Genomic DNA, 72,089 nt, shown 5'->3' with positions numbered 1-72,089 from the left:
TGTTGACCCTTAAAAAAAGATAATTGAATTTGTAAACTGTTGTTGTAAACCTTTAGATAGTTTTAAATAGAAAGTGGCATGATCTGATTTATAGCTTTTAAATGAATATTTTGTGAAGAATGGGATTTGGGGGAGCAAATGAAGAAGGAGGCAACTTAAAACAAGGATAGCAAAGAAGCTAAAATTTCTAAGCAAAACAAACGCACAAACAAAAAAACTGCATACATACACACATGTTGAAAAGAGTTAAGAGTAGGATTGGTATTGACAAAATCAAAGTCATGGACTAGCAGAAACTATTAGCGTTCATCAATGTTTAATGTGCTTCCTTACGTTTATGTTCTTATTTATGAAGTTGGCCTGTGAAAGTTGTTTTGGCCAGATTCCTCTGAGCATAAGAGAAGTGTGGCATTTTTTGGTTTGAAGCAGGTAAGAGATAATATGTTCTTCATTTGCTTTCATCTCCACTATGATAACCTCGAGGCTGGTTTTCCGTATGGTGCGGCCACCAAGCAAGTAAGCCACCTGAGCACCATCAGACTGTATCTAACTGACAAAGTAAATCTATATTGTGTAAAGCCACAAAGATTTAAGAGTTTATAAGTTTGAATGGCTAACATCAATTTTTGTTTTTAATACATGCACTGATTAAAATTATGTTTATAAAACTAATGACTTGAGTCAGTCAGAGCTCATGATACTATTCTTAACAGTAAAAGCTGATATGAAACCATCCATGTGCCATGACCCAAAACACATTAAGGTGAAGTACACATAATTGAAATAACCGACAAGTTATACCAACATGTAATCATGTCTGTTGCTGGACAGATTATTTTTATTTTTACACATTGCTCTGTATTCATTCATTCTATCTATCTATCTATCTATCTATCTATCTATCTATATCTATCTATCTATCTAGATCTTATTCTCATGGAATCCAGAATCTGAGATGAATGCAAACACTTGATGGGACTTTGTGTAGCCACTTTTTTTGAGGAGAGAATAAGATTATTTTTATGAAAGCAGACCCATTAATGTATTAAATGGGAATTACATATGAGGAAAAGAAAAAAATAGATGCCAAAGTGTGTTAATAATTTGTATTCTTTAATTCTCTCTGTTTTAAATGCTTGGATTTTTGTTTTCTGTTTGGATTGTGATTGATATAGCACCCCATATAATAGGAGCCCCCGAAATATTGAATACTTTTGAGTCTTCATATCAGAATTACATTTCTAATTCAAATATACAGAGTGTTCTAGACAGTGAGATATCTATCTTCACAAGGAAAGCAAATTTGAGAGACATGTGAGTATCAGAAGAAATAATATTCTCATAGAGAACTCATCATGCTCTAGAAAAGCCTAAACCAAGAACAAATAATGCCTACTTCATTTCCATGCTTTCACATCAATAAGGACATTGATTTTAATGTCACACTAGAATTGTGTTCTCTCCCATATTTTAAATTTTAATCAAGTTGGGATTAATTGGTAGCTCCAAGTGATATTGATCCATATGAAGACCCCTGGAAATGCAAGGATTTGAGTGGACAAATTCCTATGTATCTCTTTAAGAGCAAGTGCTCTGTGTAACATAAATTTTTTCTGGGTGATGATTTTAGAGTTGATGCTATATATCAACTTATTTGGGTAATTATCATATTAACATTATTATGTTATTTATAATTATATATTGCACAAATATTTGTTGTATTTGATGTGTTCTCTAGATTATGATAAGCATCTGGAACACAGATTTACAAAAGTGCAGACTCCTACAAAAAACTTAATCACAGTTTCACTTAGAAACTTTAGCAAAACATTAATTTCATCTATTCTTCTCATTATTTTCATCCTTAGAAACATTCCAAATCCCCCTTGGCCCATACTTTTCCAGGCCACTATTCCTGTAATGTTCTGTTTGTTTTCTCCCCAATTCCCATCAGATCTCCAGTCCAGGCTTGCCTGTGGGGCCAGCAATAGCTCTCTGTTACAAAATGAACTCTTCTGCATGTGCAAACTTTTAATTCCACATAAGGGTGTGTTGAGTACTTACCACTTATGATTAATTTAAAACTGTAATATCCATAAGGATCATGTTAGACTCCTGCTTAAAAAGAAATTTGTAAGCTACACAATCACAGATTTTGATCAAGAGACCCCAAAAGTTTCATTTTTAACCAGGTTATCAGGGAAATCTTTCCCAAGTGGTCTAAGCATAACAATTTAAGAAACACTGGCTTAAATGAAAGCAGTCCCTCAGCCAAAGGTTTAGAAATGCCAGGTTTAAATACCGCAGCCCCTGCCTCATGAAAAATGTGGTTCTGAGAAAAGGGCAGAGGGCTCCATATGTATTGATATTACCTCCAATATGAAAATTTTTGAGCTTATGTCCTTTTTATGTGTATATTAATTTACTTATAATGTATATATAACACCTTATACAATAAGTTATGTACATTTTAGAGAAATAAATAGAAATTGAGAAACTAAAGGAAAAAGCAAAAAGCAGTAGAGGATTCTATAAATGTTCCACTCATTACTTCTGTGTTCTTAGGGGATAGGCACCACACATTGGAGACCGCTGATCAGAAACAGGATCACATGAGGACATAATCATAGAATAATGTAGTGGAAACTTGGGGGTGCTTTTACCAGTGGCAGTAAAGTATTCAGGGCATTACCAAGCAACTAGAAAAGAACATTTAATCAAACTAGAAAGAATATCTTAGAAAATGTTTCCATAGGTGATGACATCAGAGCTAGGTCTTAATGGAGGGAAATGGCGGGGGGTGGGGGGTGGGGGGGATATTCCAGGACAAACAGAAGTGAGACAGACAGGGAAGCAAGATATGTAAGCAATTCAGTCTGGTGAATCATCTACAACATGATTGGCCAAAGAGACAAAAATTAAAGCAATAGAAGGAAGCATAGTCAGAGAGCTAATTATTCAAGGAGACGTATTAGAGTATGAATGTTAATCCTGTTTATAGTGGGAATCACTGAAGAATTAAAAGAAGAGAAGCAGTGTGGTCAGAGTAGCAAGTAAGTAATTTGTGTAAATGATGGATTTGAGAAATGATGGATATAGAAAACTGAATTAGAAGCTATTGCATGATTTAGAGTAAGAAATGATGAGTGCCTAAACTAGGGCAGTGGAAGGGATATGAACTTAGTAAAAGAAAGTATGGTGAGTAAGGAAATAGAAAAGGGGTAACCTCAAACTTTCTGTCTTCCTCTACTCATTGCATAGCAGTGATAAAAAATAAAATGAGGTTTGTATAAGGTTTGATAAGGGAGGAGGAGATGTGAAAGCAAAATGAGGCATCTTTGGCTTTTCTGGGTTTGTATTTCCTATAGATCAAATGGAGATATTCAATGAATCTTTAGCAGTTGGAGCTTAGAGAAAAAGTGCTTGGCTTGAAACATGTATTTGGGAGTTCTTCATATATATAAAAAGTAATTGAAGCCATGGTGGTAGATGCAGTCACCAGAGGGGGTGTGCAAATTGGAAAAAGAACCAACACTTGTCAGAGAATATGGGCTCAGGAAAGAGAGCAGAAACCATCAAAAATGCATGCAAGGAATCAAGAATGTGTGGTGTCAGGAAAGTCACTTAAAAAAAAACAAAAAAACAATGTTTGTTTCTTTGTTTGTTTGTTTAAAGTGAGGAGGGGTAGAGAGAGAGAGAAAGAGAGAATCCCAAGCAGCGTTCATGCTGTCAGAACAGAGCCTGACATGGGGCTCAGATACAGGAACTGTGAGGTCATGACCTGAGCTAAAACCAAGAGTCAGAGGCTTAACTGACTGAGCCACCAAGGCACCCCAGGAGTCACTTTTTTAAAAAGCAGTTATCAAGGAAAAAAAACAACAACAAAACACTGTTTTCACCATTGCTGAGTGAGTGCTACAGAGAGACAAAGTTCTTTTTGTACATAATAAGTTTATTCAATTTTTAAAATATTTTTTAATGTTTTTTTTTTTTTATTTTTGAGAGAGAGAGAGTGAGAGAGAGAGCACAAGTGGGGGAGGGGCAGAGAGAGAAGGAGACACAGAGTGTGAAGTGGGTCCAGGATCTGAGCTGTCAGCACAGAGCCTGACCCAGGGCTCGAACACACGAACTGAGAGATCATGACCTGAGCTGAAGTTGGATGCTTAACCGACTGAGCCTTCCTGGAGCCCTAAATAAGTTGATTTAGATCACACATACATTTTTTAAATAGAAAACACCCAAAATTATTTTAGGCAAATGAAAATAGTGTTCTCATAGATGCTACTAATTATTTCTTCCTCCCCTCCTTTCCTTTCCTTTCCTTTCCTTTCCTTTCCTTTCCTTTCCTTTCCTTTCCTTTCCTTTCCTTTCCTTTCCTTTCCTTTCCTTTCCTTTCTTTCTTTTCTTTCTTTTTCTTTCTTTCTTTCTTTCTTTCTTTCTTTCTTTCTTTCTTTCTTTCCTATCTAATTTATTTTACTTTTTCAAAATTATATTTAAATTCTAGTTAGTTATCATACAGGTAATATTGTTTACAGGGGTTTAGAATTTAGTGAGTCATCACTTATAACACCCAGTGCTCAACAGAACAGGTACCCTTCTTAATACCCATTTATCCCATATCCCCCCACTTCCTTCTGTCAACCCTCCATTTGTTCTCTATAATAAAGAGCCTGTTTATGGTTTGTTTCCCTCTATCTTTTTTCTCACCTTCCTATGTGTTCAGCTGTTTTGTTTTTTACATTCCACATGTGAGTGAAATCATATGGTATTTGTCTTTCTCCGATTGACTTATTTCCACATGGTTGCAAACGGAAAGATTTCATTCATTTTGATGGCTGAGTAGTATATCATGGCTGGTGTATATATACACACCACATCTTATTTATTTATTTATTTATTTATTTATTTATTTATTTATCAGTTAATGGACATTTAGGCTTTTTCCATAGTTTGGCTATTGCTAATAATGCTGCTATAAACATTGGAGTACATGTACCCCTTTGGATCTCTATTTTTGTATCCTTTAAGGAAATACTTAGTAGGGCAATTGCTGGATCACAGGATTAGTTCTATTTGTAACTTTTTGAGGAACCTTCATATTGTTTTCCAGAGTGGCTACACCAATTTGCATTCCCGCCAACAGTGCAAGATGGTTCATCTTTCTTCCCATCCTTGCCAACACTGTTGTTTCTTGTGTTGTTAATTTTAGCCATTCTGACAGGTGTGAAGTGGTATCTCATTGTGGTTTTAATTTGTATTTCCCTGATGATGCGTGAGGTTGAGCACTTTTTATGTGTCTGTTAGCCATCTCAATGTCTTCCTTGGAAAGGTATCTATAAATGTCTTCTGCTCATTTCTTAATCAGGTTGTTTGATTTTTCGGTTTTGAGTTTGCTATGTTCTTTATAGATTTTGGGTTCTAACCCTTTATTGGATATGCCATTTGCAAATATCTTCTCCCACTCCTTGTGCTGCTTTTTAGTGTTGTGGTTTCCTTTGCTGTGCAGAAGCTTTTTATCCTAATAAAGTCTCAGTAGTACATGTTTGCTTTTGTTTCCCTTGCCTTTGGTGACATGTCTAGTAAGGCGTTCTTCTGGCCAAGGTCAAAGAGGTTGATGCCTATGTTTGTTCTCCTCTAGGATTTTGATGGTTTCCTGTCTAACATTTAGGTCTTTCATACATTTTGAATTTATTTTTATGTATGGTGTAAAAAAGGGGTCTAGTTTCATTATTCTCCATGTAGCTGTCCCATTTTCCCAACACCACTCATTGAAGAGACTGCCCCCCCCCCGTTGGATATTATTTCCTGCATTGTCAAAGATTAGTTTACCATATAGTTGTGGGTCCATTTATGGGTCTTCTGTTCAGTTGATCTATGTGTCTGTTTTTTTGTAGTCTTGGTGACTACAGCTTTGTAGTATGGCTTGAAGTCTGGAATCATGATGCCTCCAGCTCTTATTTTATTTTTCAAAATTGCTTGGGCTATTTTGGGTCTTTTGCAGTTCCATACAAATTTTAGGATTGTGTGTTCTAGCTCTGTGAAAAATGCTGTTGTATTTTTATGCGGATTGCATTAAATGGGTAGATTGCTTTGAGTAGTATAGATATTTTAACAATGTTCTTCCATCCATGAGCATGGAGTGTTTTTCCAATTCTTTGTGTCCTCTGATTTCTTTCTTAAGTGTTCTATAGTTTTCAGAATACAAATCTTTTACCTCTTTGGTTAGGTATCCCTAGGTATCTTATTGTTTTTGGTGCAATTGTAAATGGATTAGATTCCTTGATTTCTTTTTCTGATGCTGCATTACTGGTGTATAGAAATTCAACAGATTTCTGTACATTGATTTTATGATTTTATATCCTATGACTTTGCTGAATTCATTTATTAATTCTAGCAATTTTTTTTTTGTGGAATCTTTTGGGTTTTCTACATAGAGTATCATGTTACAGAGAAAGAAAGATTGACAAATGCTTGAAATGTAGGACTGGTGGGGTATGGAGAAAGAAAATGCTATTTTTGGTCTTAGGAGAACAGGTTAGCAGACTGGTGATTCAACAATCAGAATGCAGTGAGTCCAGGAGCAAATAAACTATGTGGTGGTAAATCTGGTAAATGTAGATTAACTCAAGAAGTGCAGGTGGAAAATCTGAAGATTTATAAAACCCTTATCAACTTCTAAGACAATCAAAATCTCTTAGTTGAATCTTACCAACATTAACCAAGGATAATTTTTCTTTTTATTATTACTATTTATATTAAATTCACTATGAATTGGTATTAATATTTAACATTCTGTTAAAAATTTTTTCGTTCTTGTTGCAAAAAATCCTTCTCATTTGTAGTAAAAGAAAAACAAATTTCAGAGTAAGGCAAGTCTGGATGCAAATGGTGTTTCCTTGACTGTGAGATGTGGGTTATATATTCACCCACAGATTGGTCTTCATAGATGTATTTTGCAGACTGAATGAAATTTTACCCATACATGAACATGCATATGCACATATGTGTGTGAATATAATTTTGCATGTATTTATTCATAGTCTTAGCATTTTTCTTTTAGTGAGTATCATTCTGTTATCTTCATCCTCACCACTGCTGCCCTGATTCATGAACAAAGAACTAATTCCTAAGTGCCCTCCTGCTCTGTTGGGAGAGGCAGTCTACCACAGATCCTGACCATTCTTTCCTGTTCTTACTGCATATGCAAAAATTCAAAACTCTGACCACTCTATCCTGGACATTTCTGAGAATTGCGTTGGAGTGATGGGATGGCTTGCTCCTTTTACATGGTGAATCTCTCCAGCAGTATTTCTCTTTTGTAATGCAACTCAGTGTGTGCAGGCATCTATAATAGGCCCTTTGTATCTTCTCTTTGGGGCAGTAAGGAGGAGAGAAGGGAGTGTGGGGGATCATTGCAAATGAATTTGAAGTTCTACATATTGATTTTGCCATGAGTGGCTACTTCAAGAGCAGGAGACTTAGCAGACTTTCCTAACACATAAAAGCAGACACAGAGAGTTAGAGAAAATGGGGAGACAAAGACAATGTCCCAAATGGAAGAATAAGGTCAAAAGTACAGCAAGAGGCCTAAGTGAAGGGGATATTAGTAATATGCCTGATAAAGAATTTAAAGTAATGGTTATAAAAATAATCACTGGACTTGAGAAAAGAGGAGGGTGCCAATGACCATCAACAAAGATATACAAAACATAAAAAAGGACTAATCAGAGATTAAGAACTTAATAACTGAAATTAAAAATATACTAGAGAGAAAAATCGAAGACTAGAGGAAACAGAAGAACAGATCAGCAACCTGGAGGACAGAGTAATGGAAAGCAAAGAAACTGAATAGAGGAGAGAAAGAGAAATAATGAAAAACAAAAATAACCTAAGGGCTATCAAGGATAATAACACTCACATTATAGGGATACCAGTAGGAGAAGAGAGAGAAAAGGGGTAGAAAAATTATTTGAAGAAATAATAGCTGAAAACTTTCTGAACACAGGGAAGGAAACAGAAATCAACATCCAGTAGGCACTGAAGGCCCCAACAAAATCAACCCAAGGAGGTCTGTGCCAAGATCCATAGTAATTAAAATGGCAAAAAGTAGTGAGAGAATTTTAAAAGCAGCAAAAGAAAAGAAGACATTTACATACAAGGAAAACTCCATAAAGCTATCAGTAACTTTGCAGGCCAGAAGGGAGTGGAATGATATAGTCAAAATACTGAAAGTGAGAGAGAAAAACAAAACCAAACAAAAAAAACCACACAAAAAAACACAAAACCAAACTACAATAATGAATATGTAGCAAGGCTGTCATTCAGAATACAAGGAGAGATAGTTTCCCAGACAAACAAAAGTTAAAGGAATTCATGGCCACTAAACCACCCCATACAAGAAATGTTAAAGAGAATTCTTTGAGTGGAAAGGAAAGACCATAAGTAGGAGTAAAGAAAATGGGAAGCACTAAAGCTGTAAAATTACATATCTATAAAAATCAGTCAAGAGATTCGCAACATAAAAGGATGTAAAGTATGAACACCATGTACCTAAAACATGTAAGCTGGGAGAGAAGTAAAGAATGAGTTCAAACTTAAACAACCATCAACTTAATATAGGCTGCTATATACATAAAATGTTATATATAAGCCTAATGGTAACCACAAATTAAAAACTGGCAATAAATATGCAAAAAATAAAGGCAAAAGTATCTAAGTATATCATTAAAGAAAGCCAACAAACCATGAGAGAAGAGAGTAAGAGAAGAAAGGAACAGAAAAGAACTACAAAAACAAACATAAAAAAGGTAACAAAATGGCAATAAGTACATACCTATCAATAATTTATTTGAATGTAAGTGGAGTAAATGCTCCAATCAAAGGACATAGAGTGCCAAAATACATGGCCCATCTATATGCTGCATACAAGAAATGCATTTCAGATTGAAAGTCAGGGGGTGGAGAAACATTTATCATGCAAATGGAAGTGAAAAGCCAGAGTAGCAATACTTATATCACACAAAATAAACTCTAGTTTTTTTTTTACATTTTTATTTATTTTTGAGAGACAGAGACAGAGCACAAGTTGGGGACAAGCAGAGAATGAGACACAGAATCTGAAGCAGGCTCCAGGCTCTGAGCCTGCAGCACAGAGCCCTACACGGGGCTCGAACCCACAAACCATGAGATCATGACCTGAGCCGAAGTTGGATGCTCAACCAACTGAGCCACCCAGGCACCCCACAAAATATACTTTAAAACAAGAGCCAAGCACTGTAACAAGAGCCAAAGAAGGACACTACATAATCATAAAGGGAACAATCCAACAAGAAAAAACAATTGTAAATATTTATGCACTCAACATGAAAGCACCCAGATACATAAAGTAGCTAATACCAAACATAAAATAAGTAATTGATAGTAATACATGATAGTAGAGGACTGTAACAACCCACTTACATCAAGGGATAGATCGTACAAACAGAAAATCAGCAGGGAAACAGTGGCTGTTAATGACACATTGGACCAGATGAATGTAACAGATTTATACAGAACATTCTATCCAAAAACAGTTGACTACACATTCTTTTCAAGTGCATATGGAACATTCTTCAGAACAGATCATATGTTAGACCATAACATGGTCATTCATATATATATGAATATGTTCAATATTCATATATTATTCAACTATATATGTGTGTGTGTGTATATATACACATATGTATGTGTATATATATGTGTATATATATGTACATATATGTGTATATATATACATATATATACACATATATATACATATACACATAGAGAGAGAGAGAGAGGGAGAGAGGGAGAGGGAGAGAGAGAAATGAAAATGAAAACACAATAGTGCCAAATCATTTGTATGCAGCAAATGCTCTTCTAAGAGGGAAGTTGATAGCAATCAAGAAGGAAGAAAAATCTCAAGTAAACAACCTATACTTACACCTAAAGGAACTAGATAAAGAACAAACAAACCCAAATCAAGTAGAAGGTAGGGAATAATAAAGATTATAACAGAAATAAATGGAAAGTAAACTAAAAACACAATAGAACAGATAGATGAAACCAAGAGCTGGTTCTTTGAAAAGGCATACAGAATTGGTAAAGCTTTAGTCAGATTGATCAAAAAAAATAAATAAATAAAAAGAAAAAAGAAAGAAAGAAAGAAAGGGAGAAAGAAAGGAAGAAAGAAAGAAAGGGAGGGAGGAAGAAAGAAAGAAAAAGGAGAGAAAACTCAAAATCAGAAATGAAAAAGAAGTAACAACCAATACCACAGAAATACAAAAGATCATAAAAGAATACTGTGGAAAATCATATGCCAACAAACTGGACAACCGAGAAGAAATGGATAAATTCGTAAGAATATATACCCTCCAAAAACTAAATCAAGAATAAATAGAATATTTGAACACACTGACTGCCAGCATTGAAGTTGAATCTATAATCAAAAATCTCCCAACAAACAAACAGAAGTCCTGGACCAGACAGTTTCATAGGTGAATTCTACCAAACATTTAAGGAAGAGTTAGCACCTATTTTCCTAAAACTATTTCCAAAAAATAGAAGAGGAAAGAAAACTTCCAAATTCATTCTATAAGACCAGCATTACCCTTATACCAAAACCAGATAAAGACACTGTAAAAAAAGAGAACTATAGGCCAGTATCTGATGAACACAGATGCAAAAATCCTCAACAATATATTAGATGCAGAATCCAACAATACCTTAAAAAATCCATTTACCATGAATGAGTAGGATTTGCCCCTGGTATACAAGGCTTGTTCAATATTTGCAAATCAATTGATGTGGTAAGTCACGTAAATGAGAAAAGAAAAATATGATTATTTCAAGAGACATAGAAAAGGCATTGAGCAAAGTACAGCATCCATTCATGATAAAAACCCTCAACAAAGTAAGTTTAGAGGGAACTTGCCTCAACATAATAAAGGCCATAAATGAAAACTCACAACTAACATAATACTCAGTGGTGAAAAACTGACAGCTTTTCCCCTAAGGACAGGAACAAGACAAGGACGTTCAGTCTCACCTACTCTTATTCAGCATAGTACTGGGAATCCTAGCCACAGCAATCAGAAAAGAAAAAAAGAAATAAAAGACATCCAAATTGTAAAGAAGAAGTGAAACATTCACTCTTTCCAGATGGCATAATACTATATATAGAAAACCCTAAAGACCTCACCAAAAAACTACTTGAAGCAATAAATGAATTCAGTAAGGCCCAGGATGTAAAATCAATATACAAAAATCCATTGCATTTGTATACACTAATAACGAAGTAGCAGAAAGGAAAATGAAGAAAACAGTCTCATTTACCATTACAACAAAAACAATAAGATACCTAGGAATAAACTTAACCAAGAAGGAGAAAGACTTGTACTCTGAAAATTATAAAACATTCATGAAAGTAATCAAATACAATACAAACAAATAGAAAGAAATTCTATGTTCATGGATTGGGAGAACGAATATTGTTAAAATTTCCATACTACCCAAATGCAATCCCTATCAAAACACCAAAGCATTTTTCACAGAATAGAACAAATAATGTTAAAATTTGTATAGAACCTTAAAAAACCCCAAATAGCCAAAACAATATTGAAAAAGAAAAACAAAACTGGAGAAATAACAATCCCAAATTTCAAGATAAAATACAAAGCTGTAGTTACCAAAACTGTATAGAACCTAGCACAAAAATAGATCAAGGGAACAGAATACAGAACTCAGAAATAAACCCACAATTACATGGCCAATTAATCTTAAACAAAGGAGGCAAGAATTTGCAATGAGTGAAAAACAATCTCTTCAATAAATGATATTGGGAAAACTGGACAGCTACATACAGAAAAATGAAACTGGACGACTTTCTTATACCATACACCAAAATAAACTCAAAGACCTAGATGTGTGATACCTGAAGCCATAAAACTCCTAGAAGAGAGTACAGGCCATAATTTTTCTAACATCGTCCAGAGTATCATTTTTCTAGATATGTCTCATAAGGCAAGGGAAACAAAAGCAAAAATCAACTATTGTGACTACATAAAAATGAAAGCTTTGCACAGCACAGGAAACAGTCAGAAAAACTAAAGACAACCTGGTGACTAGAAGAAGATATTTTCAAATGACATATCCAGTAAAAGTTAGTAACCAAGGTATATAAAATCATACACAATTGAGCACCCCCCAAAAACAAATAATCCAGTTAAATATGGGCAGAAGAAATGAAAAGATGTTTCTCCAAAGAAATACAAATGGCCAACAGACACATGAAAAGATGCTCAACATCACTAATCATCAGGGAAATGCAAATAAAAACCTCACACCTGTCAGAATGTCTACATTCAAAAACACAGGAAACAACAAGTGTTGGCATGGGTGTGGAAAAAAAGGAACACTCTTGTGCTGTTGGTAGGATGCAAACTGGTGCAGCCACTGTGAAAAACAATATAGAAGTTACTCAAAAAATTAAAAATAGAATTATCATATGATCCAATAATCCACTGCAGGGTATTTACCCAAAGAATGCAAAAAAAAAAAAAAAACAGTTAAAAAAGATATATGCACTCTTATGAATATTGCAGCATTATTTACCATAGCCAAAGTATGGAAGCAACCACAGTGTCCATCCATAGATGAATGGATGAAGAAAAGTGGTGCATTTATACAGTAGAATATTAGACATAAAAATGATATCTTGTCATTTGCAGCAACATAGATAGATCTAGATGGTATAATGCTGTGAAATAAATCAGTCAGAGAAACAAAAATACCATATGATTTCACTCATGTGGAATTTAAGAAACAAAACAAACAAGAAAAGAGATAAACAAATAAACAAAAATGGACTCTTAACTATTGAGAACAAAGTGATGGTTACTGGTGGAGAGGTGAGTTGAGGATGAGTGAAATAGGTGAAAGGGATTAAAGTACACTTATGATGATAAGCACTGAGTAATGTATACAATTGTTTAATCAGTGTATTATACACTTGAAACTAATATAATGTATGTTATTTGTTAGAAATAAATAAAATTAAATTAACAAAATAAAATAAAATAAATTGTTCTTATTAAAAAAACAAGAAAGAAAGTTTTTCTTAGATACCAGAACTTTGAGACCCAAAGAACTGAGAATGGAAGGGGCAAGAAACAATATTTTAGTGCTTCATTAGGTGATAAGAGGTACTCACTTTGCTCTTTAACTCAACACTTACGTGATTCATGGGAGAGATAGTTCTATGTGTTGGTACCGGGCTAGAAACATATATCTCATTTTTCAAATAATAACTCAGTCTTTTAATGTGTTCTTTCTTCACTGGCATCATATATAAGTTATCTGTAACTCATTCTATCAGGGTATTCAAGCTGTGTTGAGATTGAACCAGTGAATTCCACTGATTCCTTTCTTTAGTAAATGACTTATTTGGCTGGAATTAATATAGAGTCAGATGCACTGATGGTATACATAATAGATGGGGCAGACTCATGAAGGTCAGAGAAACCAATTTCTAACTTATATTAAGCCATTATTATTATTATTATTATTATTATTATTATTATTATTATTTTGAAAACACTCCATTTTATTTCATAGTGCGTTTCAAGCTTTTATGAAATTTCTGGTAGTTAATGTATAGTGTAATATTACTTTCAGGAGTAGAATTTAGTGATTCATCACTTACATATAACATCCAGTGCTCATCAAAAGAAGTGCCCTTTTTAATGCCCATAACCCATTTAGCCCACCTTCCCTCCAGCGACCCTCAGTCTATTCTCTGTAGTTATGAATCTGTTTTATGTTTTGCCACTCTCTCTTTTTTTTCCTCTCCTACATTCAGGCTTTTTGTTTTGTAAATCCCACATTTGAGTGAAATCATATGGCATTTATCTTTCCCTGACTTAGCATAATACATCCTACCTCCATCCATGTCTTGCAAATGGCAAGATTTTATTTTTTTAATGGCTTAGTAATATTCCTTTGTATGTAAATATCACTTCTTTATCCATTTATCAGTCAATGGACATTTGGACTCTTTCCATAATTTGACTATTGTTGATAAATAATTTGGCTATTATTTCTATAAACATCAGGTTCACATATACCTTCAAGTCAGTATTTTTGTATCCTTTGGATAAATACCTAGTAATGCAGTTTCTAGATTCTAACATAGTTCTATTTTTAACTTTAAAGGGACCTCCATACTGTTTTCCAGAGTGGCTGCATCAGTTTACACTCTCACTAACATTATAAGAGGTTCTCCCTTTTCCCCATCCTCGCTAACACCTGTTGTTTCCTGTGTTGTTGTTAATTTTAGACATTCTGACAGGTGTATGGTGATATCTCATTGTAGTTTTGATTTGTATTTCCCTGACGATGAGCACTGTTGAGCATCTTTTCATGTGTCTGTTAGCCATCTGGGTGTCTTCTTTGGAAAAGTGTCTATTCATGTCTTCTACCCATTTCTTAACTGGATTATTTGTTTTTTGGGTGTTGAGTTTGGTAATTTCTTTTTTTTTATTTTTTTTATGTTTATTTATTTTTGAGAGAGAGGGAAAGTCAGAGTGTGAACAGGGGAAGGGCAGAGAGAGAGGGAGACACAGAATCTAAAGCAGGCTGCAGGCTCTGAGCTGTCAGCACAGAGCCCGATGCGGGACTCAAACTCACGAACTGTGAGATCATGTCCTGAGCCGAGTCAGACACTCAGCTGACTGAGCCACCCAGGCACCCCTGGTAAGTTCTTTATAGATTGTGGATACTAACACTTTATTTGATATGTTATTTGCAAATATCTTCTCCCATTACGTTAGTTGCCTTTTAGTTTTGTTGATTGTTTCCTTCACCATGCAAAAGCTTTTTATCTTGATGAGGTCCCAATAGTTCATTTTTGCTTTTGTTTCCCTTGCCTCTGGAGACATGTCAAGTAAGAAGTTGCTATAGCCTAGGACAAAGAGGTTGCTGCCTGTTTTCTCCTGTAAAACTTCCATGTTTTTCTGTCTCACATTTAGATCTTTCATCCAGTTTGAACTTATCTTTGTGTCTGGTGTAAGAAAGTAGTCCAGTTTCATTCTTCTGTATGTAGCTGTCTAGGTTTCACAGCACCATTTGTTGAAGAGACCTTCTTTTTTCCATTGAATATCTTTCCTACTTTGTCAAAGGTTAGTTGATCATATAGTTGTGAGTCCATCTATTCGTTTTCTATTCTGTTCCATTGATTTATGTATCTATTTTTTCTGTAGTATTGGTGACTATAGTTCTGTAGTACAGCTTGAAGTCTGGAATCGTTATGCCTCCAGCTTTGTTTTCTTTTTCAAGATTGCTTGGACTAAACAGGATCTTTTGTGGTTCCATACAAATAATAGGATTGTGTGTTCTAGCTCTATGAAGAATGCTGGTGGTATTTTGATAGGGATTGCATTAAATATGTATATTGGTTTGGGTAGTATAAGCATTTTAACAATATTTTTTCTTCCAATCTATGATGATGGAATGTTTTTCCATTTCTTTGTGTCATCTTCAATTTCAGTTATATACAGTTCAGGCTACAAATGTTTTATGTCTTAGGTTAGGTTTATTTCTAGGTATCTTCTGATTTTTGGTGCAGTTGTAAATGAGATCAATACCTTGATTTTTCTTTCTGCGGCTTCATTTTTTGGTGTATAGAAATGCAGCAGATTTCTGTATGTTGATTTTGTATCCTGCAACTTTACTGAATTCATGTATCAGTTCTAACAATTTTTTGGTGGAGTCTTTGGGGTTTTCCATGTAGAGTATCATGTTGTCTGTGAATAGTAGATGTTTGACTTCTTCCTTGATGATTTGGATGCCTTTATTTCTTTTTATTATCTGCTGAAGCTAGGACTTCCAGTACTACGTTAAATAACAATGGTGACACTGGACATCCCTTTCTTGTTGCTGACTGTAGCAGAAAATCTTTCAGTCTTTGCCCATTGAGGATGATATTAGCTGTGGGTATTTCATATATGGATTTTATGATGTTGAGGTATGGTCCCTCTATCCCTACTTTGTTGAGGGTTTTTATCAAGAAATGATGCTGTACTTTGTCAAGTGCTTTTTCTGCATGTTTTGAGAGGATCATATGGTTCTTATCCTTCCTTTTATTAATGTGGTGTATCGCATTGATTGATTTGCGAATACTGAACCACCCTTGCAACCCAGGAATAAATCTCACTTGATCATGTTGAATGATTCTTTTAATGTACTGTTGGACCCCATTTGTTATTATCTTGTTGACAATTTTTGCATCCATTTTTATCAGGGATATTGGCCTGTAATTCCTGTGTGTGTGTGTGTGTGTGTGTGTGTGTGTAGTCTATGTCTGGTTTTGGAATGAAGGTAATGCTAGCCTCATAGAATGAGTTTGGTAGTTTTTCTTCCATTTCTATTTTTTTTGGAACAGTTTTATAAGAATATGATTTAACTTTTTAAATGTTTGGTAGAATTCCCCTGTGGAACCATCTGGCCCTGGACTTTTGTTGGGACATTTTTGATTACTGATTCAATTTTTTTGCTGGTTATTGGCCTATTCAAGATTTGTATTTCTTCCTGTTTCAATTTTGGTAGTTTATATGTTTCTAGGAATTTGCCCATTTCTTTCAGGTTGTCTAATTTGTAGGCATATAATTTTTCATAATACTGTCTTATAATTGAAGGCACCTGGATGGCTCAGTTGGCTAAGCATCCAATTCTTGATTCCAGTGCAAGTCTTGATATTACAGTTCATGGGATTGAGTCCCATGTCAGGCTCTGTGCTATCTATATATTGGGATTCTCTCTCTCTCCCCCTTTCTCTCTGTCCCTCCACCACTCATGTGCTCTCTCTCTCTCTCAAAAAAATAAATAAATAAACTTAAAAAGAGACATAAAGGATACAAATAAATAAAATCATGAATGAGAGGAGAGATCACAACCAATACCACAGAAATACAAACTATTAAAAGAGAATATTTTTTAAATATTTATTTATTTATTTAAAGAGACAGAGGAAAAAAGAGAGAGAGAATATGTGAGAGAATGGGGGAGGGGCAGAGAGAGAGGAGAGAGAGAATTCGAAGTAGACTCTGCACTGTCAGTGAAGAGGTGGATGTGGGACTCAAACTCATGAAAGGTGAGATCATGAGCTGAAGTCAAGAGCTAGATGCTTAACCAACAGAGCCACCTAGGTGTCACTCTCTTCTTTTTCATAAGTTGGCTGGGGTTTGTTTCTGTATCATTTATTTCTGCTTTTATCTGAATTATTTCCCTTCTTTTGCTGACTTTAGGCCTCATTTGTTGTTCTATTTCTTTCTCCTTTTAGTGTAAGTTTAAGTGGTGTGTTTGAGATTGTTTTTTCTCCTTGAGGTAGACTTGTACTGCTATATACTTCCCTCTTAGGACTACTTTTGCTGCATCCAAAGGTTTTAGACCTTCTTGTTTTCATTTTCATTTATTTCCATGTATTTTTTTAAATTTCTTCTTTAACTTCCTGATTGACCCATTTATTTTTTAGTAAGATTTTCTTTAACTTCTATGTATTTGTGGTCTTTCCAATTTTTTTCTTGTGGTTGATTTCAACTTTCATAGTATTGTGCTCAGAAAATATACATGATATGATCTCAATCTTTTTGTACTTGTTGAGGCCTTTAAGTCATTATATTGTAAGACTGAATTGCTGGCCAAAACATGATGTGATGGTACTAAAGTTATTTGTCCCCAAAACCAAGAAATGGGGTTGGTTGCTGTTTTAAGAGAATTGAGGGCTCAAAATGGAGGTCTTGATTAGGGAATGTCTGTGCTTCCCAGACTATGAATGACCCTCAGTCTTACCCCATTCCTTCTTTGTGTATGAGCGCAGTAAACAACACACTGTCATACTGTGTTGTAGAGAGAAGATAGACAACTGACATCTACAGAGTGGTCATTCTACCTAACTTATTATGAAGAACACATTTTTCAGTAAAATACTTTAGATGAGCATTTTTTATAGATTTGAATATTTTCATCTGTTGGGTCTATACTGAAATGTGGATCATATGCCTTCCTCTGATATATTTCTTCCAATCCACAATCTTCTCCTTTGCATCTAGCCAGCCCTTTAGCCACTGACGAAAAAAAAGTAAGTTAGGTGTATTGTATATTGCATCTTCTACTTCATATCCACTCTTCCTCAGTGGACTATCCTGCAGAGACATTTATAAATTGGTTTTGAATGCTTTCCTGTTTATTGAGATATAATTTACATATAGCGTTGTGTAAGTTTGATCAAATAAAAAATAGCATGCATCCTGGATACCATAGGTAAAAGATAATATCAGTATGGGCCTATTTTGGAAAATTCTGTGCATGTCAGTTTTGATTGATGAAAGATTATTATTGTCTTAATATGTGTTTTTTTTTGTTAGCCTCTCTCAGAACCATCCTCTTGTTTTCTCTACCTTGCTCTATTATGCTGGAGGTGACAGCTACAGGATCCCCTTCTTGGACTATATAACACTTTGTCTTCTTGGATTTGGTCATTGGAAGAGATAGGGAGGAAATCAGAGGAGAGTGAAAAGAGGTCAGGAATTTTATAATCCCCTTTGTTTACCTACCCCAATACAATTCTGGCAGTTACTGCATTCCACTAGAGTTACCTCTCCTGTTTGGAAGTCTTTTCCATAGCACCACCTTTCAACTGGGTTCTTGTAACTATTGTCTTTTCCTTGCCATTCAAAGGCCCCACTATTGCATCTCTCTGCTCCTTGTTAGTTTCCTTGTCCCTGATCACACCTTTGCAAATATTTGCTAAGTTAAATTATCTTTGCCACCCCATTAAATCTGCTGCATCAGTTTTTTTTAGCATGCATTATGTTTTATGCTAATATATTGACTAATATATTGGCTCTGCCAACATTTGTCACTGAGCATCTAGTTTGTGAATAGAAGTCACCCCAGAAGATGTCTATCACATTGTAACCTTTGATGAGAAGAATTAGCATTGGAAAAACATGTGATATGTCAAATATTTGCAATGTACTTCAAATATTTCTTTAATAATGTTTTTAATACTATTATAATTTAGTGACTACTATATTAACAAGAGTGACAAATCATTAGTATAGTATAGTCAAGTCCATATCACTTGTCATTCTTAATTATAATGTGATGTTTTCCCTTCAGTTGTAAGAACAAGTCTCCCTTATATAAACATAGTGCACATATGGCAATGCTAATAAATGAGCAATCACAGCATACTAAAGCATTAGGAATGCATTTACTTGCTCGCAAACATGTGTTCTGTATAATGACATTGGCATATTCTATAAATTTAGTAGAAGTCCTGCCAAATTTTAAGCAATATGGAAGAGTAGCATAATTATGATAAAAAGAATGTTAAGGATGGTCACAGTAGTATCTAAGAATACTAGTATTGGTACTAAAAAGTAGGAGAATTAGATGGGGGAGGGGACAGAGGAGTGAAAGGATAAAAAACCATAGCTAACATTTACAAAGACTAACAAAGTTCCTGACAATGTGCAAAGCGCCCTACATTTCTAATCTCATTTAATAATCACAACAAAGCTAAGATGTAGGCACAGTTGTTACACTCATAACATGAAGATAGGATCAGGGGAAAATAGGAGAAAACTGAGATGAAAAACCTTAAGGACAGTGGGGATAGACTACTTGTTATCTAGCCTTTAATGTTGGAGCCACAGTCTTGTGCTTATCACAAATAGAGTTGTAATTGACCTGTCATTTCATCTGTTTCAAATTCAAATATTCTACTGTATGTCGTCTTCTATATTTTTAACTACTTTTGCTAATTTACCAACTAGATTGCAATAAGGTCTACCACCTATTGACCCTAACAAATTTTCACCGTCCAGTCGCCTCATTTATGCATTATTTACTTGCTCAGCTGGGTTATATTGTATAATTTATAGTTCATAATTACAATTACTTCCATGCATATATCCTCAATTCATTTTTATATAGATAAACTATGCTTCTTTTTAAATAAGGATTCTGGATTTAATTTTGGATCCTAGGTATCTTGAAATTTATTTTTTGCAATAAATTCAATGTGTAGTGAAGTGAATCCAGGTAGATGGCTCTGAACTATAGCTCAGATTGGGAAAATTTATGGAATAATATCAATTCCATTACCAAAGCATGGAAAAAAAATCAGAAAAAATGGGGTAAATAGGAGAATGCTTGGGATTCTACACTTTGGATAAGCTTCCAGGTAATGATGGTGCTGATCTGAAGACCACAGTGTGAATAGGAAGGGACTGTTGAATGTTCTGGGGCAGGAGGGTGGGGGTTGTCTTTAAAAGAAGGAAAAGATAGGTTGGTAGTTGGGGAAAGTGGCAAGCTGGGGGGAAGGTTTTTGTTGTTGTTATTAAGATGAAAAACACGTCAGCACACTGGTACTTTGGTGGGAAGGAATTAATGGTGAGAGAAAAGTGGAAGATTCAAAAGGAAGAGAATAGTAAAGGAATCACAGGTGGCTTAGGGCCTAAAACCTAGAAGAAATACAGAACATAAATGTAAAGACTGGCCCTGGACTTTAAAAAGGGCCAACATCTCCTCTTCTGAGACTCTTCTGAAGGTTGGAATAAGTATCCAACTATGTTTTTGCTGACTTCATTTCTGGCAGGTTTTCAAGGAACTATCCTTTAAATTTCATTTTCCCCTCCTCCTCCTTTTTCAGTGCCTCTCCTCTGTTCAGTGCCTCCTAAATCTGTTCTAAATCTGTCCCCTGGTCCTGTGTGGGTTGGGTTGAGTTGGGTTGGGTTTGCTTTGCTTTGCTTTTTTTTTTTTTTTTTTTTTTCAAACCACCTTTGGATTTCATTCTTGCATTTTTTTCTCTGTTTCAACTCTTGCCAAAGAACTAATCCTGACCTCTTGCATTACTTGAAGCAAAGTGTGCTTCCTTCAAAAAGACCAATCTCTCCTTTGTTTATTCACCTGGCAAAAATAAAGAAAAGATAGCTAAACTACTAAACTATGCACTAAATACAGATTATCTCTCAATGTCTCCTTACTCCAAAACTGTACCTAAGATCTCAGTGTTAATCCCATCACTTGGATCTCAACGCCTTTTACCTACCCAAGATATCATTCTTAAAATTGTGTACTGCTTCTCACACATGATCCATCTTTAAATAATCTTTTGAGTTATAATTACATGTGGTAGAATGTATTTATTGTAATTGTACAGCTTGGTAAGTTTTGGCAAAGGTATATTCTTTGGAACCATCACCACAGGGAAGAACTAGAATCATTCTATCATCCCAAAAATGTTTCCCCATAGTCCTCTAGTAAATTCCCCCAATTCTGGTCCTAGACTAATCCCTGATGTGCTTTCTGTTACCATGGATTACTTTTGCTAGCTCTTGAATTTCCAAAAACAAGTGGAAACATACAGTATGCATTCTGTTTATGCATGATTTCATTCCTTTCAGTTATGTTTTTGAGTTGTATCTGTGTTTTATTTATCTATAGTTTATGTCATTTCAGTGACATAATGAATTGCATTATATGGCTGTTTCACAATTTAATTACCCATTTATGCGTTGACAGACACTTGGGTTGTTTACTATTAGCTATTGAGAATGAAGTTTCTATGGGCATTCTTATACACATCTCCCTGTTGTTACATGTTTTTATGTTTCTTAGATACTAAGGAAAGGGTATTTAGGGTTGTATAGTAAGTGCATTTGTGACTTTATAAGAAACTCCAAATTGTATTCTAAGTTGGATGTGACATTTTGCATTCCTACTAGCGATGTGTGAAGATTCCAGTTGCTTTACAACCATGCTAAAACTTGTCATTGTCAGGCTTTTCAAATTTTAGTCAATCTAGTTGATGTATAGTGCTATTTCATTGTAGTTTCAACTTGCATTTTTCTGCTGTTGATATTATCTTTTTATGTGCTCATTGGTCAAATGCATATCTTCTTTCATGAAGTTCTCTTCAAATATTTGGCTCACTTTTAAGAATTGTCTTCTTTCTATTGAGTTATAAGACTTCTTTATATATTTAATATGAGGACTTTTATATATGTTTTTCTTCCATTGTCTTGCCTGCCCTTTCATTGTCTAAATGGTGTCATTTGAAGAGCACTTTTAGTTTTAATGAAATTCAATTTATGGTTTTTTTTTCGTTTATACATTATTTTTTGTCCTAAGAAATTTTCACCTGCCCCAAAAATGCAAAGACTTTTTCTCTCTAGAAGTTTCCCTTTAAGGGGTGCCTGGGTGTTTCAGTTAAGCATCCAACTTCGGCTCAGGTCATGATACATGGTTCATTTGTTCATCATGATCTCACAGTTTGTGAGCCAAAGTCCCGCGTCGGGCTCCGTGCTGACAACTCAGAGCCTGGAGCCTGTTTCAGATTCTGTGTCTCCCTCTCTCTTTGCCCTTCTCTCTCTCTCTCTCTCTCTCTCTCTGTCTCTCTCCAAGATAAATAACCATTAAAAAATTAAAGTTTCCTTTTAAAGTACTTATGGATTTATCCTTTATTTATGATTTGTTTTTAAGTCTATTATTCAGTTAGAGTTATTTTTGTATATGGTGTAAGATGAGTTAATGTTAACTTTTATATGAATATTCAGTTCATCCAGCATTATTTCTTGAAAAAAACAATTTCCCTCATTGCATGATGTTAGTGTTTTTTCAAAATTAATTAAAAACTTGTGTAACTCTTTCTCTGTTCTTTGTTCTATTCTATTGATCTATATCCCTATCCTAATGCAGCTACCACATTCACTTGATTAATGTAACTTTACAATATGTCTTCCTATCAGGTAGTAGAAATCTTCCAACATTATTCTTTGTCCTAAAAATTGTTTTGGAAGGGGCACCTGAGTGGCCCAGTAAGTTAAGCATCTGACTTCTGCTCAGGTCATGATCTCGCGGTAGATAACTTTGAGCCCTGCATTGGGCTCTGTGTTGACAGCTCAGAGCCTCCCTCTTTCTCTACCCTGGTCTCTCTCTCTCTCTCTCTCTCTCTCTCTCTTTCTCAAAAATAAACGTTATTTTTTTTTAATTTGTTTTGGAAGTTGAAGTGGTTTGCACAAGGCACCATATTAATTTCTACAAAAATACCCCCAGGTAATTTGAATGAATCTTGTTAAATTCATAGAACAGTTTTGTTACAAATAACATCTTAATACAGAAATTTCTATTCCATAAAATTGTTATATTTGTCCATTTATTTTTCTTCCTTCCTTTCTTCTTTTTCTCTTTCTTTCTTTCTTTCTTTCCCTCCCTCCCTCTCTCCCTTTCTTTCTTTTCTTTTCTTTCTTTCTTTCTTTCCTTCCTTTCTTTCTTTCTTTCTTTCTTTCTTTCTTTCTTTCTTTCTTTCTTTCTTTCAATAGCTCTTAGTGGCATTTTGTCTTTTTCCCCTCATCTCCCTACCCCTCTCCCCTCCTCCAGCAATGACCAGTTTGTTCTCTGTATTTATGGGTCTGTTTCTACTTTTTGTTTGTTTAGTTTGTGTTTGTGACAGCATTTTTAGTAGTCTTGAACGTGTTTTATTAAATTGAACTCCAGTATTTAATATTTGTCAAGATATTGTATATGACACTCTAAATATTTATTTTAAATTATTTGTTGTTAGTTTAAAGAAATATAATTGAACAATTTTGGGTGTTGATCTTACATAATATGAACTAGGTGAATGTATTTACAATTTCTAGTATCTGAGGATTTCTATGCATATTTTATGTCATCTGTGAATAATGAGAGTTTTATTTTCTCCTTGCAAATATTTTAGTCCTTAATTATTTTCTTGCTTTATTTTTCTGGCTATGTGCTCCAGTATAATAGGGAAGGAAGATAGGGAGAACAGACATTCTTGGCTTGTTACTGCTCTGAGGGATAACATATGTTCTTGCTTTCAGCATTGCATATAATGAAGTCTATAGATATTTCATATATGCCCTTTATCAGGTCAAGGAAGTTCCCTTTTAAGTTTGCTGCAAAAATTTTATGTTCTATGTTTGTTTTGTTCTGTTTTTAAATGATGCATGGGTGACAGATTTCTTCAAATGTCTTATCCATGTATTTAGATGATACATATTTTCTTTTGTTTTGAATAGAAAGTGAATTATATCAGTTGGTTTTTGAATGTTAAGCCAACCTGTGTGATTTTAATAAGTACTCTTTGTTATGGTGTATTAACATTCTTGTGTATCATTCAGTTTAATTTCCTGTTATTTTATTAAGAACTGTAATGTCTACCTTAATTGGGGTTGTCATTGTTTTTACATTCTCCCAGAGAGCAATCTGTTAAACATATCCAGGATACTACTGATTTTAACTGTATTACAAAAATTGCCAAATATGTACACACATGTATATCTGTACGTTGATACGTTTATACATAGAATTTTTAATTCTTATGCTTCTAACCCTGCTGTGTCCTTTCATTTAAAACATATTTCTTTTTGATAACTATAACTGAACATTTTGTTTTATACTGTCTTATACTTTTGGCCTTTTATATGGGAGTTTTGAACACATACATTAATATGATTAGTGATAAGTTTTGATTAAGTAATCCTCTTGCTCTTTTTTCTAACTGGCCCATATATTCTTTTTTTCACTTTATCTCATTTTCTGAGTTATTTAGCATTATGTACTTTTTAGTATTCCGTGTTAGGCTTCCATCTCTTTTGACAAATTGTACTGAATGATTGCTTAGTAAATTATTCACATATTTAAGTAGTCAAATATACTTTCTTATAATTTGGCCGATGACCCTCAAAATTGTAAAAATTTCTCTCATTTTTGTTGTTTCACATTTCATATTTCCTATTTTGTATGCTTGTGTTATCTCTTATTTTCATAAACTTTTGTTTGTTTTCCTTTCCTTTAAATATCAGCTTAGGTGAATTTGACAAGCTATATCAACTTTGCTGTTATCCTCATTATTCTTTTCTTCTGTTACTCTTCTTGTTACTGTTATTTTATTTTTCTAAGTTCTTATTTGACTTGATAATGCGAGTTAATTCATTATGTTCAAGAGAAACTCACAACCATGAACACTTCTATTACTAAAAATAACACCAGAAATGCACATGAAACTTTAGAAAATCTTTTTATTCCAGGAATAAGAAAGAAATATTTTAAATATCCCCTGGGAACCTACTAGTGCTTATTTCATTTAACAAGTAAGAGCATTACTTCTAAAGAGAAGTAACAGGCACAACAAATATATGACTACTAAAATGAGTGAGCATGCATTGTCACTAACTTCAATTTCCATTTCTACAAAATGATGATGATACCAGTCTCGATTTATTGTGATAAGGATAGAATGATAATCCTAGTAGTGTCGTCATCGTCGTCGTCGTCATCATTGTCATCTTCACAACAATTTTATATCGCATACAATACCCTGGACAGTCTAAGATTCTTACAGTGCATATGCTTGATTCCAGTAAGTATTACTTTCTTTCTTACAGTTTAAAGATTTCACAAATTTAACAGCCATGCTATACGATTTAATTGGAAAACAGTTATTGGCAGTTTTATTTATTTTTTGTTTGTTTTCATACTTTCAGCTGAGAATTCTGTCAATTTAAGGCTTTCCCAAAACATGAATAAACATCTAATTCATCTAATTCAAAGAGGACTACTAATTTACTTAACTATCCCGGAGAAGATAAAGTTGGAATGAGAACATACATCCTCTGTTTCTCAGCAGGGTATCCTTGTTTTTCCTTGTCATTATGCTTAATTAGAGCTTTAAATATATGTTTCTTGAAAAAAATTATATTTCTGTCAACTGCTGTCATTCAGTTCCCAATTCCATGTCACTCTGAAGTAATAGAGTACCTGACAATCTTCTGACAGAATCCCAGCTGTCAGACAGCTATGCTGATTGCTACTGCTTCCCTTCAACCTAATTAATGATTTATTAGTTTCATCAAACCAAAGATAATCTTTTCTGTTTCAGTCAACTTTAGCCCTGAGGTGCCCAATATAATGCTATAATTTTTCTCTGAGCTCATCCATTTTTTTCTTCCACATGCGTGAGACACAATATCTTTGTTGTTTTTCTATGAAGGCAAAGTTCATTTTAAATACCAAGAATCTTTAAAGGACTTGAAATAATTTATATCACATAGTATATACATGATGGCATTGTACACATAAAAAAGAATTGTCATTTTTTAAATAAAACAGAATACACAAAAGTGAGCTAACTATAATTTCAGTAATGAGCCTCTACCTTAACTTTCAGATACATAATTGTTAAGATCAGAAATAGAAAGAAATGTACTATTAACAAAACTGAGACACACAGAACCACTAACTCACAATTTTATGTTTCACTGTACATCGACATATGCATATGCAGGCATGATATCTGTATTTACTTTTTGTTGTTGTTACTTCTGTGACAATGGTTCTTGGTTTGTTAATTTGTCTCTATCCTACATGAGATAATCAAGCCAAATTAGAAAGTATTTACTGATTTTTATTAGAATTGTTGAGGCTCTTTTGGGGGAAAAGAGAGAGAGGGATAGGTAGCTCTAACAATCTTTGTAAAAGTTAGACTTGCACTTGGGATTATACCAAAAAGATAAAAATGTTTCTGTTTAACCTTATTTCTTCTTAGTATTGCCATAAAGATATAATGGCCCTAAAATTTTTAAATAGAAGAAAAATCTCATTTGTAGAGAATTGCTCATACTGTAGTTATCTGTAATTCCCTTATAAGAGGTTCCAAAGCTTAATGATTTTTTTTTTCAACGTTTTTTATTTTATTTTTGGGACAGAGAGAGACAGAGCATGAACGGGGTAGGGGCAGAGAGAGAGGGAGACACAGAATTGGAAGCAGGCTCCAGGCTCCGAGCCATCAGCCCAGAGCCTGACGCGGGGCTCAAACTCACGGACCGCGAGATCGTGACCTGGCTGAAGTCGGACGCTTAACCGACTGCGCCACCCAGGCGCCCCATCAAAGCTTAATGATTTTGAAGGAAATGTGAACTATATTAAATTTAGCAATATAGAACACATTTACTTTAGAAAAGTTGGTCTATGGATGAAAGAAAAGTTTCTATCACAACTTCTCTATCCATAACACCTAGGGACACACACACACACACACACACACACAATTTGCAAACCCTAAATCCCAGAAATTGTTAGACATTCTCTCCTGAGTTGTTTTTTTCCAAATAATTTCAGTGGGAGAGATTGCACTTAACTCACATTTGTACATAGGAGGAAAAGAAGGCAGAAGAAGAGAAGGAACAAGAGAAGAAAGAGGAGGAGGAGGAGGAAGGGAAAGCATCTAAGTACCACTTCTGTGTCAGTATTTGAAAGAATGGTATATGTACTGGGAGACTTTTACCACATTTGTTGGTAATAATTTAGTAAGGTACACACTTAGTCTATTCTCTTCTAAACATTACAAAATAGAGGGTGCTGGCGATTTCCAATTCTGAAATAATATCTGTCCGAATTGCACTTCTTTCATAAACAAGTTAAATCTAGGTTCCAAACAGCCTTTCTGTCGTCTTCAGAAGATATCTACATTTATAAATTGTGTTTTTAACTTGAAGGAAATAGGGTAAAGCTTAGTTATACTTAATCACCAATAACATTGTGGGAATAAACACAATTTACACCTACAATACTTAACTAATGAAAGAAGTGGCTTCACCCAACGGTCAAAAATACAGTAAACCAGCAAACCAGAGCTAATCACTAGTAGAAAAGTCAGCTACATGCAATCAGCATTCTATGTATTATTTAAGAAGGTGATAGCTTTATCTGTATGCTGGGATGATAGTGATTATAATTCTATAATACCATGAAAATGAGTGAGAATCTGCAAAAACCTCTTGGGAAAATTCATGAAAATTATATGTCTATATATATATATATATATATATATATATATATATATATATGTGTGTGTGTGTGTGTGTATATGTATCTGTATATATGTATATATGCATATGTATGTATATATGTATACACATACGTATACACACACACATATATATGTATATATATATATTTACACATTTAAATATCTTAAGAGTCTGATGATATACTTTCAAGAGTTTGATGATATACTTTCTTCTAAGTAAAATGCTTAAAATATAAACTGGAGAAACCTATTGAATAATTTATTATGACACATGCGGTTACTTACTTCTAGGTGACCAGATCAGATTTGAGTCCACATAGTAACAACAAAAAATCATTAACCCCAATGACTGTTTGTGGCCCATGTGAAATGTTTGTATCTTGCCCTAGACTGAAAAATCTACTCTGATAATTGGCATCAAAAATAAACCTCATGTGAAAGGCTAACATATGTGTATTCCTTTACATCTTAACCTATATTACTGCCACATATCTGGAGAATGACTACTGAATAAGAATGACATAGAGTGTTCCTAAATGACACCTAAATATGTAAAGACTTTTCCTAGTTTTCTTCTTTCTCCAAGTTTTCTTCCTTCTCCAAGGTGTCTAAAGTAAAATCTTTCCATTCACCATGAGCCAAAATTTGCTAACAGCAGAGGATATGTTATCACATGTATAAAGTATAGTGCATATCTTGAAATATAATATGGGAAACTGTTATGTTTATTTTTTAACATCAGTGTGGTTAAGACAATCCTATGTATTAAATCAAATGCATATTAATAGAGGAAAATATAATTAAGTGAGCACGTTGCCTTGCCTAAAAGTCAAGAAGTTATTAAATCTTGGCAACAACATCTGTAGTAAGATAATTGTTATTCTACTAGACAAGTCCCCAAAATAATATTTATAATTTTTATTATTGTAATCAAAGCACTGGTGAATTTGACTGCTACTAACCAAGACATTAAATTAATTCACCCACTTTTAGTAATATGTGCAATTGTCACATGTCTTGAAGTATATACTCGTGTGAATAAAATCTATGTATCCACTACCAAAAATAAAGTTAGAAGTATATGGAATTAATATATTACTAACATTTGTGGGGTAACAATGGCCTATTTACAACACTGTCTCATTTAATGCTCACAGGAGATATGTGTATTATTTTCTCTATTTTATAAATAAAGAAACTAACTTTGAGTGGGGATAAATGTGCTCTGAAGTATACATATATGATTGTAGAGTTAAAAAACATGTTACCATTTAGAAGGTCATTGGTGAATGTTAACTCAGATAAAATGGTATTGGGAGATATTATGGTATAATTAAATTGAGTAGCAATGATTGATGGTTGGAAAAGAGTACTGACACATCTCAATATGACAGGGCAAGAGAGGCATCAGTTGTCTATTCTAATATCTATAAATTGCCTGCTCACTTCCTTCTGATTTTTGCTTTTTTGTCCCTGACTCCTTTGGTCTTATAAAATTGCTCTGCTATTGGCATAATGCGTTTTACATTGAACAGAGTGATTGTGCTTTCAGTCAACCTCCTATAGGTTGATAGTATATATAATGATTATATATGATAGATTATATATAGATTATATAGATTATATGGATTTATTATGTATAATATATTTATTATATATGTATATATATGTACGTGTGTGTGTGTATATATATATGTATATATCTTATATCCACAATATGTAGATTTGCCATTATTATGAAATACATGTTTCTGAAGACCTTGGGTTGCTTGACATCATTCCTAATTTTATATATGTAGGCAAATTATGTCTCTGCTTTGATTATTTGGGATAAAGTTTACTACTTAATAAAAAGTCAGTTGTTTTATTATTTATTGCATCAAATATTGTTTTAATTGATAGTATGGTAAATATATTATAGATTCAGTGACTCCTATATAAAACTCAGTATAAAATTGAGAAAGATAAAAGTTCACCTTGAGGGGTGCCTGGGTGGCTCTGTTTATTGAGCATTGGACTCTTGATTTTGGCTCAGGTCATAATCACAGGGTCGTGGGATTGAGCCCCATGACCACATTGGGCTCTGTGCTGTGTGTGGCGTCTGCTTAAGATTCTCTCTCTCTCTTCCTCTGACCCTCTCCACCCACCCCAGCTTGCATGTGCTCTCTCTTTAAAAGAAAAAGAAAAAGTTCACCTTAGAAGCCTCCTATCTCAAATTTCTGGTATTTTTAAGGGTCAGTTGCTGATTTCAACTCTAGCTTTTTACTCTATATCATATATTTCCATATATATTGTCTTGTTTTGTTCCCAGCACAAACATGTGACTTTACAAATATCCCTTCTTCATACATGTACATGTACATATATGAAGATTCTGAAAGGCAAAGAGAATTTTAATGTGAAAAAGATTTTGCATAACAGAGAAAGATTTGATCCTATAGTCCCTATCCTTAAACTTAGTAAACTTTCTATGAATATTTTACTTTATTTAGTGTTTATTTGTTCTTTCTAGACATTAAGTAGGAGTTCAATATATGTTGAAAATTAGAATATACATTAAAAGCCTCATTTTTCATATATATGATAATGGCCTTTGCTTTCTCAATACATAATCTTGACCATAATTTGAATAGTTGCAGTTAATAGAGTGAAATCATTTTCATGGGAATTTCTGGATCAAGAAATACAGTGTTAACTTTGGACTATAATTTGATCATAAGTTTAATACAGAATTAATGTTTATTGGTGCCAGGGTGGCTTAGTCGGTTAAGCATCTGGTTCTTGATTTTGGCTAAGGTCATGATCTCAAGGTTTATTAGTTTGAGCCCTGTGTTGGACTCTGTGCTGACAGCACAGAGTATGTTTGGGATTTTCTCTCTCCCTTTCTTTTGGCCCGTCCCCCACACGTTCATGCTCTCTCTCTCAAAATAATAAACTTCTGGGGCGCCTGGGTGGCTCAGTCGGTTGGGCGTCCGACTTCAGCTCAGGTCACGATCTCGCGGTCTGTGAGTTCGAGCCCCGCGTCGGGCCCTGTGCTGACCGCTCAGAGCCTGGAGCCTGCTTCCGATTCTGTGTCTCCCTCTCTCTCTGCCCCTCCCCCGTTCATGCTCTGTCTCTCTCAGTCTCAAAAATAAATAAAAAACATTAAAAAAATTAAAAAAAATAAAATAAAATAATAAACTTTTAAAAAGTCAAAACATTAAAAAAAAGATATTTACAAATAATAAAATTTTATTTCCTGCAACTATTTGTGTTTTATTTAATTATTCAGATTCTTTAAATATACACACATATATTGTTTTATGAATATGTACAATTTCTTGTTAGAATATAAATAAGCATTTCTTAATGTTTATGTATATATATTCTGTTCCTTCTTTTGTTTGGCTCCCCCATTCCTCTTATTTCCCTGCGATTAACTTCCTTGACTCATTTCACAACCTACATTAACATCTTGCAATTGAATTTCAATTTATTTTCATGTGTTTTTAAGCTAATTGAATTACTTTTCTATTATATTAAAATCCCTATGAATTTTACAAATAAAATCTACTTGTTATTGAGTATTGTCCTTTTGGTATTTTGCTAGGAACTGGGGAGGGGCAGACAGAGAGTGAGAGAGAACCCAAGAAGGTTCCATTAATATTGCAGAGCCTGATACAGTGCTCAATCCCATGACCCTGGAATCATGACGTGAGCTGAAATCAAGAGTTGGCTGCTTAACCAACTGAGCCACCCAGGCATCCCACTAGATTTTAACTTTGTTATTTTTTGTTTGTGATTAGTAGTGAGTATTTATACCTGTATTTATAAGTAGGATAATAGACAAAACTTTATTTTTTTTAATACTAACAGACTTCAGTAGTAAAACTTAACTGTTTTCCTAAAGTACATTTATGAATTTAATATTTTTCACTACATCCTTTTTTAATTAAATAACTAAATAGCAAAATTGTTTAAAAGTTAGATAAAACTCAGCAGCTGTGAACTTTTTTTAAGTGAGGAATGAAATTGAGACAAGGTATACACTTGAAATTAATATAACATTTTGTGTCAAATATACAAAAAAAAGATCATCTAGTTTAACAATCTTCATTTGTTTGCCTTTCTAATATTGAATTTAAGTTTATATACTTTCTACTCCAACAGTAACATATTTGTTTTTTCATATAGTATTTCCATTAGAATAATCTAGTCTAGTTAAACTTTGTACTTTTTATAGTGATTACTTCTTTGTTCAGTGATTTTAGACATCTTTTTTTCTAATTACCAGTCACAGAGAGTTTTCTAGTTTTTGTTGGTGGTGTTACTATTGATTTCTAACTTAATTGCATTATGATCAGAGATGTGATCCTAAGGGGAATATAATTAGAGAAATTATATTAAATTATATTGTCTACTGTGAAGAGACTTTTCATAAATGTTCAATTTGTGCTTGAAAAATGTGTTCTTTACTTCTTAAATGTTATATTCCAATACTGTCCAAAATATTCCTGATAAATTAAGCATGCAAACTGTTGAATTTATATCTTCTATGTGGTGTTATTTTTATTTATTTGACCCATTAATTTCTGAGAATAGTGCTTAAACATTCTAGCATGTTCTTAGATTAGTTAATTCCTACTAAAATTGGATTCGTGAAGTCCTACCTATTTTATCTATTATGAAGCTAAGTTATTTGGCATAACAAATTTGGAATTATTATATCTTGTTACTGAGTTGAACATTATATCATTTTCTGGAGACTCTCTTGATTTGCATTTTATCCTAAAGTCTTTTTTTGACCATTTAATATCTTTCACCAGGTTATTTTTTTTTTCATTCTTTAACTCTCTGGCTTCCTGCATTCTTATGTTTTAGAAATTTTCCTTGTAACTAACATATTTAAACTTTGTTTTTTTCTAAGGTAGATTTATTAATTTAATCTATTTATATTTTTCATTATATTCACATATGCCTTCCTATTCTTTTACCATGTGCTTTCTCTCTCTCTTTTTCCTTCTCTCTCTCTCTCTCTCTCTCTCTCTCTCTCTATATATATATATATATATATATATATATATATATATATATGTTTTTTGGGGGTTTTTTTTGTTTTTTTTTTGTTTTACTTATTTACTGTTTTTGAGAGAGCATGCAAGCAGGGAAAGGTCAGAGAGAGAGGAGGCAGAGAATCCTGTCAGCGCAGAGCCAGATGCAGAGCTTGACCCCACAAACCATGAGATCATGACCTGAGCCAAAATCAAGAGTTGGACACTTAAGAGGTGCCTGGGCGGCTCAGTCAGTTAAGCATCCAACTTTGACTCAGGTCATGATCTCAAGGTTCATGAGTTCAATCCCCACATCGGGTTCTGTGTTGACAGCTCAGAGCCTAGAGCCTGCTTCAGGTTCTGTCTCCCTCTCTCTCTGCCCCTCCTCCACTCATGCTCTGTTTCTCTCAAAAATGAATAAACATTAAAAAATTAAAAAAAAAAAAAAGGAGTTGGACACTTAACTGACTGAGCCACCCGGGTGTCCTTCTTTTTTATTTATATTTAAATTGGGTTTCTGTTTCCCACTGTTTTTTTTTTTTAAACTTCTTTTGAAAGGATTTATTTTATTTTATTTTCCCCCATGTTTTCAAATAGATTTTCCTGCAAGTTATATACTGTATAATTACTTTTGTCTGCTTATGAAACAATTTTAAGAAAAGCTAATTTATGTGTTACTAATCAATAACTTTATGTACTTTTGAAGCTCATTACATACTGCCTACATTATATGCTATTTTGAGTAACCAATGTCTGTCTTGTTTCTTCCTATATTTAGGCATTTTTATATTATTGTTGTATACAGCCAATCATTGTTTTGATATATGCACTATTTCCTAGAAATATTTACCAATAGTGTTGCTCACCATTTCTTATATTTCACATCACTAGTAGGGACCGTTGTCTAAGCAACCTTTATCATTTCCTTTAGGTAAGATTTGTTGATTGAACTTTTCAAAGTTTATCTAAACATGTCTTTCTTTTATTCTATAACTTGAAAAATAAATTCAATTTTGGGTATAGAATAAATGTTCTTTTCTCTCTACATAGTAAATATACTATTGTATCGTTTTCCCACTCTAATTGTTTTGGTTGAGTGTCAGGTATCAGTCTATTACTGTTTTCATGTCCCATAATCTGATATTTCTTCTAGGTTGCTTTCAAGATCTGTCTTGCCTTATGTTTATTAATCAATCAATCAATCAATTAATTTGCATACAGTTTCACCATTACTCCTCTAAAGTTTATTTTATTTTATTTCCCAGGTTTGGGTTTCCTGGGTTTTTTTTGATCTAAGAATTGGTGTTTTTAATCAAATAGAAAATCTTTGGCCTTGTCTCTTTGAAAATTACATCTTCCTTTTTATTGTACTATTCCCAGCATCATGAACCTGTGGAGTAATTCTTAACATGTTTGAACTTTAGTTTTCTTAACTATAAAATAGTGATAATGGTCCTCACCTTAGAGATTCCTTAAAAGAATTAATTATGTTGTATTTAAAAAGCACAGTGCCTAGTACATATTAGGGATTGACTACTGCTTATTTTCTACTTATCTGGCTTAATGAAGCTTAATTTAATTTTGTTGGACACTAAAAATATCTAACTTTTTGTTCAGAACACATGATTAACTTAGAATTGTTAAACCTCGAGGTTGGATGGCTTATTACATAAAAAAAATTCTGTATGGCCTCAATAAAAATAAAAAAGAAAAAGGAAATAAAACCCTCTGCTATTTATGTGTTTAGTAGTCTATCATCACAGAATAGTCCATGTTTGGGGTTTGCAGTGCTTTGTCAGAACAGGAGTTAGTGGAAATGAAATTATTAAAAATATTACCAGGTTTTTTCACTTAAAGATGTTGGATTGTACAATTTAAGAAATAAAGTTTTTATTTTTAATGTTTATAATGACAAGTTCATTTTGTTCCAGTAATAATGCCTTGTTTACATACTCCCAACTATTTTCTCCCTACTGAATCGTTTCTTTTGTAAGCCTAAGACTTCACTTCTTCTCATCAAATATTTGGCTTAACTATTGATATTTTCTCTTAAAAATTTGTAAGGTTAAGTTAGAAGGATTTGGTGTGATGGAGCTTCCAAAGGAAGTTTCCTGAGAGAATTATCATAAACAATTTTGATTGCTTTATTCTATTATAAGAGCAACACTAGTAGTTGTGGCTGTGTGGAGAGGAAGAGAGAGAGGGGAAAAGAACAGTGTCATAGACTCTAAGTCTACAGTTCTCTTTTGGCCAGCGAAATGCATGGAACGCAGGATGAAAAGCGAGAGATGGCTAATGTCTGGGAAAAGACAAGAGCTGAGAATAAGGGTCCTTGCCCATATTTATTAAGATCAGAAGGCTTACAAACGTGATGGGCATGCGCAGAGATAATAAATCGGTGAACTTTAACTCATGGGCATGATGGAAAAAGGGGTGTTGAATATATATGGTGTTTGGGGTTTGGGTCAATATAAAACAAAATCTGGGCACTGAGCAGATGCATGGATGTTTGTTAATGGCAGACAGGAGGCGCCATGTCTGTTTATCTTAGCTAGCCTAGGGGATAAGACAGGGCAAATAACATCAAGGTTAACAAGGCACCTTTTCTTTTGTTAATTATCTCCACTCTGGGCAACTTCGCCCTGCAGGGCAGAGCAGCAGTCTATAGCCCAATTTACCTGTTTACCTAATCTGGTCCTTCCTTCCTATGAAATAAGCTTTCGGCTATAGTACTAAATTGGGGGACACATTCGCCCTGAATACCTAATCTTATTTATTTCATATACCTGTGTTATATATTGGGGCATTTGCCCCTTCCTATGCTGGGTGCCTTTGCACCTCCCTGCTTTATACTGGGGGCCCCAGCCCCCCTTTATTCTAGGGGCCTAAGCCCCCTTTCTCTATCCTTATTTGCCTAATATTGTTTACCCAAACTCAGGTGTTAGCATCCTATGGCTTTGTACTTCTTCATGCCTTGTTAACCCATTGGTGTAAGCCTGGGGCATTCCTAAGCTTATTCCCCACAACTGAGTAGTACTGGCTTCTTAAATATGACTTTTTACTTTGTTCTAGTTGTTGCTTTCAAATGTATTTTAGATTTTCTACATGAAGAATAGAATTGCATTAAGAAGTAAACGTAAGTGACTTAAATAAGTAAGCATGCATTTAAAATGTTTCAGTGGTGGGGCGCCTGGGTGGCTCACTTGGTTGTGTTGCACTCTTGATTTCGGTTCAGGTCATGATCTAGGGATTCGTGAGATCAAGCCCCGTGTCAGGCTTTGTGCTGAGTGTCACGCTGGCTTGAGATTCTCTTCCTCTTTCCTTGCCCCTCCCCTGCTTGTGCTCTCTCTCAAAATAAATAAGTATACATTTAAAAATAAATAAATAAAATGTTTAGTGAATGCTATGACATTTGGAACTGTAGGATGTGTTAAGTGTCATCAACACTGGAATTTACCATTTATTTCTCATAGGTCCAAAATGCATATGTAGCTGAGTCTAAGCGTACATATGTAACTGGCTTTGGTATAACTCACATGTAGCTGAGTTACATTGTAAGTTACATACAACCACTGATGCATGTGTAGGAAATAACATTGTTCTATTTCCTTAAACTCATTTTATCTCTTCCTTCTACCTGTCAAACTTCTAGGCAATAAATAAAATGAAACAAAAATAGTATTTTCAAATAATTGTTGATCTCATAAATTATAAAAGATAATTTTAGATTAAGATCATTTCCTCTCCCTCTTCTCTAAGATGGCTTGCATGAGAGCCTTACATGATCTCTTGACACTGAAGGAAAAAGAGGCAGTGGAAAAGGGGCAATGTTCCTGCCTTAGGAATCCTTAGTGAGGTAAACTCTTATCGCAATAGTCTCATTCTCTGACTCCATGCCTGCCTGAGATTTCACCTTGCTCTTCATGTCTGAATATTCCCTATGTCATATCCATCTCCTTTGTGAGATAATATACTTGTCAATCCCCTTTCTGTCCAGGAGCCACAATAATGGACTAGATGTGTAGAGAAGGAAACTAGCTAACAGAACAAACCAAACTGAGAGATCTTTCACAATGACCACATCAGTTATAACTATACACATATGCATGGGTGTAGGGGAGAAAACACATGTGAACCAAAACTGTGCCCAAGTATGTTTTTGTAACAGAAGAGACATATTTAAAATCATTGTGGAAATCAACTAATACTCTCCTATTTGGACTTACTAAAGACAGTTTGAGAGGAAGAAAGGAATAGAGGAATTTAGAAATCTCTGCAAGTTCAGTGCAGTCACTGCACTGAAGGTAGGTAGGTAACCTGTTGGTTAGCAGGGCATGTTCAGGAGGCCCAGTTCAGGAAGATACTTTAGAATAAGAAGGTTTTTGGAGAGCTGATCTTCTGCAAAATAATATCAAGAAATGTGTGTTTCTGACAAAATCCAAAAAGGTAGAGACTTGAAAAATCAGGAAACAGAGATTATTTACATGAAGTAATGGTGCCAACCTGGATAGCAGTGTAAAATCTACATCATCCTAAAACTTCTGAAAGGGTTGGTACACACCAGTGCATTCTACAAGTGAGCTGTTTGAAGGAGAAACTAACATAGGTGGATGGGTATCTTGAGAGTTGCAAACTGCAAGGCTACATAATCCATTCCGGAAAGTGATTCAGTGCCAATATAGACTAAAAACTGTAAGTCATTCTCAAGTTTTTGAATCCTTAGAAAAAGAAACAAGAAGCAGAGGAACACAGAATATACTCTGTAGAGTATAGACTGAATCACAAATGGGTGGAAACCACAGGAGACATGTGGGGAAACATGTATTTAAAAAATGTTCTTGTTTTGTTAACAACATAAAATGCATAATAAACCCATTAAATAAAACATTACTTATGGCTCTGTTTTTCAGGAATTTAGGGCTCTTGTATTTGGTTCTTGGTGTAGACTTGAAGTAGATATTCTGTATAGGATTTTGAAGATTATTGCCTACTGGTTTAAGGGTAGTAAGAGCCCCGATGCTGGTGAGAGTGATGGAAAATGGGAAGTGAATCTGGGAAGGAGGAAAACAAATACAAGGTTGAATATATTAGAGTTGCCTGCAACTTCTCAAGAAATAATTGGTTATTAATTGGACATTTGAAACATACATATAGAAACTATATGGAATCACTGTGAAAGAGAACATTTGATCAGAAAGAGTCAGGGTGGGCACATTACCTGTTGGATCCTTCTGGTCTCTAACTTCCATTGGTAAAAGTTTAACCCATGGAACATAAAACTACCAAATCACAGGTTAATTAATGCATGACTGGGGTAACTCTATTGAATGTGATTTCTAAGGAGCGTTTAGTATATTTATATTGATGATAGAGCTGTATGTTGCTATCTATTGAGTTTGCCTGCAGAATTTGATATAATGGGTCTGGTTAATGATATGGGTATCAATTACTATGTGTGCTTTGTGTCAGTCTAAGATTCTATTGTGGTTAGTTAAAGTAGTCTTCACAGAGCTGATAGTTATGATGAAGCTGAGTCATAGTAAAGATCTTTGGTGATCAGAAGAGTAATGAGAAATAGGAACTAAGATTATCAAAGATGACAATGAACAAAATAAGATGGCATGAATTGAGAGCAGAGATTGAACAATATTTCTACACTCATGTTCATAGCAGTATTATTCACAATACCCAAAAGATGGAAGGAACCCAAGGATCCATAGATGACTGAAAAAATAAATAAAATTTAATAAGTTCTTACAATACAATGGTATTCAGCCTTAAAAAGAAAGGGAATTTTGACACATACTGCAACATGGATGGACCTTTAAGACTTTATACTAAATTAAATAAGGAAGTTACAAAAGGACAAGTAATACTTAATTCCATTTATGTGAGGTACTCAGATTAGTCAGATTCCTAGAGAGAGAATACAGAATGGTGGTTTCCAGGCTCTGGAACAAATGGAGAGTTATTATTTAATGGGTATAGAATGGATTTTCAGTTTGAGTAGATGAAAAAATCTACAGACAGATTATGATGATGGTTCACAGCAATGTGAATGACCTTAACACCACTAAATCTGCCCAAATAGAAAATTTTCTGTTATATATGTTTTACCATAACAAAAAATGTATCATCCCAAAAAATATGAAATGGGAAGGACAGTTTGAGAAAGTAAATTTGGGACAAAATCCACTTAAATAAAAATATTCTTTAGATATGTATACTATATCTGCCCTATATAAGGTGCTTTAGGTAAAATAGAAATTTGTCACTCACTAGAAGTGAATTATAGGGTACATCAATTAATCTGCCTTGTCTTCTTCTCGAGCGTGATAGTTTGGATTAGGTGAATTCCAGACTTCTTTTTCTTCAAATACATATTACATCTGTGATTATGTCTATACTTTGGTAAAAAAAAAATAGAATACTCACTCAAATCCATTTCAGGCATTGTATTATAGAAAAACATTGTAGCTGTAAACCAATCCTGCCCATCTCTCCTACATTATCTATCAGTGCCTTGCCTGGGGGTAGCGCTGCTTAGCACTGAACCATTCTCTGGAGACATCTTGCTGCATCAGGTGGTTTTCTTCAAGCAGTTTCCACATTTGTATCTGGCATGTTTATACTTCCAAACCTAGAAAATTCTGGAATATGTTCCAGAACACATTCTCACAGATTCCAATATGATTTAACTCTCCTCTTTCTCCTAGTATTTATATGCTAGTCACAGTTTCTCTTGTAATAACATATGTTTTACTATAGTTAGTGCCTTGAACTAGAAAGTACTCAATAAAAATAAGTTCAATTACTTTGAAAAGCAAGTTATATATATGTTTTGCTATTCATGTCTTCTAAGTAAATTTTAGTTTTTATTTTTCTATTACTCACTTTATCATATAATTGCATTGAGAAAAAGACATAGAAGAAAATAAGTTTAAAGTAAATATAAAGAGTCACTGAAATTACTTCTGACATCTTATTTTGATCTAAAATATATTAGGACTATAAACCTAATGAGACATAAAGATGAATAGAAATGAAATTGAATTATGTCAATACTTCTTTTTCCCCTCCTTGTTGTGATTGAATTCACCTTGGGAAAAAGACTAGTAATTGCACATAAAACTTGTCATTTCTCCAATTTGAATAAGAAGTAAAGGAAGGGTGGATATTGGTACTCAGAGTGATAATACATATGGAATGAACCAATGACAATTTTGTAGAACATTACTCCTTTTTAGATATCTATCTTTATTAATTTGGAGAGAATAGAAAAGTCTACGGGACATAATATTTACATGCTTATATTTAGCTGGAATTTTAAGTAGTGTAACTATACTAATATTTCAATGTCTTAAATTTAGTTTGGTAGGATAGGTGCAGTTACGTGAGAACACTGGTACTGGTATATCCTGTTGATAATTAGCAGGCTTTAGACAAATTAAATACATACATACATACATACATACATACATACATCCTAAGTGTTTTTTTTTAAACTTAAAACAACAGACTGGAATGTAGTAATTAAATGAAAATTCTTAAATCAAAGATCATACTTCTGGTTTGAGTGTGATTTACAGAAAAAGAAGAGTGAATCAACTTGGTACATCTCTTTAAAGTCACATCACTTTCAATCACCAAAAAATGTAGGAAGAAGTTACTGATAACAAGTTCCAATTATGTAATATTCTCAGGACCTACATTAGCAGTTTTGAGTATTATTAAGACAGGTGTATATAGTCCTGCAGATTTCTGTAATAAAAACATATCTGAGTGAAGAAAATATTAGTCCGGAAATGCTATGAAAGCTTGTATTGTTAATACGCCCTGAGGATGGTGTTAGAGTTGTTTAGTTGTGCTTATCTAAAGCTTCCTTTCTGAAGGCTAATGAAGAGATCTGGACCACTTTTCTGCAATGTCAGTAAAGAGCTTCAATGACTAGAGAGTAATCAGTTTCCAAGGCAGCAATCTCTAGGGACATCTACCCCATTAAGGCAAGGAAAAGTATGGCAAAAATTTATGCCACCAAACAGAAACAAACCAACAAACAACAACAACAACAAATAGGCTGAGCAATTTGACTTCTTAAAGAATTTGCAAGGGAAAAGGTCTTGGATTTAGTGGTGCATTCGCCTAATTAAAATAGTCAGAATTTTTATTTTCTTCTCAATGTAAATCAGTATTGAGAAAAGTATGTCACCTCTGATATTCCCAGGGCAATAAATTTAAATGAATGAATCATTCCACTTATTCAGAAATTTGGAAGAGTGATAGGCACTTGCCAATGGGCTGTAGAATTCCTGGCTCATTAATTTCTAGATGCCAGAGGAAATTGGAGAGGCTGTGAAATGATTTAAATAGAAATAAAAAGAAATAAATCATCTTAGACTAGATATGCCTATTTATCTTTTTTACCCTCTAATCAAATAATGACTATAATATTACATGTACATAATAGTATAATAACATTAGTGTAGAGTGTTCAATCCTTCTGTTTAATCAAAGTTTATAAAGTCAACATGATTTTGAACTCTACCTGAATTGGAATTTAACTTTCAGGAGAAGCCTTTTAAGATTCTGATATATCATTGAGCAGGCCAAGTCCCTTAAAACTAAAGTGGCTATCTAATTTATCATTTCAACCAGACCACATCTAAAGAAAAGAGAGTTCTGGTCAGGATAGGATATATGGTCACTCTAATACTGAAATATTAATAAATATGCATTATATGACTATTGGAAGGAATTGGTCCAATTCCTGAAAATTGTTATTAAAGTATTAGCTAAGCTGCTATAACAAAGCTGACAAAAAGAAAAATAATAACCATACAGAGACAGAGAACAGCACAGATAATCACTAGAAGAATAGGTGTTAGACACTGGGGGGATTTAGCTGTCTTTTTGACAAGATTGTTTCTCAAATATGATATGCTGAACAATCAGAATTACACGTAATTCTTGTTAAATTGTATGTTCTTGAGCAGCACACTGTTATTCTGTATTGAGATCTTTGAGGGTGGGAACTAGGAATGGACATTTACTACAAACTCAGGATACTTATAAATAGGTAAGATTGGAGCTATAATCTTTTAATGATTATTTACATATCATGACTTCTTTCAATGTAGCAAAAGACAATTTACTTCCTCAATTGTAAAAAAAATGCTACTTCTACATAAGTTTTATAATTTTCACTTATACACAAATAAAGTGAAAAAGTTATGTTGAACCATAATATTCTCCTTGTGAACCACTATATCTTCAACACTGTAATTCTGAAAATGTATATATATGCTAACCAGAGTGACTTAAAGTGAGATTTCCAATATGATTAGTTGGAAATATAGTGTGGTTTCCTCTTGTACTGATATTAGGCTTCTAAAGTTGTATGAAACAAAAAATAGCATATGAAAAATTACCCTTTATACAAACTTCCAGTTATAAAATGAATAAAGTCTGAGGACCTAATGTTTAACATGGTAACTATATAAGAATGTACTGAATAATTTAAATTTTCTAAGAGAATTTCAGTGTTCTTATGAAAAAAATAATAATAAAAGGAAAACGTAATGAAATAACACATTACCTTTACTTCTGTGGTCTTTACACTTTTTCCAGTCCCTTAAAAAATAATCCTAGTCCAATCATAGAAAATTATCAGACAAATCTGAGTTGAGAAACATTTCACAAAACACCTAACTAGTACTCCTCAACTGTCAAAGTCATTAAAAACAAAGAAAGTCTGAGGAATTATCACAGCCAAGAGGACCCTAAGGAGATATAACAACTAAATATAACATGGTATCCTGGATGGGATCTTGGACCAATACAAAAACATTGAGTAAGAACTAAAAGAATCTGAATACCATATTGACTTTAGTTAATACTAATATACCAGTATTGATTCTTTAATTGTGACCAAAGTACCATACTAACGTAGCATGTTAACAATAGTAGAAACTGTGTATGGGGTGTAAGGCATATATTAGAACTCTTCTGCACTACCTCCACAAGTTTTCTGTAATGCTGAAACTATTATAAAAACTTTATTAAAAGAAATGATCCTTGACAACTCTTTCTTTTTTTTTTAATTTTTAATGTTTATTTTTGAGAGAGAGATTGAGAGAGTGTGAGTGGGGAGGGCAGAGAGAGGGAGACACAGAAATGAAGCAGGTCTAGGCTCTGAGCTGTCATCACAGAGCCCAACGTGGGGCTGGGACTCACCAAGCAAACTATGAGATCATGATCTGAGCTGAAGTCGGACACTTAACCGACTGAGCCACCCAGGTACCCTGACAGCTCTTTCTACAGTGGGACTTCTAATAAAATGGCTGGCATGGGTTTAGAGGGTATGCTTTAGAAACACATTTATTAAAACTTTGGAATTTGGTTTCCTATTGAGATATGCTTTTGCCCGAAAAAAAAAAAAGGCACGATGGAACTGAGAACACTGAGAATTGGAAAGACAAAAGTCGCCCTCCTTGTAATCATTCTTAGGCATAAGCTCTCTGAGTAGAACAGCAGGGGTTTTCCCATGGCTATTAAATTAATTTTTCCTTTTGGTTTCTTCATGACAAATAGTACAGTTCTATAATTTAAAGGTATGCACAAGGTGACACCACTGTACTTGGAATCAGAGGAGCAAAATCCTTAAATTCTTTTTTATAAATTTTACTTTTTTATTTGAGAGAGAGAGAGAGAAAGAACATGAGCAGGGGAGAGGGGTAGAGGGGCAGAGGAGGAGGAGGAGGAGAGAGAGAGAGACAGAGAGAGAGACAGAGAGAGAGAGAGAGACAGAGAGAGAGAGAGAGCATGCAGCCTGATTTAGGGCTCGATCCCATGGCCCTGAGATCATGACCTGAGCCCAAATCAAGAGACAGATGCTCAGCCAACTGAGCCACCCAGGTGCCAGGAAATCCCTTAAATTTTAAATATATTGAATTTATTTGTACATATGTTATTACAATTCTTAAAGTGGTGCTTTTGGAGAAAATTTAATGTGTGCATATTGGAATATTTGGAATAGGGTCTGTCATAACATAGATTGGTTGGGAGACGGTTAAGGCAGTTTGGATATGGAATTGTGAAGATGGTGGCAGTGGGAATGGATAAGATTCTGATTTGAGGAAATCATGGAATCAGTGGAGATGGGGAAAGAGGAGAAAAGAACTGGGGTTAGGAACAGGTTTTGAATCTGGTCACTCAGTGAATATTTACTGGCAAACATTTGATAGAGTAAAAAAGTCAACATAAAGTCATAAAGTTAGAAGTACTGTGGTTAGAGGATTGGTCAGATTGGATATTTTCAATACTACAAAGATCTTTGTAGCCTTGTGCTCTTTGTATCCATTCAAATACTTAGTTTCCTAGCTTATCAGTTTATTTAATGAGGATAGTTATTCTTTCCATCTGCCTTATGGGAATGTGAGAATTAATAAGAAAAAAATTCCTAAAGTCATTTTGAGCTCTTCACTATTTAACATTGCTAGAGAGGGGATTCACTAGAGCATGAATTACACTTTTGCCACGGGAAAAACAGGTTTTCAGTAAAAGCAGGAATGGAAGAATATGCTTCAAAAGATGTATGTTTCCTGTATTATCTGATGATGTTATACATTGTTTTGAAAGTCTCTAATTCATAAATATGCTTGAGAACTTAGTGTATTTCCCTATGGGTTTTTTTTTATATTTTAAGAATTTATTTATGGATCATCTCCTCTTTAAAACTTTATGACAATAGCAAGCACTATCAACTCTGTCCTTTAAATTCCCTCAAGTATGTTCACTCCCCAAATCCGGTATATATGTCATGAATGTATAATTTACTGATTTATACTATTAGTTGTATTTGTTTATTTGCCTTTCAATGTGATTGTGAAATTCTAACAAGGACTAAGCTTCGTAACACTAAGTGGACCCTAAAAATGTTTAATAATCTATATGTGGATATTTAAACATCTAGTAAATGCTGCACATGATTATCATTTTGAGCAACAAAACTGCAACTCATTGGGCAATAAGTAAGCTAAAATCCACTTTCAGGGAATTGTTACTACCTCAATGAAAAAAACGCAATGTTTTAATAATATTTATTGAAAAATCATTAAATCAGTACACTCTATATATTAACTTTAAAACATAAAGTCTTTAATTTTTTAAATATTATCAATGTTGTTTAATTTTTTTGAAATGTCAAACCAGTTTAGATATATTTATTATGCAGAACCCTGTATTATTTATACATTTTTATGAGTATCTCCTATGTCACTAACGATATTATGTCACACACAGCTGTATAGAAAAAAAATAATGCCTTATTTATTATCCATACTCAGTGCACATTTAATGGAAATAAAGCCTAGTTCTTCTGTTTCCAGGAGTGGGGGCCCAAACTAACAACTCATAGATAGTTTGCCCTTGATAGGAAATATGAAAAAAATGTAAATAGAAAATGTAATTCAAACTATTTAGGAGGATGGACTAAATTTACTCTGTCAATTGCAGCCTCGAGTAGGTTGTAAAACACGTTGTATATCAGTTTTCTGCATCTGAAACCTAACATCACAGACATCATAAGGAAGAGTACTTTCAAATCCTAAATGCTCCAAAGCTCAGCACAAGATGTACACCTCTATTTGCATCAATATCTTCTTTCTCTGAATATGGCTTTTGGAAGTACTGTACTATTACAGTCATACATTTCTAGCTCCAGAAAAAACAAATTTTTGTGTCTATCACTTGGGAATGAGAAGCAGCAAAAACCTCTGGAAGAAGTTCCAGAAAGAGTTATATGGATGCCAAAGAAATTGTAAATTAGGACAGTATACTCTGAAAATCAGTTGGAAGGCCTTGCCCCAAGTTGTTACTGTAGCAATCATAAATAATGTGTGTGTGTGTGTGTGTGTGTGTGTGTGTGTGTGTGTGTGTGTATCTATATTTTAGAGGCTAAAATCACTAAAATCTATGACTTGGTCATCTTTTCCTTACAAAATATTTCCTGCAGTTTTTGTAGTATTATTGTAGTCAATTGTAGTCAATTGCTTTTTATATATTGAATAGTTACTTAAGTTACAGTTTTTAAATTACATTATAGAGGAAAATATCTGAGTAACAAGTAGACTTGTAGGGGGATATATAGAAAAAAATGAAGGTTAAAGTTAATATAAAATTATGTTCATTATAGAAAAGAGATATTTGAAATATTTTGAAATATTTTCTGATTTTGAATATTTATGGGAATGAGAATTTGACTAACTGAATATTTAGTTTACTGAGGAAGTATTGTTATTTCTTCAGGTGTGATAACCCTATTTGCAGTTCAGTTAATTAAAAGGAGTACTTCTTTAGAAATACATACTGAAATTTTCATGATTAAACAGATAAACTCCCTCATAATATGGGGAGAGGATATGTGGGGACATAAGTGGGACAGAACAGATTTTACTTTGATGTAGATAGAGATTTACTATAGCCTAATTTTATGTATTTTGAAATTCTCCATTATATAAAAGATCCAAAAAATATATAAAAATAAAGAGAAAACATAATTAAGATATAATTTTATGAATAAAAATTTTTAATATTGCTGATTTTGAATTGTCATTTTAAACTTTCTGAACATTTATAATAGTGCTTTATTAATTCTTTGAGTTTTGTAGATAGATGACTAAATCATCTACAAATGGTATTTTGGCACCTGATTTCCAAAATTAAGCTTTTAAAATGAATTACCTGTCTTGTTTTTGTAGTTCCAGAATTTCCCAAACAGCACTATAGAATAAGGAAACTACATTCCACAGAATACATTTTTGTTACCTGAATGACTGGATGAATTAGTGGAGTGCTAATAGACTTCTATGTCTTATTCCTGGCTTCAGTGATGGTGGTTCAATTATTTGACATTAAGTATAATGATGAGAGGGGTGCCTGAGTGGCTCAGTCGGTTAAACATAGGACTCTCGGTTTCAGCTCAGGTCATGATCTCATGGTCTGTGGGTTTGAACCCCACATAGGGTGGCTCTGCACTGACAGCATGGAGCCTGTTTAGATTTTCTCTCTCTCCCTCTATCTCTCTGCCCTTCCCCCACTCACACACACACACACACACACACACACACACACGCACTCTCTCTCTCTCTCTCTCTCAAAATAAATAAACTTAAAAATAAATAAAAATTAAAAAAAAATTATGAGAACCATGGCATCACAGATGGCATAGTAAAAATACATTTTCTGCCTTACTTGAATCCACCAAATTCAAAATATATATATATATATATATGTCAGAATTCCCTTTTCAACTACCAGACAATGATTATTAGACTACACTAAAGTTATACAGGATACCATAGTGAGAGATAATGAGAGCTATCATTAAACACTTTTCCAGGCTTTAAACAGAGAATTTCTTCAAAAGTGGGAAGGTTCAGAAAAACTTGATTAATGAACTTTTACCTAGATTTCTGGGTATCCTACTTATGGACCAAAAAGAAGAAAAGACTATTGTTTATTCTTGTTCCTTACAGCAGACCAGTAAGGGGATAAGTTTCAGGGAGAAATGTTATCGATGTTCTATCTTTATTTTTTTTTCCAACAATAACCACTTGTCTAAATAGAAACTCAGAAAATTGAATATACTTCACAAAATGTAATTCATATTCCTTACCAATGGAATAAGAAAGTAATGTGATATTTAGAGAGGATCCCTATCTATGGCACTGTTCTTAGACCTAAGAAGGTGAATTCTCTTGAATATTTTATCTATGTATACCCCATAGTATATCTCCTATTTCAAAATATTCACTTTAAAAATATCAGTATAGGAATTATATAATTTTATAAAATGTATTATGCTGCATTAATAAACAGGATTGATGGAAAATTATTACTTTGAAGTTTTTTTTTTAACCCGCAAAGCAATATGGTGTGTGCTCAGTTGTTATATACAAATATTCAGTCAGTCCTCTTCAGAGACAAAGAAAGAATTAAGTCAAACTTGTCAGTAAAATGTATTAGTTGCTTTAAGAGGAATTTTTAGTTTATGAATGTTTAAATCCTTTCAATTCATGGCAATAAAAAATACATTTTTCTTAGAACATTAGTAAATCCGTAAATTTCAATTGAGTATCGACTTCACCAATTAGTAAGAAGACCTACATTTTATTATTGTGAGGAAAACTTTACCTCACAATGTAACAGTGTAACAGATGTCATTTCTGGTTTAAAAAATGACTGATTCAGGGCGCCTGGGTGGCTCAGTCGGTTGAGCCTCCGACTTCAGCTTGGGTCACGATCTCGCGGTCCATGAGTTCGAGCCCCGCGTCAGGCTCTGGGCTGATGGCTCAGAGCCTGGAGCCTGCTTCCGATTCTGTGTCTCCCTCTCTCTCTGCGCCTCCCCCATTCGTGCTCTGTCTCTCTCTGTCTCAAAAATAAATAAATGTTAAAAAAAATTTAAAAATAACTGATTCAAGCACTAGTGCAAAAGTCAGAATTGACACACATGTAGTGTGTTTAATAAAATAAATATTTTAGAAGTTCTGGAATACTTTTATTTTTGCTTGAATATGCTAAGAAGACAGAATCTAAAATTAAGAGAAAGAAATATACTTAGGTTTTTAACACTGTAGTATTTTTGGAAAAATATAGAATAGATACTTTACCTTTGGTGGAACTTGAAGTGGCTGATACTAGAAGTCTAAACTAGAATATGATTGAAATATTTATATTACATATCTAGCTAGTTACTTTACTGTTGGGTCTTCTCCTTTTGCAAATGCATGTGTTCTAAAACTCTGAAATATTGAATGATGTACTTAGGACAGCTTTAGAGATCATTTTTCTTCAGGATCCTCTGCTTACTGAGTTCTCTAAAGACCCAGAGCTAATCACTGGTACAGTCAGAATTAGAGCTAGGTTGTCTTCATTCTCAGAATAGTACCTTTGTGGACAGTGTCCCTATCTCCTTCTGATAATAGTTCAAACGCTTACTGTGCTTTTATTGTCTTTCTGTGATGCTGGTGGTATGGTAAGAATGCAAAGGAAACTATGTGAAGTGTATGCATGAATTTAGATTTTAAACCTGCACTGGCATAGGGCAATATTTTCTACATTCCCATCAAAATGAACAAAGTTAAAATTATATCATTTTAATGAATCACATTCAGTGTTTAGCAAATTTTAACTTTAAATGGAAACATTCCATTTTAAAGATTTGACAGTGTTCTGAAGTACATTGCATTTTCTCTAAAATTTATTCTAAGGGAAAAATATCATTGAGGTCCTTCAGAGTATAGTCAAATATAGATAGAGATAGAGATAGAGAGAGATAGAGATAGATAGAGACACACAAACACACACACACACACACACACACACACACACACACACACGTGATAGTAAAGCCATAGCCAAATCTCTGTCTCAGAAATAACTCTCAGTGGACAAGTTGCTTAAGAAAACTAATACAGAAGGAGATGACCTGAACTAATCTCTAGAGGTCTAAATTTGTCCAAATGATTTTCTGAGTTAATAATCTGGAGACAAATGTGAACACTGGTAAGCCTGCAGAAAGATGCTTATTGGAATTGGGACAGTTATCTTTACAAGAAAAATCAAATGCCACAATTAAAAGTAACAAAAGGAAAGGAAATAAGAGAATGGATTTGTCTAGAGAATTGTCAATCTGTGTATACATACAAAGAAAGGGCATATGACTAACAGGGTTGGTTTAATGGAAGAGTCATAGAGAAATGTTTTTAGTCTCAGATTCCATTAAAACAAACAAACAAACAAACAAACAAACAAACAAACAAACAAACAAAACAAAGAATAACCTTGCTCTTTTGGAAAATTGATTCCCTGGACACACTGGAAAAATACAGGCAGACTTAAAATAAATGTTTTCACATGGATGCAATAGAGAAGAAATTTTTTTCCCAAAATTAACTGCTTCAGTTAAACTACTACCAAGTATTTGAAAGCAATTATGTTACGTAAATGTTTAAACAAATATATTACCATCTTGCATTGTGTATGACAGTTGATCTGTGATTATCTTGACTAATGAAAAATCAAGTCATTTTCAGTGGGTTTTAGCATATATCGTGTATATACTTTGATTAAAGATTCATATTTCTGAATTTACTTATGGTAATATGTAAATCAACTGTAGATATTAGACTTTTTTGATTCTGAGTGGCAGAATATAGCCATTGATATCTATCTATCTATCTATCTATCTATCTATCTAATCACTAGCTTATAGTGTGTATGTGCTTATATGTATATAGATAGCCATAAGCCTTCAAACATATATTTGAATCATAAATTCTTAATTATATAGAGACAGAAGCAACTGAAGACATGTCTGTCTGATGAATTTGGCACTGAGAAGGAAAAGCACATTATTTTCTTATATTTAATGCTGTAATTGTTTTAAGAAGATGAAGATAGGGTTAATTGTTGAAATGCTTATATCCAATTTATTCAGGTTTTATGCCTCTAACTACATTATGATGAGTTATTTACAAATCTCTAACATAGGCGCCAGAAGAGAACCTAAAACCTGTTTGGATGAGATATTGAAATTAACAACATTATATGATTTTTGCCATGGATTATTCTCTCTCTCTTTTTAAACTTACTAAGTGATTACATAGAAGTCTTCCTCTGAACATATCAAAACCACTTAAACAATGTAATCAACTTATTATTATATAAGAATTTTAACATTAAGACGAAATACTGCTTTAACAGCTCTCTATAAGACCATCTGGAAAGTATATCACTAAATGATTTTGAAAACATTTGGAATAAGATGGTAATGATACTCATATTGTTAACAAATCTATAAACACACATTAAAATAGAAATCTTTGGTGGCCTTAATAAAAATGATAACATTTTATAAGTTATGTGTCAATGCTGCAGTTTATACTTGCTAACATTAAAAATAGATTTTATTATGTATAAAATATCATTAAGACATATATTTAAGTATGTGCTCAAAGAGATAAAGTCTTAAAATGAGACAAATTTAGGAAATGGATAAAAAGAAAATGAAATAATGAGGATGCAAATGATACGGATGAAACTTTAGAAGAAATATTGGCTAATGACATACATAATGACTAGTTACATGTCCTAGGAGAGACTTTTAACTTAAGTTCAGTTTGACAATGTTCACCTAATAAAATGCTCTAAATTATCATAATATGTTAAAAGTTGATATACTCTACCTAAGTTAGTATAATTTTATGTAGATTTTATGATAGTTTATGTGGGGAATAAGTTTAGGAATTCCCTGGGCTTATACCAATGGATTAACAAGGCATAAAGAAGCACAAAGCCATAGGATGCTCACATCTGAGTTTGGGTAAACAAGATTAGGACCCCAGAATAGGGGGTGCAAAGGCACCCCAGAATAGAGAGGGGGTTCAAAGGAACCCAGCACAGAGAGGGGGTGCAGAGCCCCCAGATTAGAGATGGAGGGACAAAGGGCCTCAGAATAGAGAAGGGTGAAAAGGCACCCAATACAAAGGTATATGAAGTAAGCAAGATTAGGCGTTCAGGGCAGAAGCACCCCCTAATTTAGTAGTATAACAGAAAGCTGAATTTAAGGAGGAAAGGACCAAGTTAGGTAAACAGATAAATAGAGCTATAGACCGCTGCTCTGGGGGTGATGCTGCCCAGAGTGGAGCTGATTAACAAAAGAAAAGGTGCCTTGTTAACCCTGAGGTTATTTGTTCTATCTGTCTTATCCCTTAGACTAGCTAAAATAAACAGACACGACGCCTCCTGTCTGCCATTAACAACCACCTGCCCATCTGCCAGGCGCCAGGATTTTGTTTTATATTGGCCCAAACCCCAAACACTGTATATCTTCAAAACCCCCTTTTCCCTTATGCCCATGAGTTAATGTTTACAGTTTCTCTGTCTCTTTGTGCACGCCTATCACATTTGTAAGCTTTCTGATCTTAATAAATACCGGCAAGGATGGTTATTCGGGGCTCTTGTATTTTGCAGACATTAGCCATCTCTTGCTTTTCATCCTGTGTCCTGCTCTTTTCCTGGACAAAAGAGAACTTTAGAGTTAGAGTCTACAAAAAGTTTATATATAAAGATTTATTTCAGATCTATTTCTACATAGTTATTAAATCGTATAACTTCTATTTTCAGAAATACACTGTAACTACACTAATTCTAAAAAATATTAACTTGTTAAAATGAAATAAATATTTAATTAAAACATGGTAACATGTGCATTTTCTCTCCTCTATGATTTTGAATATTTGTTTTATGGTTCCAAGTAAAGGGTTATTGGTGTAAAGGGAATGTTAAAAGTAACAAGGATGTCTACACATAGAATAATCTGGGAATACATTGTTCCAAGAAACTAGAAGTTACTTTCTTATACTGTCTCTCACTTCAATAAAAAGAATATTAAAGATATATATCAAAATGCACTTTCTTTATGCTGCCTTAAAGGCAATATAGGTACACTATGACTTAGAAGGCCTCCATCCAATGTTCAATTTCTATATTCAGAGACCTTTTTTTCAGACACATTTTAGCTTATATTTTGTTACATTAAAACATAATGTCTTGCATAAACAAGTAGAATACAGCCCTTATTTTTAAAGTGAATATTCAAAACAGAAAAAAAGCATACACATTTATATCAAAGTTAACTTTTTAACAAATGAGAAAATCTAAAGATGTACACTTTTATCTCTTGTTTTTATTAAGATGAGCTTTCTGATTACTTTGCTTTGTAATATATTTAGGACATTTTTTGTTCTAATGCAAAATATTTTTTAAATATACATGTAAATTATATTTAATTTTCATATCAAAATGAAATTAATATCAATGACTATAGATTGGGTGAAATAATGTCTTCAAATAGCACATGGCATTAAGTATAGTATTCCTCAACATCACTCTTCCAAGTGACTATGTACTTTTGAAAAAATATGAGCCTAATAAATGGTGATAAAGTTTCTTTCTAAACTTATAGCTGAATATGCTGCATTTATTTTTTCCCACTAGAAGTTATAGTTTTAGGAATTTGTCACTTTCAGAATGATGGCCAAAATAGGCCACATTTTATCATAAAAAATAATTTAAGGCCTTATATTTTCAATACTTTGAGTTGTTGTTCTGTATTTACATTTTTATTTGAAAGAAAAGATACAATGACTCTACGTTTGTATAAAGGCATAGGGAAGAGTGAATACAACATAAAAATAAATACATTGATATGGTGAAAACAACAAGAAAACATTGGATAGGATGGTAACAGGGTAAAGCAGAGGGCAAATGGTTAGCTTAGTTGACAGAAATATGTTTGTTTACATTGTATAGGAAGTGGTTGAAGCAGAGAAGCTTTGTGGTATGGTTTGGGAATTTTAGGTTTTATGTTAGGTAATATGCACACTCACTTCAGTGTCCTTAGCAATATGAAAATCGTGCTTAAGGGAGTATTAATCACAACTTCACAAAAATTAATGGGAGAAGTTATGAGAATGGAATCTTGGTGGAGGTTCTGAGGCAACCTGCTAATAATCGCCTGTAAACTTTTCAGACTCTTGAGTGAAAGTTAAAGGTGGAGCTTAAATGAAACTTTGTTAAGGTTGGCATAATATAGTAGCAATTAAAAATAGCAAGTCACATGAGAAAGGTCTTTTTGTGTCTACGTCGAGTGAATCTGTGTATCTGCCACCTTCTCAGTATGACTTTCTACTATAGGAATAAGGACTTAAGGATTTCTGGTAGTAAGGTATTCTCTTTGACCTATTAATTATTTAGTAGTGTATTATTTAGTTGCCTAAATTCTCAACACATTTATTTAGACTATACCTTGTTTTAACCAGGTTAGTGGCAAAAAAATAATAATAAATAAAAACTTTTGCAAGACTTGAGAGACACGACATCTCTGTGACTTCACTGTTATTTGCTTTTACTTGTGTCATTAGTATCATCGACCCATTTTCTCTGCAAGTATCTTTGTTAGTCATCTTTCCAACTGATAAGTGTTAGTTTAACTAAAATTATATCATTTAATCTAAAAATTCATCCAACAGGGAGCATAGAAGGGAAAATAGGTCCTAGTATGCTAACGGTATACCAGTGAATGAGGACCTCAATTAAATCCCACTGTGTTTGGAACCCCTACTCTTCTCAGGTTATGTCTCATATTATGTATGATGCAAGGTTACAAGTATGAGTGTGAGAACCAGTGACAGTCTGCATATTAGCCACTAGTAAGATGTAATGTCCTCCAACATTTACAGTGAAAAGAAATTGAAATATCTGTGCTAATAACTTACTTTTGCTGCTCAAAGGATGACACATCTATCTTCCAAAAACAGATTCTGAGAAGGAGAAAAACATGAGAGAAATATAACAGTTATTTTCTTGAGATGAACACCTATGTAAAGAAAGGGAAAGAGTCAGGATCAGTCATAGGGAGAATGGGTGTAATGTTACCTTATACAAGGTTTCTGCTGACCTGAAAGTGAACTCTCAAACATGTTTTTCCTCTCAGTATTGTCCTGAATTATGGCAAAGGACTTAGGCCTTCCTGGGATGCCCCAGGAACATCACTTGACCTTTGGTGAGATTATCTTCAGCAGTGACAATTCATAAAGAACTCTCACAGTCTAAGGCTTTTTGCCAGCAGCTGGGGTCTGAGAGGGGATCTGGACAGCATATCATAGTATTCACTACAGCATTCCATTTATGGTACTTTTAAAAATGATTATGAAATGTAATTACATTATGGCAACAAATGATCTAAGCACAGAGTTTCAGATATATATTTGGTATTTGCCTAATCAATGTAGCCATGCAGTTGAAACTTCAACAACAAATTCATTTACTCAAAGATTATCACAAATCTGATTTGTGTCAATCATTTGCCTGAGGATGCAAATATCAGTAAATCAAAACTGGTAGAGTAACACTGGCATGCAAATGCATAGTTGTAATAAAGCATCATAGGTACTTCGAAAGAAGCATGTATTAAGTTCAGGGGAGGCAAAGACATTAAGTGTTCTATTTTATGTAGGAGATAAAAGTAAATAGGGAATCTGGTAAAGTTTCATACCAGGAATAACCTTTGAACTGATTACTAAAAGAGCTGGAGAGGTTGTCTGAGCAGATGATGGAGTAAAACAAACAAACAAACAAAAAAACAAAAAACAGAGTATTCGTTATAGACAGAGAGCAGAATGAATTTGGTTGATAGGCATTGGGCAGCATGGTACATGAGAACAACACATAGGCTGGGAAGTGCAGTCAAGCATTAGGTCCTGGAGAGGCTGAATTCTTTTGTCAGGAGTCAGAACTTTTACCCATGAGAAATCAGAGTCATTAAAGGGTTTTACACAGGGATAAATATGACAATATTTAAATTTTAGAAACGTCATTCCTGAAACTATGCAAAGAATGAAAGAGGAAACTAGTTAATGGAATGTTACAATAGTGAAGAAATTATATAAGTAGTAAATACAGTGATAAAAAGATAATTTAAAAATTAAAAAGAAAATATTGAAGAACTATGTCCAAAACAAAAATTTAAATTTGTATCTGCATATTATTTTTTCTGTCAAAGAACACTGTACATTTTCCATGCATTCAATTCTATCTCAGTGAGATTTTGGAATTTACTTAATAAACTTATGATTTCCTTTGCATTAAGACAATGCCAAGAGAGCACACCTGGATCACCTGCTTTCTTTATTTCCTGACAGTAATCTGCTGGGACGTAGATTGCAAACCAGCTGCTCATTTTTTTTTTTATGAAAGATGATGTCATGATGATCATTATTTGGCACATTTTTATATTTATTTATTTTTAAAATATATTGTAAAGTAAGCTAACATACAGTGTATATACAGTGTGCTCTTGGCTTTGGGAGTAGATTCTATGATTCATTGCTGTGTAGTCTACCTGAAAATTCTCAAGATGTCCTATTATGCTTTTTTTTTCAGTCCTTTAATGAATTAATTATATCATTGTCAATATATATATATATAGTGAAGTTAGCTAACATGCAGTGTAATCTTGGCTTCAAGAGTGGATTCCTGTGATTCATCACTTACATACAACACCCAGTGCTCATCCCAACAAGGGCCCTCCTCAATGCCCATCACCCGTTTTTCCCCACCCCTATCAACCATCAGTTTGTTGTCTGTATTTAAGAGTCTCTTATGGTTTACTTCCCTCTCTGTTTGAAACCATTTTTCCCCTTGCCTTCCCCCTATGGTTTTCTGTTAAGTTTGTCAAGATCCACATATGAATGAAAACATATGATATCTGTCTTTCTCTGACTGACTTATTTCACTTAGCATAATAACCTCCAGTTCCATCCACATTATGGCTAATGGCAACATTTCATTATTTCTCATGGTAAAGTAGTATTCCATTGTATATATAACCACATCTTCTTTATCTATTCATCAGTTGATGGACATTTGGACTCTTTCCATAACTTGGCTATTGTTGATAACACTGCTATAAACATTGGGGTACATGTGCCCCTATGAATTACCACTCCTATATCCTTTGGATATATTCATAGTAGTGCTATTGCTGGGTTGTATCGTAATTCTACCTTTAATTTTTTGAGGAGTCTCCACACTGTTTTCCAGAGTGGCTGCACCAGTTTGCATTCCCACCAACAGTGCAAGAGGGTTCCCCTTTCTCCACATCCTCACCAACATCTGTTGTTTCCTGAGTTGTTAATTTTAGCCACTCTGACAGATGTGAGGTTATATCTCAGTGTGGTTTTGATTTGTATTTCCCTGATGATGAGCGATGCTGGGTATCTTTTCATGTGTCTGTTAGCCATCTGATGTCTTCTTTGGAAAAGTGTCTATTCATGTCTTCTGCCCATTTCTTCACTGGATTATTTGTTTTTCAGGTGTTGACTTTGGTAAATTCTTAATAGATTTTGGATACTAGCCCTTTATCCAATATGTCATTTGCAAATATCTTCTCCCATTCCGTCTGTTGATATTTAGTTTTGCTGATCGTTTCCTTCACTTTTTATCTTGATGAGGTCCCAGTAGTTCATTTGCGCTTTTGTTTCCCTTACCTTTGGAGATGTGCATATTTAAAAAATTTATGTAGATATTAGATTGCTCCTCAGGTTATGTTTCCACAAACAAAACTCTTTTGTCTTCATTGAGTACTTAAAAGATTTTGCAAAACTTGGTTCCATGAAATTTGTATGAATTTCATCACAACCAACTGTAGTATTACTACTGCAACATTGATGCTTGCTGCTTTGATTTAAACTGCTTCTGCTTCTTAATTGATATAAACTTTTTTTATCTAGATTATTACATAATTTGAATTCAATAAGGCAAAACCATAAATCAAGATTGATCTTTTTTCTATAGATCCTCTAATGTATTTTGTGAGCTACTGGTTTAACTTTCTTTGGCAAAGCTGGAGCAGGATCCATAACTTTCTCCATAACTCTTATACACTTAACATATGTTCTCTTGTATTTTTTTTGCCTTAAATTTGTGTCCAGTATAACCATTAGGACTCCAAACTTCACTTTACTAAAAGATAGATCCGTTCTCCAGTTGGGTATCTTCAAGTCTTAGAAGCTGCAGTGAAGGATGGGAATGACTTCTTCCATTTCCCTTACTCAACTCCTAGCCCATTACCTAGCTCCTGTTCTGACCTCTTCACTGTCATACTTATGGGGGAGGTAACATTAAAGAAAACAAAAATGAAACAGTCTTTTTGCTAGTGATGTTTATGATCTGGTGTTAATATATAAAACTAATTCTCTCTTAGGGAACTTTGATTTTTTTCCTGTAAATATTCTTGTTAGTATCTTGCATATACATACAATTCCCCAGATCAAAATATGTCTTCTCCAGGTGGCCCTGTTATTCCCTGAGAATCTACTATTCCTTGAAAATCAGTGATTTTTCCCATTTTTTAAATTCTCAGATGGTTCTCTTAGAAATATTCCCTCTCAAGATGGCTCCAGATGATGTCACCCCTTTAATCAGGTGCCTTTGTCCCTAATGTTTTCCTATTGCATTACGTCCCCTCATTCTCTCCTTTGCATCTTAGTCCAATTTAGCCGTAGCCTCTCATGGCATCTTTATGACCCCCAAAGTAAAACTCTCTGAGTACTTGACCCCCTTGAAGGATCTATCCCTGGCTTATGGTTAGAAGAAACAGTCTCCTCCTGCCTCTTCCAGGGAGATAAGGGGAACAGACACAATGTACTGACAAATCCTTGCAAAAGAATCTTTTTGCTTGATTCTTCCTTGTTCCTTAAAACCAGGAGGTAGGACTCCCATAATGTCATACAACTTCTTGGACAGTCTCGTAGAACATCTGTATAGGTAGCCTAGCATCTTACTTATGCTATGGGGGTATTTACCTATTGTATCTCTCTTAGGTCTGGAGTTTCTGGAGAAACTTTGAGAAAGTGAATGATGATGAAAATCCTATTACACTTGATTTTGTTTTTCTTTATTAAATCTCTTTCATCTGGTTTGACTTACCTGCATTTTTATCTGAAACATTTTTTTCCTATAAAGTGTTAATTGCATTATATATTTTTTCATGGCATGGCTATTTGGTTTCATCAGGGACTTATAAGTGGATATATTCTATTCATGTTTAGAAGTTGTCACTAATTTTTTTCAGCTCACTTAGTGGGATTCACTGAAAGAATAATTCATTAATGTTTATTTTAATTTATTCTAGAATATAGCTTTATAATTCTCTGAAAAAGAAATGCTGAAGTCATGTAGTGGTTGGCTCATGCACCTTTGGAGCAAATAATCTAATAGTTCTATACTTAAATCCATCTAGAAATCAAGAACTAAAACATCTATGACACAGTATTCTTGGATATATGTCTTCTGTATATTTAAAAATACATAGAGTTGGTATTACTGTAATAGGAAAAAATTGGTGTACAAAGATTAACTGCTTATTTCTTTATAATTACATACTACCTAGGTCTTGAATCTCATTTTTATTAAAAAGGAAAACCAATCTCGACAATTCCAAGTGAAGTCAGTAATCCCAATTTTTGTTAGTTTTTCTTGGCATAAGGAGTTCAAGATCATCACCCTTACTATTCTTTTCCCTCTAAATAAGACTTACCCTTGAGTAACTGATGGGGAGACATGAAAGTCAGAGGGTCTTGAAAAAAGCTATGTTGTTATGACAGACATGAAAATGCAACACTCAGATCCCTCCTCAGGAAAGGACTTACTGCCTACCTGCAGAGAAGGTAGTTAGCCAAGAGCCTCAATCTTTAGCTCAGATTTTGAGCCAAAGTCACACTGTTTACACGGTGGACGCTAGTAAGAAAGACAGTGGTATCCAGGGATATAATATCCAATAATAAAAAGCCAATAACAGCTAGGTGGCCATCCAAAGATCTAGTCATTTCTATCCAACATTGATCTAATTGTCTATATTTGCTCTGAAGATCCCTGTTGGATTGATGGAGAGTTTGTTAAATCATCTCCATTAAAGGCTGCCCCTTCTCAATCTTGTTTCATCTCTTTCTCTTTTACTAGTGTTATCCCCCAATAAATATTTGTGCTCCTAAGTATATCTCAGTGTTGGCTTCCCTGACTATTCAAAATTATCACACCTCATGTATATAAGGAGGACTTCTGTTTCTTCTCAGATGTTATTGTTCCCATGTCCAAATTTGCTACTAATGAGATTCACTGATTATTTTCCTTTGTTGTTTGTTCCTTGGTCGTTTTCTTGATTTCATTCTTGCTGAAGGTGCTTTGATCCTTCTGTTCTGGGGGTCATGATCCTCAAAGAGATATAGCTGCCAACTTCTTAATTTGACCTAGAAGCCTCACCAATCCCACATGTCCACTATTTCTTCTTCTTTGCTCCTTACGGGCAGTGAGAGAAACTTTTGTGTATAGAAAATTCAAAGGAGGGATAACTTGATAACTCTTCTTAAATATGAATTGGCACAATGTCTCCACTGTCATTAATAATGGCTTATCTTCACCAAAATAGTTGTTTTCCCTGGCTTAAACAAGAAAAGAAAGCAAAGGTTTTCTCAGATCTGGTTCACTCCACTTGGTGTTTCTTTCCCTGATACCTGAGACTAGAGCAAGAGGTGTTTCTCAGATGCTTCCTACTCATGGTCCTTTGCTTCTCCTTTTCCAACCATCCTTTTTAATGAGAAGTGTCAGTACACATTTTGTTCAGTGTATGGTTTAAGGTATATATAGTTCAAGGGCCTTCACCTTTAATATTCAAAGGAAATCCTTAGTGGAAGGAAGGAAGAGATGGTAGGGTAAAGAAGGAAAGGAGGGAAGGAAGGAAGATAAGAGAGACACAGATGGAAGCAGAGGTAGAGAGAGAGAAAGAAAGAAAGGGATTCAAAGGCATAGAGCTCTTAAAAAGTTAATATTAAGTTTACTTTAAAAACATAAAATAGGGCCATCTGTGTGACTTAGTTAAGCGTCCAACTCTTGATTTTGGCTCAGGTCATGATCTCACAGTCATGAGACTGAGCTCCGTGTTGAGCACAGGGCTTGCTTAAGAATCTCTCTCTGTCTCTGTCTCTGTCTCTCTCTCTTTCTCTTTCTCTTCCTCTGCCCCTCCCTCCAGCTCATACCTTCTCTCCGGTTCTCTCAGAAATAAGTAAATAAAAAATAAAAAATAAAATAAATGTATGGGGCACCTGGGTGGTTCAGTCGGTTGAGTGTCCGACTTTGGCTCATGTCATAATCTCACAGTTTGTGCATTTGACCTCCACATTGGTCTCTGTGCTGACAGCTCAGAGCCTGGAACCTGCTTGGAGCCTGGTTCAGAGTCTGTGTCTCCCTCTCTCTCTGCCCCTCCCTGGCTCACACTCTGTCTCTGCCTCTCTCTCTCTCTCAAAACTAAATAAACCTTAAAAAAAAAACAAACTAAATTTGACTCTATTTCAAATGTATCAGTTTTGGGGCGCCTGGTTGGCTCAGTTGGTTGAGGCGTCTGATTTCAGCTCAGGTCATGATCTTGTGGTCCCTAAGTTCCAGCCCCGCGTGGGGCTTTGTGCTGACAGCTCAGAACCTGGAGCCTCATTCAGATTCTGTGTCTCCCTCTCTCTTCCCCTCTCTGGTGCACACACACTCTCTCTCTCAAAAATAAATAAACATAAAATTTTTTTTTCCAAATGTATCAGTTTTTAACCACAGGGTAGTAGGTATTGAAAACTATCACTTCTTAAAAATATTTAATGTTTATTCATTTTTAAGAGACAGATAGAGATATAGACCATGAGTCAGGAAGGGGCAGATTGAGAGGGAGACACAGGATCTTAAGCTGGCTCCAGGCTCTGAGCTGTCAGCACAAAGTCCTATGCAGGGCTTGAACCCACAAACTGCAAGATCATGACCTGAGCTGAAGTTTGGACACTTAACTGACTTAGGTACCCCGAAAATCATCACTTCTTACAGGAGTGCTGATTTTAGGCGCACACGTATCCCAATGTTTATAGCAACACTATCAACAATAGCCAAATTATGGAAAGAGCCCAAATGTCCATCAACTGATGAATGGATAAAGAAGATGTGGTGTGTGTGTGTGTGTGTGTGTGTGTGTGTGTGTGTGTATATTATGTATGTATATATATATACATTATATATATATATACATACATAATATATATATATACATACATAATATATATATACATATTCACCATGGAATACTACTTGGCAATGAGAAAGAATGAAATCTGGCCATTTGTAGCTATGTAGATGGAACTGGAGAGTATTATGCTAAGTAAAATGCCAGGCAGAGAAATACAGATACCATATCTTTTCACTCATATGTGGATCCTGAGAAACTTATCAGAAGACCGTGGGAGAGGGAAAGAAAAAAAAAGTTACAAAAAGAGATAGAGGCAAATTATAAGACACTCTTAAATACAGAGAACAAACTGCGGTTGACAGGAGGGGGGCGGGGAGCAGGGAAAATGAGTGATGGGCATTGAGGAGGGCCCTTGTTAGGATGAGCACTGGGTGTTGTATGTAAGTGATGAAGCATGGAATCTACTCCTGAAGCCAAGAGCACACTGTATACACTGTACATGAGTTAACTTGACAATAAAATAAAAAGAAAGAAAGAAAAGAAAAAGAAAGAAAAAAAATTGTCACTTCGCTGAAATGTAGGATAATGGATACAATGGTGAGAGCAGGGCAGAGAAAACCTGCCTCAGCTTATTCAGAACTTCCTAGTACTTTTCTCCTCCTAAAAAGTCCTTGGGCCTTTTAGGTGAATTTGCTTGTACAGTTCATTATTTTGATGAGTATATTTGCCTGCACTCCGTGTTGCTTAAAATACTCATAACAGCCTGTCCTGTTTCCTTACACATCCATGAATCTCACATGAGAATACAGACTGAACATTTCATGAATGAGGGTAAGCCTTAATATTTTAAAAAAGCAGAATAAGAAAATACCACTATTCATTTTGTTGCTGTATTTTTCAATTAAAGAGTTTAACACAGTTTTATGTGGGTGTGAAAGGAAGAAAGAAAGAAAGAAAGAAAGAAAGAAAGAAAGAAAGAAAGAAAGAAAGAAAGAAAGAAAAGGAAAAAATGCAGAATAAGGAAACTGTCTTTAAAGCCAGTAAGAAATTTAGGCTGGGGATGGGATTGAGAGGTACTTTTACAGACATAAACTCAAGAGAGTAAAAATACTTGATTTCTTGCTGTCTGTAATTACATCTCAATATTTATCTCCTAATAATTTCACTTAGCTGTTAAACCCACATTTCTACTAATGGTTCTAAAATTGAATTTTGCCAATTAATGGTCAACTTACTCATCCCAGCCCTTTTTCTTAGTGTTGTTTTTAAGGAAAAAATAATTCAATTAAAGAATTTTATTCTCCTTTTTGTTTTCTTTTCAAGTGATAACTAAATTCTTGAGTGTTTAATATGAGTTGGGCATCAGGATAAAGAATCATCAATTTCTTGAATTTTATCTCAGTTTATTCTGGTGTCAACTAATGATGTAATGTTTTATTGTCATTTTGTTTTTCCCTATTGCTCTTTTCTGATCTCTGAACATTAGTTAACTGATAACAGAACTGAAAACCATCAATATTCAATGTTGGTAACCAGAAGCACAATGAAATTATTCTTTTCTACAGCATCAATAGCCTACTATTTTCTTAAGCCTTTGTTTATCTCCTAACTTTTGCTAAGGACTTTTCCTATCAACCCAGCAAGAAATATTTTATTCCTTAAACACATGATCCTAATTTTATTTTTATCAGCAGTCTGATATATTACTTTTAATTTTGATTATTTATATCCTTAAAATTTTTCTTGTAGATTTTAAGCATTTGGTATATAGGATCATTTATTAAACAAACTTATTTCACTTTAATACCTGTCTGTGTTATTTAAAACCCTGTATATTTAATACATGCCTATATATTATCACTCACTAAATGTGATTTAATAAATTTATGGCTCAAATGATGGAGGCCATGTTTCATAGGACATGAAAATATATCCTAGGTAGAAATTAATCTCTGCAGAGGAACTTGAAGTCTTTAAGATTAAGAGTTTTGTTTTATTAATGATCACTGTAATACTGAGTTAAAAGTTATGTTAATACTAGGATTTAGATCTGTTTAACTATGTCCACCAAAAGTAAAACTATTATCTGTGTTTAATAGACTGATCAATAGAAGCAGCTACTTATTAACAAATTAATACATTAATCTTTATTAAATAATCAATAATTAGTTTTAAGAAAAAGTATATACAATCTATAAGTAAGGCAATAAATAAATAAATAACCCTACAATGTCATACTAGATCATTTCCTAATAAAGCCATATCAGAATTATCCATTTAGAAAAATGTACCTACATAGTATTTACTACCCTTTAGCCTTTATAAAGTTAGATGTTGCATTATGCAAATTAAAAAGACCCAAAAGAATTTTTTCACTAGTATTAGACAAAATAACCCCAAAGTTTATGTCTTATTATCCTATAGTACATTACTCTGTTTTAGATTTAACTGGGCAATTTCATTGCAGGATCCATATATATCTATATCTTTAACCAGATCTATACCTAAATCAAAAGAGTTTTTATGCTCTTTTTGATCAGCTATTTCATCTTCCTGTTCTCTTATTAATAAGTTAAAGTTTTTTTATTTGTTTTCACTCTGTGTATGTGTGAAAATTATGTGTTTAACATTTTTAAAGTTATGGCACTGGACATCAATAAAAATAATTGAACTAGTTTGTGTTTATAACATTTTCATTTTGCAAGATTGTATCATTACATTTAAATGAATAAAAAATATGCTTTGGTCTATTTTAAAAACACAAGGAAATAAAGTTTTATTACCCCTCAATGATGTCCCCATATATAATGCCCCAAAAGAATCACATTAACTTCCTTTTTTACAGTCAATCTGCATGGCATTACACATATAACATTCTGATATCGAGCCTTTTACTGGAAAGAGAACAGACTTTCAACATAATTCAGGTTAGAAAAAAATTCATCCTTTCTGAATCTGGGTGCATTTTTACTTACATTTAAAAGTATTCTGGATTCTTCAAATAAGGATCTAAGGAAAAAATGTTGAAAATAAATTATTAATTAATTTAAAAGTACTAAATGATCTCATACATGGAAACTAAAGTTAGTATAAATTCTTTGTACATTTATCTTGACCCCAATAAATATCATCATTGCTTTATTAATAAAAAGAGAAGGAAACAGAATTGTATTTATTAATAATGCTCAGTGCTGTTTGTGGGTGGTATACAAATTGCAATCTGTTTGAAAGCATTTCTCTCAGAGCTACATAGACCAGAATTTGTTCTATGTGAGTGCTTTTAACAGAAAAGGCCACTAGCATAGATAAACCCCATTGTATTCCAAAATAACCTGGTGTTTAAGTATGCTTAAGTATGTTAAGTATGCATGGTGTTTAAGTATGTTAAGTTTAAATCAAATGATAAAGGATGTTTATTTGTACACATTTAACAGCTTGCTAAATTAGCAGGGCAGCTTTATATTTCTAAAAACATTATGCTTTATTGAAATAATTCACATTTATCTTTCTCTTTCCTATTCTGGTATTCTATATAGTCAGTCCTTTCACATTGGCACCAGAGGGTGGCCGAAGGGAGAGAGAAAAGAGTGGAGAAAGCGATGGTTTTACTAACCTTCAATAATAGGTACCAATAGAGTTAGATGGTAACTATACATCATAATCATTCTGAATATAACATGTGGTTTACCTGTTTCAAAAGAATTCTTGACACATTTTACGGTGCAATTAGTAAGTTTATTTAGGTAGCACGGAGACAGGACCCATGGACAGAAAGAGCTGCACTTTTTATTGTATGAGTCTGGTGTTTATATATGCTTAGTGCTCAAGGAGGAGAGGACTTTCAGGGAGTACTAGGTCATAAATGTCTTTGAATTTCTACTCGTAAAACTATTTTCACCAAGATTTCTCTGGTGTTTGTCATTCGGTTCGATACTATATATCACTGAAATTTACAGGCAATCATGAGACCCTTTAAGAATGTGCAACCAGCGGGTATTTGAACCTTATCGAAAACTATGTAGGCTGTAGGTCAGCCTTCTGAGTTAAAGGTGAACATTTTTCTACTTCTATCCCTCATCAGTAATACCTAAACCTAAGTTTTACTATGATACATGCACCAATTAAGAAGATGAAATAGAGCCAGTAATGGAGTAGGTTTGTAAATCTGAATACGTGAAGAGTGTGAAGTCAATGAGGATAAGAGAGGCACTTGTCTAGAGGAGAAAGTGGTGGTGGTAATTAGTGTGAAATGTTCCAGGTAGGCTAGAAAATTGAAGGCTGAGAGAAGCCCCATTTTTAATTTTCCCTTTTAGTTTCAAAGACATAACTAGCTTGTAGAGGTGGCTTAGAAACTGCCAAAGCATTCACACACATTTCTACGGATCAGTGTCATGAGATCCATTCTGTGTTGATAAAAGCAAGTTGAGAATATGGCAGAATTGATAGGGATATTTTGTTGATCTAGTCAACTGCTACGTAATCTTTGATTACATTTAGTCCTTTTCTTTTCTTTTCTTTTCTTTTTTCTTTTCTTTTCTTTTCCTTTCCTTTCCTTTCCTTTCCTTTCCTTTCCTTTTCCTTCCTTTTCTTTTTTTTTCACTTAGTCCATTTTATAGACTGGGTTAGAGATTAGTTACAGGCTAGGAATAAATTAGTTTAACAAATACTTATTGAGAGTGCTTAAATGTGTCTCAGATACTAAAAGGATATATTGGTGAATGAGATAAAAATATTCCAGGTCTTACAGAGCTGAAATTGTAGTGGTGGGAAATACAATAGAAAAATAAACATTAAACATGACAATTTTGTATTTTGAAAGGTGCTGTTTAAAATAATAACAATAATTGAATCAACAAAACAAAATAGACACAGAGTAACCAGTGTTGTTATATATTAGGTAGCTTTTGTCTGAAAAGAAATTAAGACATGAAGGAGAGAATCACTGTGTCCAGATTCTCTGAGAAGCGATGCCCTAATGATCTTAAATTTTTAAGGATTTTCTTAGGGAGGGGCACCTGGGTTGCTCAGTGGGTTGTGTCCAACCCTTGGTTTCAGCTCAGGCCATGATCCCAGGGTCGTGGAATCCAGCCTTGCATTGGGCTCCATGCTGAGGGTGGAGCCTGCTTAAAATTCTTTCTCTCTCTTCCTCTCTCTCTCTCTCTCCCTCTGCCCTTCTTCCCCACTCATGCTTGCTCTCTCTCTGTCTCTAAAAAATTAAAATTAAAATTAAATTAAAAAGAGATGTTCTTAGGGAAAATCTATGAGAAATTGGGACATGTCTGGACAAGTCTGAAAGAGCTGTAGGAGTGCGTTACAAGTATGATCCTGAGTCAAAGGAAGAGGAAGGGAAGATTGAAAGTGAAATTGTTCTACTCTCCTTGCAGCCTAAGAAAACTTTGGCAAGGCCAAGTGGAGTCCTAGAACCAAAGTCAGCCATCAGAGGATTACCACGCCTCCTAGGGAGGAGCCTGCCTTGATATCCTTGCCATGTCCATCTCTTGACCAGAAGCAGTTTGTGGGAAGCATGAGCTTTGGTGGAAACTCAGAGATAAATTTCAGGGCCAATATAAATTTGATTATCTGTGATTGGCTATCTGACAGATGAATTCTCCTGGCTGTCCCCCAAAGCGAGTCAGGAGTTGGAATTTCTTGGTAGAGAGGATACGTGGTATTGCAGTGGGAAAGGGGATAACATAGTAGGGATATAAAGAAGGCTGGCAGGACCAAACAGTAGTACGTGACAGAAGATTGTAATGATACAGTGATAAGAAAAGTAGGCTTGATTCACATTCTGTAGGATCTTCCAGACCACAATAAAAAGTTTAGATTTTTAAAGAAGGAATTATAGAGTTTTAATCAAGGAAGTGTCATTATTCTATCAATATTATTATATAGTTCTAACTTCTGTGTAGAGAAAAGATTAGGTGTGAATAAACTCAAAGCAGGGAGGCAAAGGAGCATACTGCCTTGAGAAAAAGGTGGATTAGACTACAAAATGGCAATGGAGGTGGAGTGAGTAGTTTTATTATAAGTATAGTGTTAAGATAGAGACTGTAATTTACTATTGGGTTAGATATGGGGTTTCAAGGAAGGATAGGAATAAAGGATTATTCCTGACTTTGCACATAGGCTCTATAACATAATATGGGCAAGGAAGAAAGGTATAGGGGATTTTTGTTGAAGTTATTTTTTTTCTTTCTTTTTTTTTTTTTTTTCTGATTGCAGACCTTTGTTTATTGTAGTAAACTTAGAGAATCAATAAGTGTAAGAAGAATAGTGCACATGTTCTATATACAATGGCAGCTTTTTTGGAAACGATTTTAAATTTATTTCCAGATATTATGTACATGCATTTCATAGTTAAGCTTATGCAGTAAACCCAATATTATTATTCCTACCTTCTTCTTCATAATATGAAGACATTTTGATTGATACATAATATTCTAACATCTGTGCAAAAAATTGGTATAACCTTTCCCTCACATGTAGACATTTAGGTTATTTTTTTTTCCTTATTAATATTATATTAAGATCTTTAGGAATAAATTATATTTATGAATTTCTAATTGATTTTGAAATAAATCCAAATTAGATAATGAATATTTACAAAGTTTTTTACAGTCTTTCATGCTTCTGTCAGAAGTGAATGAAAATACTCATGTTATACTCTCACCAGCATCATGGGGAGCCATTTGATAATCCTTTGTAATCACATTAGAATCAATGTGGTGAAACTGCCTTTAAAAAGTATACTTAATCTAGAATTATATCCCATTTATTAAGGACTTATTTCATTTCTCTTATTGAGAGCATACAATCATTTTCCCAATAATGCAAGAATAAAAATTATCTAAATGTGCAAAATATATATTTAACATATAATTACTCTTATGCTGATAGATATTACTACTTACATTGATTTTTTTTTTTTTAACCTTGTGACAAAATGTCTTAAATGAGATTTTTACCTCCTAGGTAATATGGTCTGTTTTATCATTTCCTTTTACAACTCTAATGATAAAACTGTTTAGAGCAGTATGAATTTCTTGATCTTGTGGCTATAACCACAGAGCCTTGATAGTCCCCCAAAGCACACTACATATTGACACTTACAATGAAGAACAATTACTCTAAGTCAATGACATTCTACTGGATAACCTTAGGATTTCTTTCTTAATTTTACTCAGCTGTAGTTCTTGCTGAATACACATGCACAAAATACATAAGATCTTGACCTAAGAAGACAGAATCACATGTTCTATGTTAGATTCAAAACAGTATCTATGCTATGTCTTCCATTTTCAAAGGGTTTAGTGAATTTGAGCTCAAATTTATCGATTTGAGCTTGACCAACCCAGCAATCCAGAAAAATTTGAGCTTGTTTGACAAACACTTGTCACTAAAATTTTCTAACTAATCATGCCATTTTCCTTTGAAACAGTTATTTAAGTAAAATAATAAACTATTATTGAAGCATGAGACAAGCCCTGCTATATACAGATTTTACCCATAAGAAGGTTGAAGCATGTTCATGTTATTGTCTCCTGAAATTGTTGGTACACAGACCATCAGTTTGTCCTTTTCCATGGCATATTACACTAGATCATTTTGAAAAATTCGATAGGGGGATACATAATCCCATTTAACAAATGAGAACATTGAAGATCAAAGAATCTTCATAACACAATAAATAAAGAGAGAGAAAATATTTGACTTCAAATGTGGAACCAATTTTTCTAAAATAATAATATGTTTTAACAAAGTAATTTCCAAAAAAAGTATATATTGCCAATGTAAACTTTTATATGCTAATATGATAATATGTCATGATTTAGAGCCTTAAAATACAGAAGACTAAATACTTCAGAATAATATGAATAAACATAAAGACTGGAAGAAATTTTATATAATTTAAAAATAACAAAAAGCAATGGATAATGAAAGAGATAATAAATTGCTTATATTTGACAAGTTATGAAAATTTTCTTTTCTGACATGTATTTGTTAGTTGTATTTAATTTTAAATGTTTGATGTTTTACTTTATTGATCCAAAAAGAATATATTAGAAATATGTTTTGAACTAGTCATCCTAAATATAAATTATTATTGGGATTAATTTAAAGTTATGCTCTTTTAGACTGTTATTATTTATCCAAAAGATACATGTGATCATTGTTAAGTAGTCCAAACAGAAAAGCCATCATTTTTATACAGAATAGTAAGAACCTGTGATTCTTTGGGAAATTTTCCAGAGTGGAATCATGAAAATATATCTCACTGAAAAAATAGAGAAATAACTATTTATATTGATGAAACACATTAGTTAACATCAGAGATTTCTAATATATGAAAATCAATTTTGGTATGCCTTATATATTTTGTTTGTAGTATAAGATATGTAAGAAGAACAAAGCAAACACTAATGTACCAACTAGATGAAGAAATATAAGATAACAAATGCTTCTGCAAAAATCCTTATCGTGACTTATATTTTATTCTTAGTGTCTTTTGATAAATATTTCATCTTATTTTTAATATAATTCAATTTATCAACATTTTCTTAAATATATTTTCTTAATATCTTTAAAGAAAATTATCTCTCTAAAATAACATATTCTCATTAAATCTTTTCTAAATTTATAAAAATATTTTTCACTCTTCTGTGATCCACTAGAAATATATTTTACACTGTAAAATAAATAAAATTGTCCATATAAGTAAATACTTTTCCTAGTAATATCAGTTAAGCCATACACTTCCAACAGAACTCAGATGCCATTTTTGTACATTTATATGTCCCTCTTTTTTTTATGTTTTAGTTTCATTAGTTGATTTACTATCTGTATGCAAAACTGTACTGTCTTAATAGGGTATTGTAATAACTTTTAATTTTACTAGAAAATATTTCCATATTTTATTCTCCCTTTACTGCCTTGATTTTCTTGGTCTTTTGTTCTACTGAATACATTTTAGAGGAAATTCTCTATGCAATTTATAAAACAAATATAAAACATTATGAACAACTTTGGTAACCCCAAGAAAGGAAAGTATATTTAATATTAGAAGTTATTTATATAATTCATCATATTTACAGTTTGAGGTATAAATGATGCTTTATTTTATCCTGTGTTTTCTCCTTTCTTTGGATAATTTTAGGTTCTTTGCTGCAGCACAGGTAGTAATTGGACATATCATATATTTTTAAAAATATGTATTCTTTTAAAAAATTTTAAAATATATATATTTTAAAAAACAGTCATTCTGACCAGTTTCTTTTATTATAATCTCTATGGCTTAATTTTTCTAGAAAAAATTGTCTATTTTTTTTATAGTCTTCCTATAGTTCTTTGTTTTAATCATGCTACTTTTCTGCTTTGAGGATATATAAATTGTGTTGTCATATTTATAAAATAATTAAAACTAGCTAGCTTCATTCAAAGCCATTGATAAAGTTATTGGATGAATCCAGCCCTGAACTTTTAAACACGCATTCTTTTAATAAAAATCCCTTTTCTAGATCTGCCATCTGTGTTTTGTATTAGAGCAAGTTTAAATGATCAGGACTTTCATATTTTTCTCTACAGAATGAAGCTAGTGATACCAATAGTAATAATAATACTAGTGAAAAATGCCTGGTATAATGCCTGACACAGAGTAGGTATGACAAAACTATTGGTTAGGTAAGAATATTAGAATAATTATGACCAGGATTATAGTAGTCATACTATAAAGACCCTTTTAATGTTCTAATCACCGTTTTGTGAATTCTTTCATCTCTGTCAAACCTTAAGTGATGGAGCAAAACCAGAATTATGTTATACTAAAACACTTAAGACTTGACCCAGTCATGTCTGGGTTTGAATATTGGTTCCACAACTTAATATATTTATAATTTGGAAAATTATTTAATTTTTCTGTGTCTTAGTCTCCTCATAGGTAAAATGGTGCTGATAGAGTTGACAGGAGGATTAATGTGAGCTTTAAAAGCAATGCCTGGGGGCACCTGGGTGGCTCAGTGGGTTAAGCTTCCGACTCTTGATTATGGCCCAGGTCATGATCTCATAGAGATAAGATTGAGCCCCCAGGTGGGCCCTGTGCTGGGCATGGAGCCTGCTTAAGATTCTCTAAGATTCTCTCTCTCCCTCTCCCTCTGCTCCTCCCCGTTTGTGCTCTCTTTCTCTCTCTGAAAGAAAGAAAGAAAGAAAGAAAGAAAGAAAGAAAGAAAGAGAATGAGAGAGAGGAAGAAAGAAAGAAAGAAAGAAACAAAGAAAGAAAGAAACAAAGAAAGAAACAAAGAAACAAAGAAAAGAAAATAATGCTTGTGACACTGTAACATAATGTGTTGTATTGTTGTATTGTTTCCTAAAAGATATATGTTAGCTATGCTATATATCTAAAATTAATGAAACATTGTGTGTCAGCAATCCAAAAAATATATACAGTGTTAATATTTTAATACTAGAGAAAGCTAAGGTACAGAGGAAATAATTAAATAGCTCATGGTCATTGTAGCTAATA

The 72,089-nt window shown here is 33.7% G+C and overlaps 1 long non-coding RNA gene across 1 annotated transcript; it reads right to left on the bottom strand.

The window, feature by feature from the left end:
* Positions 1–51,946: 51,946 nt before the first annotated feature.
* On the bottom strand, positions 51,947–64,581 carry LOC122232321. The gene is made up of 3 exons (XR_006209655.1): positions 64,546–64,581; positions 54,291–54,335; positions 51,947–52,028 (listed from the first exon to the last, which is right to left on the bottom strand). It is a non-coding gene; the product is annotated as an uncharacterized LOC122232321 (long non-coding RNA).
* Between the last annotated feature and the right edge of the window lie 7,508 nt (positions 64,582–72,089).

This window comes from Panthera tigris, chromosome D3, assembly GCF_018350195.1.
Source record: "Panthera tigris isolate Pti1 chromosome D3, P.tigris_Pti1_mat1.1, whole genome shotgun sequence".
Taxonomy (NCBI): domain Eukaryota; kingdom Metazoa; phylum Chordata; class Mammalia; order Carnivora; family Felidae; genus Panthera; species Panthera tigris.
The sequence above is the reverse complement of the archived record's forward strand: the minus strand, read 5'-3'. Positions and strand labels throughout refer to the sequence as shown.